The sequence below is a fragment of the Gossypium arboreum genome, chromosome 12 (assembly GCF_025698485.1).
Source record: "Gossypium arboreum isolate Shixiya-1 chromosome 12, ASM2569848v2, whole genome shotgun sequence".
In the NCBI taxonomy this organism is placed as follows: Eukaryota; Viridiplantae; Streptophyta; class Magnoliopsida; order Malvales; family Malvaceae; genus Gossypium; species Gossypium arboreum.
In genome coordinates this window covers 8,930,792-9,002,880 of record NC_069081.1, presented here as the reverse complement: position 1 = coordinate 9,002,880, position 72,089 = coordinate 8,930,792, and the positions used below count along the sequence as shown (strand labels likewise).

At 34.6% G+C, this 72,089-nt stretch overlaps 1 protein-coding gene and 1 non-coding gene across 8 annotated transcripts; one reads left to right on the top strand and one right to left on the bottom strand.

Annotated features, from left to right (window-relative positions):
• Positions 1–23,381: 23,381 nt before the first annotated feature.
• LOC108479154 (ABC transporter C family member 12-like) lies at positions 23,382–52,789 on the top strand. 7 transcript variants are annotated; one of them, XM_017781582.2, is made up of 30 exons: positions 23,382–23,886; positions 24,047–24,585; positions 25,018–25,049; positions 25,169–25,513; positions 25,877–26,055; positions 26,177–26,216; positions 26,682–26,838; positions 27,538–27,652; positions 27,728–27,808; positions 27,960–27,984; positions 29,186–29,242; positions 29,486–29,551; positions 29,989–30,063; positions 35,485–35,592; positions 36,198–36,332; positions 44,639–44,745; positions 44,839–44,932; positions 45,451–45,618; positions 46,223–46,363; positions 46,773–46,973; positions 47,109–47,207; positions 47,287–47,439; positions 48,043–48,437; positions 48,990–49,170; positions 49,537–49,860; positions 50,323–51,079; positions 51,224–51,345; positions 51,552–51,797; positions 51,888–51,924; positions 52,055–52,789. In XM_017781582.2, exons 4-30 carry the CDS (start codon positions 25,181–25,183, stop codon positions 52,090–52,092), a joined length of 4,434 nt encoding a protein of 1,477 aa, XP_017637071.1. In that variant the 5' UTR covers positions 23,382–23,886; positions 24,047–24,585; positions 25,018–25,049; positions 25,169–25,180; the 3' UTR covers positions 52,093–52,789. The 7 variants fall into 7 exon arrangements, with proteins under 7 accessions (XP_017637071.1, XP_052879386.1, XP_017637072.1 ...); XM_053023426.1 differs by lacking the exon at positions 51,888–51,924 and having other exon boundaries at positions 24,047–24,179; XM_017781583.2 differs by lacking the exon at positions 51,888–51,924 and having other exon boundaries at positions 25,169–25,291.
• An 18,227-nt stretch (positions 52,790–71,016) lies between these two features.
• On the bottom strand, positions 71,017–71,123 carry LOC128286349 (small nucleolar RNA R71). Its single transcript, XR_008276892.1, has one exon. It is a non-coding gene; the product is annotated as a small nucleolar RNA R71 (small nucleolar RNA).
• Positions 71,124–72,089: the final 966 nt, after the last annotated feature.

The window sequence follows — 72,089 nt, the reverse complement described above, 5'->3', positions numbered from 1 at the left end:
TGGCCAACTTTCCAAGCTCATTTGAGCCATCAAGCACATTTAGTTTGTTCATACTCAACTAGAATCAATTATCCTCCCAAAATCATCAAACATACAAAATATACCCCATTAAGCTCATGACCGATTGCTACATGCTTCATGAACACAAAAATTTTCACATGGGTCTTGTTGCAAGCTTCAAAACCAACCAAAATTCACAACTTTTCAAAGAAAATAACATGAACCTTACCTTATTTGAAGCCTTCTTTTGCCGAATGCCCTAAGCTCAAAGGTTTCTATTTTCTTTCTCAACTCACGGCAAGAAGAAGAAGAAATGGCCTTGTTATTTTCACCTCAAACATGTTTTATTCATTTATTTCATTAACTTTTATTATTTCTATTTTATGAAACCATTTTCTTTAATATAAACAAATATAATATTAACATTATTTACTAACATACAAAGCACAAAATGCCAAAATGTGTCATTCATGCCCATCCTTGCCGTTCACTACCAAGAAAAGGAATGTTTGACATGCAAGTCCTCATGCTTCAAACCATGCAATTTTAGCCACTTCCAATTAACCTATGACATTTTCAAGATTTTTCACATAAGCCCCTTTTATTTATTTCACATCCAAATGACAAAATTTAAAGCATGAAATTTTCACACATACTTATTCATAAATAATAATAAGCCTAAAATATAACAATTAATTATTTTGTGACTCGGTTTTGTGGTCCCGAAACCACTTTCCGACTAGGGTCAAATTAGGGGTGTCACATAAAATACATAAAATTAAAAAAAAATTAATGTCAAAATTTGGAGTATAATGAGGAAGGAATTAACATGCAAAGAAACTATAAATGCTTTGAAACTTAAAAACATAATAGGATCATTGTAGAAAGAAAAATCAAATTTCATTTAATCCTAAACATAAATATGAAGAAATTTAGATGAAATTAATAATTACAATCCAATTTCATATTGAGAGATACTAAATCAAAAATATCTATTGAAAAAAACTCTCTTAATTCCTATTTAGTTCGAACTAAATATACTGGAATCTCATGTGATGGCTTGATGGTTAAGGGTGTTCATTACCTTAGGTGTAGCTTGAGTTCGACTCGAGTTAGTCGCTTTTATTGTTCAGATTTTGTCCTATTATTGTAATTCACTAATTCACTAAAAAAAATCAAAGATGCCAACAATGTGTTTGGTTGGTTGTAATAGCCAACCGAATCATGCATGAAGCCATTCAATCTTTTTATTCAAGATTTTGGTTCATTATATTGGTATTCCATGGAATCCCTCATTTGGTGCTATTCGAAAAAATCACGGAATAACTATTCTGATATTTTGTCTCAGAATAGCCATTCGACACTTCAACGAATAAGAAAATATTTTATTATTCCCAAAAAACCATCACCATTTCATTAATTTTCAATCTACATTTCACCATTATTTAACGTGCTACTCACCTCACATCATATCACATCACAAATAAATCTGAAACAAAAAGCAAAATAGGAGAGATTTTTGGTTTCTTAATCTGAAATAGAAAAATAAAAAGAGCAATACAACATAGTGCACAAAACTGAAAAAGAGAGAGAGAGAGAGAGTGTGTGTGTGTGTGTGTGTGTGTGTGTGAGAGGGAGGGAGGGAGGGAGGGAGGGAAGAGAGAGAGAGAGAGAGGGAGGGAGAGAGAGAGTGAGGGGCTTGAAGCTTATTTATTTTTTCTTTAATGATTTACTGGGTTTGCTTTTGGTTACTTGTTTTGGGACTTCTAACTTAGGGAATGAGGTAAAAGAGAGAAGGGAGAATAAAATGTCAAAAAATCATGGTTGTCGAAGCGGCCAAAGATGGTAGAATGTGTGTGGCAACCTCAAAATCTTTTTATAGATCTACCGTATTAGGAGTCGATTTAGAGAAAACTAACAAAAGAATCGAAAAAAAGGATGTTGAAATCATCCAAATCTAAAATTTTGAGAAAGAAAAGTCACCAGATGATGGCGACACATGATGGTTGGTGTGGCGGTGCATAGTGGTGAAGGTGGTTTTTTGAAAAAAAAAATATATCAATGTTCATCTTTTTTAAAATGTAAGAGAAAAAGCATTTGAGGAGAGAAAGAAAAAGAAAAATATATAAGAAAAATAGCTTATATATTAATTAAAATTTACTATATTATTAAATATTTTACTATTTTATTAGAGTAATATACATATTACATATATTGAATAATAATTATATTAAAACATGATTAAATTATTTAATATTATTTTTATTAAATACACGAAATCAAAAGGTTTTTTTATATATTCATTTTAAATTGCGAAGGAATCAAGTAGAATTGTTTTTATATAACAATAACTAAAGGTAAATCTCTTGAATTATAGTTGAATTAATTGATTGAATTATAGTTGAATTAATTGATTTCAATCACTAAATTTTGGTAATTGAATTTCTTAATAAATACTGTGAATAATTCATTTGTTTCCATTTGCAGTGTATTATTTTTAATCTCTTCAATCCGATCTAGACATTAGGCTTGAATTCGAGAGATTACATCAACCACCAGAATGATCCAATAAGCTATCAGAATTTTCAAAACAGCCATTTTAAAAACATTTAAGTTAGAAGAAAACTTAGTTAATTTTTAGAGAAACTTATGAACTGATAAAAATCGATTAAGTATTACATTTTTCTTGTATCAGTGGTTTCCTTTGAAAACTTAACTAATTCCTAATTTGTTTATGACTCAAAATTTAGTTATAACCTAGCAAAGGAAAGTTATATTCAGTTTAGTTTTAATTATATTAAAACAAAATTATTTAATACATAACCAAATCTAATTCCATGTTCATTATCCTAAATTCAAATTAAAAATTCATGCATGCGAAATAAACCCTAAACATGAGTCTCATGCCACAATATAAATAAAATAGTATAATTTCGAAATAATAGGTATTATAAAAATAAGCCTAATAATACTTTCATATAAATAAAACGTTTTCGAGTCCTCCGTATGTTGTGTCCTCACCCTAATCTGATGGGTTATCTGTAGAGAAGAAAATAAAAGGGGAGTGAGCTATGAAGCTCAGTGTGAGCTCCATCACAAGGAAATCAATGCAAACAATCAATAATGCATACTAAATAACATAGCATAAAATGAGCACCATCAATTATCATTTCAGGTTTCACAATTTATGTACGCACATGTTTATGTATGGCAATGCAATTTCAATATATCAAAATAAAGATCCTGCTTGACTCTGTTACATACCACGATAGAAGTTCCCTTGAACTCCAACAACCTTATACATCGGGTTATGGTTTAACCACCAATGGTTTGCAGATAAACTGTCAATGGTTGTGGACACAACAAAATTTACAGATGAGAACTACTACTGGGCTATGGATGCATAGAAAAATAATGCAGATAAAATTTTCTACTGGCCGTGGATGCACAACACACTTGCATATGGAAGCATAACATATTTGCAGTTAATAGGAAAAACACTTGTCACATCCCAAAAACTGGGTTAGTAGAAATTGAGTTAGTGAACCAAAAGTGGTCACACCCTATTTTAAAATAAATGTTGGAGTCGTGGCAAGTAATTAATTTGACTTAGTGGTTAAGTGTTCTGGATGCGTGCTTGAGGACCTGTATTTGATTCTCTTTGAAATTTTAATTATTTTTATCCCTATATCTAGCTTGATGTGCCTAGATTATTTTTAATTTCTGTAAGTTTGTCAACAAGAATGAGTCCACTAGTTCAATGGTAAAGACTTGCATTTTTTGTGCTCCCAAGATTGAATCCCATTGTGCCCAAAATTGTGTTAATTTTTGCTTTTTCCCTGTCGTGCTGCCCATGCTGTTAGATTTTTCGTTAAATTCAAATTCTAAACAAAATGATAAAGTTAGCAACTAAATCTGATTAGGTGGGATTTATGCTTATTTAATTTTAAAATTTTAAAGCATTATCCCCTAAAAATCCTCCTAGTGTCGTCCCCATCTCTCTCCTACTCTCTATCTTTCTGTTCTTTTCATTTTTGCTACTAAAATTCTCTCTGTCGTCCTCTCTTCTATGCTTTTTTCCCTTTTCTTTTGTTTTCGTCTGTCCATATTTTTGTTAACAACCCTTATTCTTTTCCTCTTTGTCGTCCCTTTTCTTCATCTTGTGGGTTATAGATTCTCACATCAATTCTAACCAAATCCTCAATAAAGTCATAGAGTTGTTTTGACTCATCCATAGTATCTAAAACGTAAGTATTTTAAAGAGTGAGTTCAATTTTATATTTAGATCTTGGTTTTCATTGTTGGACAAAGTGTTCATTCTAACCACAAATTATTTTGGTTTGAAGGATTCGTTACCAACATATCAAATCAATCACAAATTCAAGAAGTGGTTAGTTAATAAGTGGTTCAGGTATTGGAGACGAAGAGCTGATACATTTTAGATTGGTGATTTTGGATCGTTTGTTTAAGGTGTGTGTTTTATCTCGTGTGATAAGTAGATAACATGTTTTGATTTTTGATTAATTTAGTAATGTGAAAATTATTACAAGTATCATAAAGTGGTCGAATATGCTAAAGGATTTTTGTGTTGAAAGAAGGTAAGTATTCTGTTTAAATCCGTTAAATGATTATTGATAAGTTATGTTTTGCTCTAATTCTAATGGTATGTGACATTATGGCTATTCTGATTAAATTGATTTGTTATTATTAAAATCTGACATATCTGTTCTACAAAGCATGAAATCTCAAGCCTACCGATTCCTATTAAATATATGATTGCATGTGCAACATGCTTACTATTGTAATTTTGTATTTGCATGCCATGTTACATTACATGGGGTGTTGGGACGATATGGTAAGGAGGAAGCTCTGACAATTTAATGATATGCACTATCTAGCTGTCTACAATTCTAGTGGCATTGTCCACAATTATCTGTTGGTGTGTCTTGGATGGACGAGTTCTGGGGAACTATATTTGGTATGTAGCAGAGTTGGGTAGGAAATTTCTGAAAAATCTGCATTATCATAAACATGCATACTGAAATTTGCAAATTTAAAATTTGTAAGTTCTTTATAATAAATTGTTCTATTTGATATGTTAATTGTTTGAATACTTGAGTTAAACCCACACTAAGCTTTTTAGCTCACCCCATTTGCTTAATATTTCAGGTAACCCATAGACTTAAGATTGGGCGTCGTTTGAGAGCTCGGATTGGTTTTCTTGCATAAGATCATTTTAAATAATTATTAATTAAAATTTATGGACTTTTGGACTGTCAGACTAATTTTCATATATTTATTTTGGTTTTGGGTTTTGTTGAGTTTTTAGTACAAAACAAAATGAGCAATCTAGTTTTCTGAAAAATAAGCGAGTTAACAATCAATAGTAAAGAACAAATGTGTTAAAGAAACCCCTATTGTATAATGGTTTGTTTTTGCAAATAATAAGTGAAAAAAGATTTTTTTTCTTTTCATAATTTACTTTTATAGAAAAACAAGTAGAAGTTTCAAATAGCAACAATAAAAAATTTTCAGAAGTTAATGTAACCTTCAAGATTTGGCCATAACGTCTAGGTCAGGTTTGGAGTGTTATAACACTGCCAATGGCTGTGAGTGCACAAGAAAGTTGCAGACAGACTGCCGATGGCTATGGTTTGCACAACAAAATATGTAGATAAACCGCGAATCTTCCTCTGTACATATCGTCCTACCCTGCAATGCAGTATGACATGCTTATAACAGATCAAAACGGTAACGATTAATATGCTTATAATAGTTCGATACAACAACAATTAATATGCTTATAATGGATTTGTCCAATGGACACATCTATGTCTTTATCTTCTAGGAGTCATATACCCAAGACAATGTATCTCTCCATTTGGACTTTATAGATAACATATTAGTCTTTCAATTAATTTGCTCAATTTCAATTAGACTAATGACATTTTAAATTATCTACTAATAAAAATTGTTTTCTCGCACTTTAATCCGACCAAGTAATACCGCTTAATATTAGTTTAAATGTTAGATAACCACTGAACTAATATTTGTTTTCATTTTGATTTGCATGCAAAAACTGTAACGACCTAGTTTTCAACAATGTTGCAAAATTCGATTTTAGATCAAATTAATTGAGTTGAGTTAGTAAATAAGTAAAATAGAATAATTATGAGTCAAGTACAGATCAGAAAGGTTGAGTTATTAAATATTATTCAATTAAATCGGATATTAAAAATAGTACAGGGATTAAATTGTAAAAAGAGCCACTATTAAATTTTAATTTAGGAAATGGAAGAAGGACCTAGTTAGAAATTAAACTAAGGACTAAATGATAATTAGACCAAGTTAGTAGTTAGTGGGATGACATGATTAAATTCGTCCGCCATCATCATTATGAATTATATTAAGTAATGGTTTTTGTTAATTAAATTTAATTACAATTCTAATCTAAGTATATATATGTGGTATAAGTGGGAGAGAGAAGGTTATCTTCTCTACCCAGTCTTGCTGTCCAAACTAAGGAAAGAAAAGAAAGATTTTTCCTTTTCTTCCACCATTGTTGTAACTTCAATTGGGAAAGATAGGTGAGTTATACTTTTAATTTTTGTATAATTATTGATTAATAAAGTTTGCAAATCTTGATATAACTTGAATTTAGGCATGAACCTAGTTAAACTAAGTGATGGAAAAATATGTTAGAAATGTGGTAGGTGATATTGAATCAAGCTTAGATTAATTGATAAATTATGTTTTATTTAGGACTAAATTGTAAGGGATAAAAATTTTGTGGTTGATAGTAAAATAATAGTGTTAAAAGGTCACCTGTACTATATTTATTAACCCAAATCTAAATTTGATCGGGTGAATTGTGGCATACGAATGTCTCAAATATTAACGTTAATAAAGACTAAATTGAATAAATTTAAAGTTGTTAAGAAATTATATTATAGATTAAAAGGATGAGGCCCCTAGTAAGTAAATATAAAATCGAATTTTGTTTCGATTCAAAATATTGAAAGATACAAGCATTTTGGATATAGGAACTAAAAAAAAATGTAAATTGTAAGACCCTAAAAATAGGTCTAGTAGTTTTGGGTAAATTTACAGGGTTTCGAGTGAAAAAATTAGGAGTTAATGAAGGTTATCAGCAATTTTTCTATTAGTTTAGTTAGCTTTATTTCATTTTAAAAATCGGAAATAATGTTTGAAAAATAAAATATTTATAGAAAAATAATTTTATAGTAAAAATAATTTTATAGTTTTAAATAATTTTTGGGTAAAATAAATATTCTGGGTCAAATTAGAATTGAAAAATAAATTAAAATGGGGGTTTAATTGAGAGGATTTAAAATATTAATTACATAGAACCATTTTGCAAAATAAGGGAAATGTTTGAGTGGTTTTATAGAAAATTACCCATATTTTGGAATGTTGGAGGGAAATGATTACTTTGTAAAACAAGGGAATTGTGGGAGTGGCCTGATGGCAATTTTCCCAATTTTTGAAAATCATGTAGGGGTTTTTTAGCTCAAAAACACTGCAACCCCCTCACTTCACACACAATTTTCACCTAATTTCTAAGCATGTTCTCTAGTTTTTCTTTTTCTTTTTCAAAGTCCACATATCAAAGATTAGAACTCACATTTTATTTTCTCCAAATTCTCTCAAAATTCTTCAGAAAAATTTTCAACGTTGGGAAAAAAACTCATCCGAGTTGATTTTTCGGAAAATTATGAAACGGTTTGTTTGATGAAATTGATGCTTAGGTTTTGTGTTGGTAAATTAGAAATGATGTTTAGAAATGGTTTTTGGTGCAGAGAAGGTCATTTAGGGGCTGAAATTTGTGTTTCAGCTATATTGTTAGTTTTCGATAAGGTAGATTGGAGATACGTTTTAGATCTGTGTAGTTCATGATTTTTTTCGATTTTCTTGTTGTTAATGATAGCTTGTAACATGTATTTTTATCTCTGTTTAAGCTCCACAACGAGGAGAGGCCATTGTTAATCAGAATCGAGGTCCAAAAACAGCTAATTGTGTAGCACCCCAAACCCGGCCCAGAAGTTATGGCCGGATCTCGCATGCCACATCAAAAACGTAAAAAAAAAATTTCCATTCTAAGTCTAGAAAATCGTACTTGATGTTCAAAAGATTAATTCATTAAGGGTTAAAGTGAATGGAAGTCATGCACCGGTAGGAAACCTAAAAGAGGTGGTGAGTCCATCTGACCGCTAAGTACCAACCTCCTTCAGATCCAATCCTAGACATGCATACCGCCATTGCCACACCTTAACGTCATGGATATTTCTAGGAAACCGATTCGATTAAGTCATTTTAGGAAAAGTGATTAATTTTGGAAAATACTTTCATTGCGGAAGCTTTGCTTGTTGTCGTGTTATTTTGAAATCAACTGTTGTTTTTGAAAACGCGCCTAAAGCTATCCAATTTCAACAGTTAAATATAAGTATTACCTATCTTAGTAATACATATTAAAACCATCAAAATAATAAAGCGGCCTTATTACATTTAAAACCCAAAACTTCAAACGTAAATAAAAGGATGTCCAGTTCACCGAAGAAAATCAAACTTTCGAGCGGTGGCCACTCCAATTCCCTCATACCTCCAAGCCCACTATGGTTGGGGAAACTCAGTATGTAAGGAAAACCCATTCAAAGCCCAAGTCAGCTCAAGCCTATTGGGCCTAAGCCCATTCAGTAATAACAGTGGTAATGGGCGAGCCCTTTTCAGATTATAATAAACCGGGCCTTAGCCCTTATTCAGATAATAATGATGGCCCATAGGCCCATTTCAAAATACATGCAACATCAATAACATATGCAAGCCCATTTGGGAGACTACTCAACCCACCAACCACTACACTCCACCCGTACCAGCCATACACTCCATGTGGGGATAGCTCAACCCACCCATTTAACACTCCACAGTTTGCAAGATTGCTCAGATTAACGATAGAATTGAGGCAAAGCCTCCAAGACATGGACAAGCCACTTTCAGACTTCCTCCGTCAATATCCCAATCCCATGCATCGATAATAACAACATGGCATGCGATAAATAACAACAATCAAACATGCATTTAAGTCAATTTAACCCTAGGGTATTTCAAGTAATTTATCTCCTAGGGGTAAAGCGTAAATTTTCCACTTTTAAAGGTATTTCAGTAATTTATCTATTTTAGGGTTTTTCATGCATATTCCTACTTTTCACGTACTAACAGAATCACGCATCGAGGGTTCTTACCGAATTGGGCAGATTGGCCCATCATTCCAATTTTAGCCCATTAAGCCCAAAAATATCGAGGGCACGTAAATCATGCACTTTGCGGTCCAAACATTGCAGCTTACCAAAAACATTAATCGATTTACCTCACGAGCATTCGACACTTTTCGCAAATCTACAAAATACGGTTTTCGGCATTTCGACTTTTCGCTTTTGCCGATCTAGACTAAGAAAGAGGGTGTTAGTTACACACCTGTTTGCGACGATATGCTGACGAGATCCACACACGAACCGCCTACAATTGGATTACTAACAAGTTAATCTAACTATTCAAATACAAACTACGTATTAACCCCTTACAATATTAGGCCAACCACACCTACAGATCATAGTAAGCTTATAAGAAATCAATAAGCAACTCATTAACAAATTTTTGTCAATATTTACCACATAATCATAATTTCACTGCAAGCTGTCTTCCTAAGCAACAGTCACTAAATTATTTATAACTGGAGCTACGAAACTCCAAATCAAGTGCCGTTAATTTTCTTTGAAAATAGACTCATATATCTTCTATCCATAAAATTTTCAGAATTTTTGGTTTAGCCGATCAATACCAGATTTTTCTCAAAGTTTCCTATGTTTCACTGTTTGACTAATCTGACCACCCTTCATTACGAATCAAATTTCTCATTGTACAGAATTCAAAATATGTTCTTGTTTATTTCATTAGAAACTAGACTCAATAAGCTTTAATTACATAATTTATTCAGCTTCTAATTCATCTCCCACAATTTATGGTGATTTTCCAAAGTCACGTTACTGCTGCTGTCCCAAGCAGATTTATTACCAAATCACTCTTTCATACACCTATCTTGCATGCATGTTATTTAAACATGTATATCACCAATCAATCATCACATATCTATGATTTTTACTTAAGCATAATCTCTATTCATCATTTTAAAGCACCACATGTTAGCCGATTTTTCCCTTTAGCATCTAAGGCACATGCATGCTCATTTGTTTGGCTCAACTTCACATATCTTCCATTTTTCATCAAAAGAACATGAAACAACAACCATTTCCTTCATTTTAATTCATGACCAAATGCTCACAACACAACTAAAAATCAAAACATACTTCAAGAGTTAAGGTAGAATCAAGAAAAACTCATGAACCTCAAAATAGAAGCAAGGTACCAAGAACTTACCTTCAATTTTCCTCCTCCTAATGACCGAATACTCAAGAGCTTTCTCCTCTCCTTTCTCTTCTCTAACTTTCAGCTATGATGAACAAAGATGGACAAAACTTTGTTCTTTTCACCCCTTTTTCTTTTAATAAAACTTCATATTTCATCCATTTAATTCTTTAATACAAAATACATGAAATTCTTATCATGAAACATTTACCTAACCCATTATCATGAAACATTTACCTAACCCATTATCATGGAACATTTACCTAACCTATTATCATGGAACATTTACCTAACCTATTATCATGAAACATTTACCTAACCTATTATCAATTTGTATCAATTTGTACCATAAATTATGGATATCAAGTATACATTTTGTCTACAACAACATGATGGCTGGCCACTTCATGTAAAATGGGAGGTTTGTCATGCAAATCCTCCTATTTTGCACCCCTATTTATTTGGCCACTTCAATTTAATCTATAGCATTTTCAAACATTTTCACATAGGTCCTATTTCACAATTTCACTCCCTTTTTCTTATGGAACAAAAATTAACTAAAATTACCGGGTTCTATCTTAAGCTTGGGCTTTCTAGAGGCCCACTAACATAATTAAACCTATGCCAACATTCATAGGATTCCCGAAAATTGGGGCGTTACAAATTGATACACATTGGCTTGAGAAACAAAGTGTGAAGGTCGGTGGTTTTTAAAGGCAATTGGTAAACATGCTTATTTGTAAATTGAGGTTTTGAATTGTGTTTCTAATTATTAAAATTGATTTTAATTTTATATAAGCATACTTGTAAATGATTTATGGAAATTGTGAATTTTGTGTTTGGTATGATTGATTTGGGTTGTATTGAATAATAATTGGAGCATGGATTACTGTATATTAGACACTGATGATGGTTTTATGATTGGTTTTAGATCTACGGACAAAAACACTTATTGTGCTTATCAATATTAGGACTAAAATTGCTAAGTGACATGATTTAAATTGAATTTTTATATCATGAATTAAGTGTTTAAATATAAGTTTTTATATTGGCAACATTGCATGGTGGATCCATTGGATGTAGATGGCATGCCATAGAATTAATGAGTACTCACCACTACATGTGTTCTTTGTGAGCATATGGCTCTAGGAGTATTGATTTTGTTGGAGTGGATAAGGGAGTTTTCAGCCTTTTTCTCCACTCAATTATTGGCGATTTCGATGTGATATAAGGGAATGTGTGGCTACGCCCCATCCAATCGGAGTATTACATTCAATATTTGGGAGATCAGAGATTCGTTTATCCAATACATGATCACATATTTATATTTTGTCATGGATATCATTTGCCAATATAAGTATTTGCTTGTTAATTAAATTTATGTTTCCATATGCCATAATAAATGTGATTTTTACTCATGGAATAACATATGGAATTATGATGTTTTAATGTTGCATTATTGCTGGAAATTTTAGTCCATTGAATTCTATAATTGAGCATGAAAATATAATTGAAATTATGATTCATATACTTGAAATTTGATACATGGTTTGCCTTTGTATAAGTATATTTTTGGTGTGATTTACTTATTGAATTTATGGCCACTCACTGAGCTTTTTCAGCTCACACCCTCACTGCTTTGTGCAGAGTTTTTTTTTGGGGGGCTTTGGGGAGTTGAGGAGTAAGGGCAAGGCTGGTCCAAGTCTACGGCTATTTGGTAGTATAGATTAATGACTCTTCTTTAGAAACATTAGAGGGCATTGTGGCACTCAATTGGGATAATTTGATATACTTGTAATGGACATTTGAGAGATTTATTTGGATTTCAATTTTAAGATGTTATACTTATTTTTTTTAATGATTGATTTTATGGTTAAATATTGTGTGGACTACGATATGTTGCTAAGTGATATCATGGTGATTGAAGCATGAATTTTTTACTAATACATTTTAATTGTAGCTTTTTAATGACTGGATAGCTTTTTGGCTAAATTAAGTCTCTTGTATGATTTAATTGTTGTTTGTTAAACATGATTTTGAATGTTTAAATTATGAATACTGATTGTTTATTAGTCGTAATTAGATTAATTAAAATTGTATATATATGATTAAAGTAATAAAACTTAGCTAATATAGCCTTAATTAGTAAATGGATTAAGGAAAATGGTTAATTAAAATGAATTTTAGGGGTTTCCCAAAATTGATTAGAAGGAAGTTGGTAACCATTTAGAATTAAAATCGGAATCGTTTAGTTTTAAGTGATAAAATGACTAAAATACTCTTAGGGTAAAATCCTTAAAATTAGTTTTAAAATGGTTCACAAACTGCTTCTGCAATAAGATTAGACAGTTATTAGTTAGAATTTAGGTGTTATAAGGTTGGGGTGTGTTTTGGGGTGGTTTTGTGCTGGAGAGTCACTTTAGTGGCTAATGTGTCGCTTCAGATTCGGGTCGGACTGTTCCAGTTGATGTTTGGGGTGTCACACAAACTATGTTTAATTTATGTGCTTACATGTGATAATGTGAAAACCAATACCGTTTCTATATTCGAATTATTGTATGTAGCTAAAGAAGATGTTGTCCCATCTCGAGATAAATGAAAGGCGAAGGTCATAAACAAGTAGCTGTTCTTGTTTGTGCTTCCATGATTTGTTTTGAATACATAGCTTGATAAGTGTTAAATTGTGGTTAAACTTGTATATACGATGAGTATTGATAAGTAAAATTTATGATTATGTAATGAGATAGCTTGACTTACTTCAATAACATAATGTAACATCGCGTATTTGGATTCGGTGATCGGGTCAGGTTTGAGGTGTTTCAAAAACTGTTGAAGATAATATTCAAAAGATAATAATGATAATAGTTTATTTTTTATTAAATCAATTTGTTTGAAAAATTACAAGTAAGTAGACAAAATCACTATATTAAGGTCACTAGATCCCAACAATTGGACTGATTGACCTAAAACTAGCAAAATCGATTGAATTGATAATTGAATAAGTTTTTTCTATTCTTTTTGTAAATATATATTTTATTTTTATGATTTTTTAATAATTTATTCAATTGAATCAGACAAACGGGTCGGACTAGAATCAGTGGTTTAATCGATTCGATTGTCGATCTAATTCTGAAAGGCTTGAATTATTTATATGTTGAGACCTAAAGTTATTTTTTAGAATTAGGATTAAATTGATATAATGTCTAAATATTGAAGGATTAAATTTATTTTTAAGCCAATAAGAAAATGTCATGTTAGACTTCATTTATTAACTTAACGTCAGGTGACTAAAAAATATAATTTCGAAAAATTTGGTGACTAAATAAAAAAAATTATAGTTGGGTGACCAAAATAAAAACACTATCATAGTTGAATGATTATTTGTATAGTTTACCCTAAATTTTAATTAAATTAAACTTAGTATCAATATTAATATTTAAGACTAACTTAGAATCAATATTAATATTTAAGATCTTTCTCGAGTTTGTGTCGCTCTTCAATCAAATTCCAACTCAATGGAAAATTTACCAAAAACTCCTTATTTTTAAAAAGTGCTTTTTATCTTTTCATATAAATTTTAGAAAAATATGCGTGCATGATAAAAATCAAACCCGAACATTATGATTTTTAACAACTTAATTTCACCATTGTAGCTAAAGTCATATTTGATTATTATATCATTTTTTTGGGTAAATTATTCTGCTAATCTCTTTAAATAATGATTATTTCTAAATAATTTGGTGAGATCATTGTACCGATTACTCTACGGTTAAATCTATCTCTTCCACTGTTAAGCTCAATTTTTAAATCTTTTATACTTCCTTTTTTTCCCTTATTATTTTTTCTTTCTCGCTCAATTTTTTATTTTTCCATTCACTTTCTTTACCACCAGGTTCACCTCTCTCACCATTCCCATCATTTGTTGTCTAACACACCAATAACAAGCTTACACATCCCCCTCTCTAGCCTTTTCTCTCGAATTCCAATCCCTCACCACCATCATTATATTTAGCATAATCCTTACTGCTCAACATTCTTATCACCATCATCTTCAACACTATATCATTTTCATCATCCAACACTCTTATCCTTACCATTGTTGCCTCCACCCCCACCTTCCTCAACATTAAACCTAGAAACATCTATTACTTTAAGTACTACACTAAAACACTCAAAACCCAAACTATAAACACCTATACCAAAAACCCTACACACAAAAAATTCAACTAACATAATAAAAAAAAAAGAATTGTTCCCTATTATTTCAAATAAGCTAAACCAAACCTGCAAAAAAATAAAGAAAAAAGGTAGTATTCAACAAAAAAAGAAAAAGGAAATGAAAAATAGAAAAGAAGGGGACTTATCTCGGTTTGAGTTCAGGTTTAAAGCTTTGAGATTCCATTTGACAATCTAAAAGGTGATCGGAGTGTAGTAGTCTAAGGAGAGCCAAAAATTGAATAATTGAGGCAATAGATCAAGACAAGAAAAATTCAAATCTGACTTAGTATTTTCGTGACTTTTATGTGGGTTTTGAGAAGATTTGAACAACAAGATCGAAACATAAAAGAAATATGGGTTGTAGGAGCTTTTTCAACTAGTAGCATTACTAGAGTGCGATGGTTAAGGAAGAGTGCTGCAAAAAAGAAATGATGAAAATGAGATGAGAGGAAAAAAAGGAAAATAAATTTTAAAAAATAAAAAATAAATTTAACGGAAGAAGAGATGAATTTGAAAGATGATTAAATTAACAAAATAAAAATAAAAATAAAGTCATCAAAATAAGAAAAACTAAAATACTACTGAGGTGGTTTACTTCAGTTTAAAAAAAAAACCCTCTTAGCGGACTAATAAAAGTGGCGCAATTGCCTAAACAGTTTTATGGGCTTCTTATGGTTACGGGTAAAGAGAAGTGACATTGTTATGGCATATAATTATGGGGTTAAAAAGTAGTTAATTTTTGCTTAAACTATTGAGCTAATTATGTTGCACAAAACAACATGTTTTGGGGGAGGGGTACTTTAATGAATACGCTGCGTTTTGGAGGGAAGAGCTTGGTTACTGAAAATGGGCGTTTTGATGCTGAGCCTTGTAGCAGAACGACAGCGGTAATGACCGTTATTTTTTTTTCTTTTTAGCACGCTTGCGTGTGCTGGAGTTGGGTGTGAAGAAATTCAGTACTATCTTCTCAATCCCTTTTTCTCCTCTCTCTTTGTTACTTCTTCTTCCTTCTCCTATTATTCTATTCTTCTTCTTTTCATTTTCTACAGCTAGCATCAAGGTATCATAGCCTCTCTTTCCTCATGGCCAACGATGGAGTAACCACCAAGCTTCAAAAAGAGATGAATCAACTGCAATAGGAGTTCACCCAGTTGAAATTAGATTTGGATGCCAAGATTGATACCAAGTTTCAATCCTTCCATGATACGATGAAAGGGGAAATTCAAACTGAGATTCGCACGGGTTTTCAAGCTTTATTTGGGCAATACATGAGACAATCGACACTAACCAGTGCTGTTGGTACTAGCAAGGCAACTCGGTGGAAGTGAGCTTGGACAAGGGAAAAAGCATACTAGGGAGTGTTCCTCCTGAATCTTCAAAAGAGGAGCAATTGATATTATCACCCTTACGAGATTCAAGGCAAATTGGAATGTTGGTACGAGGGTCTTCAGGGGATATCAACTAGAGTGTCCATGTTTTGATGGCATGGATTTTAGTGGATGGTGGTTGAAGCTTGAACAATTCTTCTCATCTGAATGTGTTAGAGACGAGGCTAAGGTGAAAGTAGTTATGCTCCATCTTAAAGGCAAGGCCTTGGATTGGCACTATTTTTTTGTGTTGAGGCGTGGTGAGTTGTAACAACTATCATGGGAGGTCTATGCTCATGGACTGATGGATCGATTTAGTTCAGACACTTTTCTAGATCCTATGTCTGAGCTCGTTGCTTTGAAGCAACAAAGGCCAGTGACTCAATTTCATGATACATTCGTTAGTTTGCTCAACCAAATAGATTTAACTGAAGAACATGCGATTAGTGTGTTTGTTAGTAATCTCAAACCAGAAGTAGGGCAATACTCGTGGTTGTTCCCACCTTCCACCCTAGTGGATGGATTTCGTTTAGCTAGAAGGGTGGAAAGTATTATCTTGAGGCCAATGAAAAGAGCAATATATAACGGGGGACCCATCAGACCTTGTTTGCCAAATGTTAAACCTATTCAAGTGGTTTCCACTTTTAGCGCCACAAGGGGGTCCTAAAGGCTATGTGAAGACTTTATCTCAGGCAGAAATGGATGATAGAAGAAGAAAGGGGCTTTGTTCTGGTGTGCTTCCAAATACACTCTATGACACAAATGCCAAAAATCTCAACTGTACCAATTGGTGATTGATGTTTCCTCTGATGGTGAGGATGAGCCAAAGAGTCTTGAAATCGATGAGTTTCAAGATCACAAGGAGTAATTGGAACAAGAGGAGCAAGAACCCGAGGTCACTTCATCTATACGTTCTTTACATGCTTTGTATGGCTCTTAAGGGCACAACACTATGAGGCTTTTATCTCACATCGGGCAAACAAAAGTTATCGTTCTTGTGGATTCTGAGAGCACACATAATTTCATAGATTCTAAGCTAGTGATTGTATGGACTTACCTACTGAGCAAACTGTTGCATTGAGAGTCATGTGGCTAATGGAGTTCGATTGTCTACCCAGAGAGTCTGCAAAAATGTCCAATGGGAAGCTCAAGGATTGGCATTCACTGCTGACTTTTATTTGTTGCCTCTGAAAGGATGTGATCTAGTGTTAGGAATTCAGTGGCTTTTATCCCTAGGATCTATCATATGGAATTTCTCTTCCCTTACTATGCAATTCGAACACCTAGGCAAAAACCATATCCTACAATGAGTTGTTCGTGGCAGTCTTCAACTATTGTATGACAATCAAGCAGCCAAATGTTTCAAAATATTAAACTATGGTCCCCAGCCTATGCTATTATCTTTTAGTCAACAAACAAGACTCACTCTGCCAAAGTCTCCTAACCATCCAATGTTACTTAAGTTGTTAGCTGCCTTTAATGATGTTTTCCAAATACCATCAAACTTACCACCTACTAGACTTCAAGACCATTGCATTCCCTTGCTGGATGAATCACGAGTGGTCAAAGTAAGACCATACAAGTACCCCACTATTCAGAAGAACGAGATTGAAAAACTAGTGTAGGAAATGTTATAGAAAGGGATTATAAGGGACAACAATAGTCCCTTTGCTTCACCTATTGTCATGGTAAAGAAGAAAGATGGAAGTTGGCGATTGGGTGTAGATTTTAGGTAACTCAACAATGTGAACATCAAAGATAAGTTTCCCATTCCCATTATTGAGGAATTGTTGGATGAGCTTAGCCAAGCTACTTTCTTTTTAAACTGGATTTAAGGTCCGGATATCACCAAATCGGAATGTGGGACAAAGATGTGTACAAGACAGCATTCAGAACTCTTGATAACCACTATGAATTCTTAGTTATGCCATTTGGCCTAACAAATGCCCCATCCAGTTTTCAAGCTTTGATGAATACTGTTTTTAAACCAGTCCTGAGAAAATTTGTCCTAGTTTTTTTTTATGACATCCTAATTTATTCTAAAGATTAGACTGACCACTTGAGGCATTTGGAAGTAGTTTTACAGCTGCTAAGGGATAACAAGCTCTACGCTAAGAAAAATAAATATAGTTTTGGGACTACTCAGGTTGAGTATCTAGGCTTTGTTATAATAGTAGGGACTGTCAGCATGGACTCATCGAAGATAGAAAGAGTTCTCTCTTAGCCTATACCTAAGAACATCAAGGAACTTAGAGGATTCTTGGGGTTATTTGGCTACTACAGAAGGTTCATTCGAGGGTATGGAGCCATGGCTCAACCATTCACTTCACTATTGAAGAAAGATCAGTAGTGGCATCGGACAGAATCTGCACAAATAGCTTTTTTGGCTCTTAAAGAAGTTATTTGCACAGCACCAGTACTAGCTCTTCCAGATTTTTGCTAGCCCTTCTGTATGGAGACAGATGCATGTGGTAATGGCATTGGAGCTATGTTACAATAAAAAGGGAAATCAATGGCGTTTTTTAGCAAAGCTTTAAGAGTTAAACACCAAGCCTCGTCCACATATGATAAAGAAATGTTGGTTGTGTTGCTTGCGATTAAAAAGTGGTATTCGTACCTTGTTGGAAGACCCTTTTATTATCAAGATTGACCACCAAAGTCTGAAATTCCTATCAGAGTAACAGGCCATCACCCCATATCAACGGAAGTGGGTGTCCAAAATGCTGGTTTATAACTACTCTATCATTTATCGAAAGGGGTCCTAGAACATAGTGGCTAATGCCTTATCCAGAAAGACTCATTTGCCAGACGGTCAAATTCACCAGTGCTTGGGGGAGATGCCACTTACATGGTCAGAGCTCTAGGATAAAAGTCTACAGGCCGGGTTAGAAAATGTAAAGTTACAGAAGTTGTCCAAGGAATTACTACAAAATCCTCAACCCATCTCAAGTACTCCTAGCATGGCAGGTTTCTTAAGCGAAAAGGAAAAGTGATTATCGACTACAACACAGACCTCAGGAAGGCAATTTTCAAGTTGTTCCACAGTGAGGCCATTGGTGGCCACTCAGGAGTGCATGTTACTAGGCGTCGCATAACTAGCCTATTGTACTAGAAAGGGTTATCGAGAGATGTCAAACAGTGGGTTCACGAATACACCACATGTCAACAGTACAAGAGTGACAATGCTGTATACCCTAGATTATTGCAACCTTTTCCAATACCTGATCGAGCATAGGCTGCTGTCAGTATGGATTTTACAGAAGGTCTTCCTTTATCCAAAGGTCAAAGTACCATCTTGGTAATAGTTGATAGATTAACCAAGCATGCTTATTTTTTAGCTTTGGCACACCCTTTCATTGCTGCCAGTGTAGCTCAGCTCTACTTGGATCAAGTATACAAGCTCCATGGAATTCCAAAGTCTATCGTATCTGACAGAGACAAAATCTTCCTTAGCAGATTTTGGCAAGAACTTTCAAACTACTTGGTACTCGAACTTTCAAACTACTTGGTACTCGAACTTTCAAACTACTTGGTACTCGACTGTTCCTCTCCACTGCCTACCACCATCAAACAGATGGGCAAACATAAGTTCTTAATAGGTATCTTAAAGGTTATTTGCGTTGTATGACTGGTAAGAAACCTTCAGAATGGACTCATTGGCTACCTTTGGCAGACTGGTGGTACAACATCACACACCACTCGACCATCAACACCACTCCTTACACAGCCTCTATGGTCAGGAACCTCCCATTCATCTATCATATCTGCTAGGCTCCTCTACGATAGCCAAGGTGGACAGAACACTTCAGCATAGGGAAACTTTAAGGAAGCTCCTTAGGTTCCACTTGAAACGAGCTTAAGAACGAATGAAGTAGCTAGTAGACAAGAAAAGATCCAATTGGTCGTTTGCAGTTGGGGACCTAGTATACCTGAAACTCCAAACTTACAGACAACATTTACTGAGAAATGTAACACCCCTCGCCCGTATCAACGCCGGGACAGGGTTCGAGGTGCTACCGGATTTAAACTCAACCAACTATATAAAATCGGGCTGTAAAATTTTGATCAATTTAAAATTTTTCATTTCACATACATTTTGCCCCTTAAACGAGCTCACAAGGCCCAAAACATGCATTAGAGGCGGTTCGAGACTAAACCAAGAACTTAAGAAAAACTTGAAAAATGTCATGCTTTAAGGCTCCATACGCCCGTGTAGGTATAGACCGTATGGTCACACACGCCCGTGTGGCTTGGGACACACCCGTGCCCTTAGCCCGCGTGCAACACTGACTTTAAAACACGGCCATGTCACATGCCAGTGTGACCTACCCGTGTATTAAACTGACTTAAAATTTCAAGTGCAGGAGACGCACGGTTGGACAACATGCCCAAGGGGCAGACCGTGTGTCACACACGGTCTAGACACATGCCCGTGTGTCTATCTGTGTAGACAATTACAAAGCTATTTTCCAAGCCATTTGTCACCCTCACAACATATGCACACATACTTATCCAATAACATACAACATGACATAAATGAGCTCTTAAACATCTACAAACATGTTATGCTCATGTCAATTTCTTATGCAATAAATATCATAGAATTTACTCACATCATTACCACATACTTGTCATAACTATCATTACGTCACAAACCTCATGTCCATTACTAGGCATGCATAACCATATCTACAAACCATTCATGAGGCATTTTTAACTATTTACCAATCACTTAATCTTGCATCAGTTACTAACTCATCAATGAGTCTCAATTCAATCTCTAGGCATACATGCTATAAGCCACATCACAAGAGATAATAACATACATGCATAAGAATAATCATATAGGCGCACAACATCATTAGCCGACATAGACCAATTTACATAACTACATATTGCCTTAATAATAAGCCAATGCCTTTGGGTAAATCATAATATCACATACTCAACATTAAAACCCTATACATGCCATAGACTCAAAACACTAGGATTTACTTATGCCGATAGCGTTAACTCGACAGTGTGACGGCCTCCAACCCAAGCTAACCTGGCAACCCTAGGGAACATGGGAAGAAAGGGGGGTAAGCTTTACGCTTAGTAAGTTCATATGAAAACAATAAGAAACTCATTAACATGTTTTATCAATGTTTACGACATATTCTCAAGTTCACGACAAGCTGCCTTCCTGAGCAACAGTTACTAAATTATTTATATCTGGAGCTACAAAACTCTAAATTAAGTTCTGTTAATTTTTCTTAAAACTAGACTCATGTACCTTTCTACCATAAAATTTCCAGAATTTTTGGTTTAGCCAATAGTACAGTTTATTCCTTAAAATTACCCCTGATTCACTGTTTGATAGTTCTGACCCTTCTGCATTAAAGTTCAATTATCTCATAGCAATGACTCAAATAATGTTCTTGTCTATTTCTTTTGAAACTAGACTCATTAAGGATTCTAAGAATATAAATCATAACTCATAACCATTTTTGTACAATTTATAATGATTTTCTCAAATCAGAACAGGGGATCTCGAAGTCATTTTGAATCTGTCCCACGCCACTTCAAATATCTCATTATAGGAAATTCTTTTGCTTACATCGTTTCCTTTATGTGAAACTAGACTTAATAAGATTTATTTCCATTTTTTATTCAGCTTCTAACTCATTTTCCACTATTTTTAGTGTATTTTCAAGTTACACTACTGTAGTAACTCAAATCTGTCAAGGCTAAGTTACTCATTCATGATCATTGTTCACAAAATTAATACAACATCATTTCATCCCTCATGGTAAGAACACATATTTATGCATCATAGATCATCACATACCAAGGCATTCTCATAGGCTTAGTGTACATACCTACACAACTCATAACATAACTCAAGTGCATAATCACCAATGACTTACCTCATTGGGACCATCATCAACTCTTTCCTCGGATTACCCGTTGAACACTTAGAATACTAATTGGATACTCGGAAAAACTTTTGCACATAAGTGCCTCAATTGTAGCTAAAGCTACCTCATACCTCATGATATTTAATTGCTCACTCTCGAGCTAGTCATTTAGACTCATAATTCCTAGTGACATGTCACTCGTATCCTATTTTATTCCTAAGGTTCAAACTGGATTTTTCCTCGCCTATCAAGGTTTTGTCTTATCATATTTCTATTAATCACATACACACTAATATTTGTACAATTCATGTGAGGATAACATTTAAATACATGTATAAAATGGTATTATTTACATAAGAACTTACCTCGATACCACAAAGGTGAAAAAGACATAATCGTCCATAAATAAATTTTCCCCGTTCTAGGCCCAAATCGCATTTTTCAACATCTAAAACATCACATTTAGCTAATTAAAACAATGTACTAATCAAAATAGTCCATTGACATACTTTGGTAAAATTTACATTTTTGCCCCTCTATTTTGTCAAAATTACCAAATTACCCCTAGGCTCGAAACAAGATTTTTATTCAATTTATTTACTCCTTAAGCCTAGATAAACCATTTTCATAACTATGGAAACTCACAAAATCATTATTGCACACATTAACAACCCATTTTACAACTTTGCATAAAGGTATTTTCATGCAAATTTCCTTCACAAAAGTTGTTTATTAGACAACTACAATTCATATTCTTCCATAAAGACTCAGCAAGAAACACATACATTCATGGTAAAACCTTAGACTCTTTATCATTTTGCAAACTAGACCCCTCATTTGAAAGCTTATGCTTTAGGGGTTCAAAAAATGTAAAAATCATCAAGAAAGACATTAAAAATCACTTACTAGCAAGGGATGTAAGCGGCTAATATTTCAAAGCTTCAAAGCCCCTTTCTTTTGCTGGAAAAATCGGTCAAGAAAAAGATGAAAAGGGATGATATCATCCTATCTTTATTTTATTACCTATTTGGTCAAAACTCACCTAATACACACACCAACTTTGACTATTCAACCTTTATGACCCCTATGGCCGGCCACCACAAATAAAAAAGGGTCTAATTTCCCTTTAAAGGCCTTCAATATTAGTTATCTAGCTATTAGACACATTTGGGCATTAACACACAACTTTTACATTTTATGCGATTTAGCCTTTTTTTGAAATTGGTTTAGAAATCGTTAAAATTAACATACCAAAATTTACATGCACTTATAAAATTATATTATAACACATAAAATAATACTAAAATAATTTTTCCCGGCCTTAGAATAGTGGTCCGGAAACCACTATTCCGACTAAGCCCAAAATCAAGCTATTACAAGGAAGATACGGAATTAGAAGCTTTCTCCCAAGTCTTATGGGCCCTTATACTATTGAAGCTAAAATCAGTTAGGTGGCCTACAGATTGAAATTACCTGAAGGAGCAAAAATCCACCCCACATTACACATGTCTAAATTGAAGAAACATGTTGGCTTAGCTATACACTCACCCACATTGCCACCTATTAGAACAGATGGCTCGATCTTGAAGGAATCAGCACGAATCCTTGACAAAAGAATGGTTAAAAAAGAGAATCATGCTATTAATGAGGTGCTAGTGGAATGGGCAGACACCTTTCCCAAGGACTCTACTTGGGAAGCTTGGATAGAGTTTCAAAGGCAATATCCTCCTTTCGATCCTTGAGGACAAGGATATGCTCAAGAGAGGGAGTATTGTTATGGCATATAATTATGGGGTTAAAAAGTAGTTAATTTATGATAATTTCTATTTAAACTGTTGAGCTAATTATGTTGCACAAAACGGCACTTTTTGGGGGAGGGGGACTAAGCTGCGTTTTGGGGGAAGGGCTTGGTTACTGAAAAGGGGCGTTTTGATGCTGAGCCTTGTAGCAGAACGACAGCGGTAATGACCGTTATTTTTTTTTTCTTTTTAGCACCCTTGCGTGTGCTGGAGTTGGGTGTGAAGAAATTCAGTACTATCTTCTCAATCCCTTTTTCTCCTCTCTCTCTCTTACTTCTTCGTCCTCCTCCTATTCTTCTATTCTTCTTCTCGTTTTCTGCAGCTCGCATCAGACATTTCAAGCCAAAAGGTCGCAACTATGGAAGACGTGAAGCAAGATTACCGTCGAAAATCGGAAATCTATTAGGCGTTAGGGTTTGTAAAAAGCGTTAAAGAAAGATGAATTAGAGAATAAGGTCAAGGTTTCAGTCTTTCTTTAATCGTAATCGTGCATTCTTTATTAAATTTTCGTTCTTTTTAAGCGGAAACTTTTTTTTTGCAATTCCATTTCCTCCCCACCCCCGGAAAATGTTTACTTTAGTAAAGATAGATTGTAAGGAAGACTCGCAAAGACAAAGGTCTTTCTTTATTTCATGCGTCTCTGTCGTTTTTCTTAATAAAATAATGTACAAGTGCCTCAGTCGTTAGCTTAAGCCGCCGTGCCTTATTTCTTATTTCTTATATATAATATATATATATATATATATATTATGGAAACAACCTTGAACCCTCCATTTCCTACTGAATTCAACTGGCTTGCTGGACTACGATACTCAAATTCCCAGAAGAACACTGTCATGTCCTAGTCCCTGTAGCCTAGAGGTATCTTTCAATCTTAGCTGCTCTCGTTCTTGTTGTGTTTGTTGCGGGATATGAAAGACGAATCTGAGTGCTTGGGTTTCATAATTGCTTAGTAATGGAACATGTTTCATAGTTTATCTTGAATTGCATGTTTGATATGCTTCATATTTTGTACATATATACCCTTTATGAAAAGATGGGGATGGTTGCTGAAACTTGAAACTTTGATTTTTAATCCCATTTTCCTTGTATGAGTTACGCTCTTATAGACTTGGTTCTGAAACATTATAATTTAAAATGTTTTGTATTACTTTATGCCCGGATGTGGCATTAGTTGGGATCATAGTTACCCATTTGTTATTCTCATTTTCTGTATGATTTCTGTTGGGATGTATAGGGGATTACCATTTGCTACAAATTTGTTAAATGTTGAAGCTGTTTCTTTTAATGCAGATAGTACATTGTTGAAGAGCAAGGACTGTGTAGTAAGTAAAAACAACTAGGCACAAAATTTCCTTTTACATTTCTTATTTTCTATCATGAGAAGGAGAAGATGAGTTGAGTAAATGTCTAATCAAACTTTTCTTTTCTCCCTCTCTTTCAGGTGGCTGCTGTGATGGCATTTGAACCCTTGGTTTGGTATTGTCAACCAGTGGCAAATACGGCTTGGACAAAAGTGGTTGATGGTGCTTTTGGTGTATACACATCTTGTGCTATCAACTCCATGGTGATTTCCATTTCTCATTTGGTTTTACTGGGCTTGTGCTGTTATCGGATATTTCTGATAAAGAAGAATTCCAAAATTCAGAGGTTTTCTTTGAGTTCAAAATGCTATAGTTGTATACTTGGTTTGTTGGCTGGTTGTTGTACCATTGAGCCTCTACTAAGATTGTTGATGGGTATTTCTATCTTTAATTTGAATGGAGAGACTGGTCTTGCTCCCTATGAGGTGAGTTTCTGTTCAAACTTGTAGGCGGTGCTGTACTTGTTTGTACCCTTACTGGCTTGGACTTTATGTTCTAGTATAACACCATACAATCAAGAATATTTTACTAAACTTTAGTGGAATAGGTTCTTTATTTCTAAGTTTAAATTTTCGAGGACTGTTATAGCTACTATTATGGCTAAAAAACCAGACCACTGGTATACTTGTACTGAATTTGTTTTCTGATTTCATCTAATTTAATTTACTTGATCCCTGGTGATTCTTAGATGTTACCATTAGTTCTCGGAATTCAATTTAGTTATCTACTATGTGCAATGCAGCAGCCAGCTCAAACTTGTTTGTGCTTTGTAATTTACTCCCTTACAGGCAACTTCTTTGATCATTGAGGCTACTGCTTGGTGCTCTGTGCTTATTATGATAAGGTTGGAAACAAAAAGTTACATCTGTGAGTTTCGCTGGTATGTGCGTTTTGGCATTGTTTATGTTCTTCTGGGCAATGTTGTGCTACTCAATCTCATTCTGCCCGTGAAGGATTTATTCCGCAGGCTAGATTCCTCACGTTCATCTATTTAAACTTTATCTGTTTGGGCCCTGACTAGATAAAATATACTGTACTTAAATATGTCGCTAGGACACTCACAATTACAAGTTTGTTTGCTCATGCAGCTATGCCATATATTTGAGCATCAGTACCTTTTTCTGCAAGGTTTGTTGTGTATATTTTCCTTAAATCCTACTCTATTTTTCCCAATGTCTCCATAAAATATTTGTTTTCCTGCTTTTATATTTACCTTGATGCCAGTTAACCACTTACATGTCTCTTTAGGTTGACATGACTTGGCATCAATTTAGGCAACCTCCTTTTTTTTCTTTGTTACATTCTTTCCACTTACTATACTAAAAAGATAATATATTGACAAAATATGTTTGGTCTTAAAACTGAAGTGGAGAGATCATTACTAGTGTTTTGTCCAGATTGCTCCCAAATTTATTTAGGCCTTTATAACCTCTTGGGTTTGAAGTAATTAAATTCAAGCTCCAGATCAAATGCCAATACTTTCTAGTTAGGTGGGACAGAAAACCTGGACCCTTTATTTAAATGCTTTTTGTACTTTTGTTTTCAAGTAATTTTAAAGCAATTTCATTTACTTGTGCTTATTTTCTGATGCAGATTTTATTTGGGATTCTTTTTCTTGTTTATTTTCCCAATCTCAATCCTCGTCCGGGATATATTTTGGTACAAAATGAGTCATATGATGATGAAGAATATAAACCACTTTCTGGAAGAGAGCAAATTTGCCCTGAGAGGCATGCCAACTTTATTTCAAGTAAGTACTCCGATGGACTGGTGATGGTACTGCAAGTCTGAGAAAAGTTAAAATAGCAGCAGGCTTGCTAGTTATCTGTTGAAAAGCTCCATTTTGATGGAACTATAACTAACTAGGTAATGACTGGGTTGGACTGTGAAAAAGCAACCTGTGTTTTGGGATGCTTTACATTGCGAAATGGATATAATTAATATGTATACATGCATATATATATATATATCTATATTCTTTACCAGTAGCCTCGTATCCTTGGGCCATGTTGCTCAGAATCAGAATTGTTGGAGCTGGGTAGGTGTCCAACACTGGTGCATTCCATATTTTCTAGATTTTCCCTTTTATATGGTGGGTTGAGGCCCCATTCCATGTCCACTTGACGAGTTGGATAAGTGTCTAACAAGAAGATTGAAGAGTGCATAATAGTCCTTGGTATTCCTTTTAGGTCATTTCACTTGTGTACTAAGACAGACAGTTGGGTTGAGGCCCCATACCATGTTGACTTTTCTCCACCTGTCTATATCCAAAGAGGGCCATATAGCAGGTTACAGTTAGTGGGGTTACTAGGAAAGAGTTGGGTTGTGTTGAGTTGAGTTTTAACTGTAAGCATCATGTTGCAACATCAGTTCTGTGCTAATGTTTGGTAAGGGATGCTTACTACAATCTTATGAGTTTTTGAAACTTTGATGCTTTATGCTATGGTAGGAATTTCTTTTGGATGGATTACTCCTCTCATGCAGCAAGGTTATAGAAGACCTATCACTGAATATGATGTTTGGAAGTTAGATACATGGGATCAGACTGAAACGTTGATTCAAAAGTTAGGATTTTTGTTGCTTCCCTTGCATTTTCTTCCACGCACAGCTACCCGATGATAACAATTTTAATTTTGCAGGTTTCATACATGTTGGGCCAAAGAAACCCAAAGATCTAAGCCATGGCTTTTGAGAGCTTTGAATAATAGCTTAGGAAGAAGGTTTGTTAGCTACATCATTTTGTTTTTCTTTTTCCTATATAGTTGTAATGAAAACTTATGCATCCTGAGGACTTCTCTATCAAGTATAGGTTTCATATTGTCTCATATATACTGAGTCACTGAAACTCTTGTTTTTAAATGAGTAATGCAGGTTTTGGTGGGGAGGTGTTATCAAGGTAATGAGCATTCCTCTCACACGTTTCTAGTAATGAAAATAGAAGACAAATAATAATTTACAGAGATAGAAAGTGAAGATTAATGTGTTGTATATATACCTCAGAGGTCAGAAAATTTATGCAGACTACATAGGTTGAAATAAGTAAAGAAATTAAGAAAATTAAATCAAATTTGTCAGAATAGATAATTCTGTGTGAGCAGTTTATGGCATTGGTTAAGGTCAATGGAAATTTAAATTTATTTCCGTAGTTAGAGCTCTAGATAATTTTCCTTTTTTTTCTGTGAACAAAATCAATTTTAATCCTTATTTTTCAGGGATTTTTATGTCAATTAGGTATGGGTCTCCATGTATATATTTAGTAGGGTTGTAATCCGAAATTATCCTCTTTGGGTATCCATAAATCAATTGGTATCCATTCTGCAGGGTGCACTCTTTGTGTGTGAGGATGTGGGTTTGACATTGTGGGGTCACACCTCAGGTTGAGAAAACCTCGAGGGATTTGTGGGTACCCAAAAACGACAATTTCGGTTTGTGTCTCACGATGTGGCTCAGTTGGCTGGGTTGGGTTATGACATAAAAAAGTGTCTTTTAATGTCACAACCCAGCCTTACTAGTTAGACAGTTTTGGGAATGCGTAATGTAGAATTTTCCTCTTCGGGTATCTGTAGGTCTCTTAAGGTTTTGGCACCCTTGCACCTCCATAAATTTGAACCTGCATCCTCACACACAAAGGAAAGTACTATGTAGAAGATATACCAAATCTATCTGTTCTGTAGAGTGCACTCTTTTGTATGTGAGGATGTCGGTTGGAATCTGTGGAGGAGCACTTGAGGGTGGGAAAACCTTGAGGGACCTGTGGATGCCTAAAGAGGACAATTCCTGATTATGCATTCATGATAAGATCTGATTGGTCTGGCTAGGTTGTGACAATGTGTCTTGGGTATATTAATCTTGAGGTATAAAGCAGATAATCTCATTTTCTCAAGGTGTATTTGATCAAGCTTTTTTATTCTTTTGCTTAAATTTAAAATTCTTTATATTTAATCTCTTGGTGAGTCCATTGTGGACCGTTCACATTTTTTCAATGAAGTGTCACTTTCATATGGGGTTCAACATTTCATGAAGATTTGATTGTTTGGTAAAGAATCTGAAACATACTTCTGAATACAAGCTTATAGATTCATATTTGAACATCACAGGTTGTGTTTATCCTTTGTCAGTATACAGGGCCTATTTTAGTAAACCACCTCTTACAGGTTAGTTTATTTTCTCAAGGAGTATTTGATTCAGCTTTTTATTCTTTTTCTATTGATTTGCCAATCCTAGTGTTCCATGATGATATTCAGATTTAAAGAAATTGGAGAAATTTTAAATAATAACAATAAAACAATAATTTCTTTCACTAGCCACAGAAAATTGTGGTAGTCAATCCTTTAATTGACCAATTTTAGAGATGATGCCTTGTGTTAAATTTGTAATTCTCTTGTTAAAATTTGCAGTCAATACAACAAGGTGATCCTGCTTGGTTTGGTTACACCTATGCCTTCTTGATGTTTCTTGGAGTGGTATGACCGCTATTCCGTGTTTCCTTATTGTGACTTCTAGTTTAAGAAAATGTTCCTTATCTTGATTTCTGGTTCAATACAAATCAAATCATTCAGTTTGAGATTTTCTTTTGTACAAATTAATTCAGAACATATGATATCTGTGCTATGGATGATGTTTTTTCAACAATTTCTGAATCTCAGTGGTGGTTTTCACCTACTGAATGGTCGTTGGGCTTTTCAAATTTGACATTCATTTTGTCTGTTATTTGAATAGGTGTTGGTAAAAGTAATTCCATGTGCAAAGTAGGTTTTTAGTTTGCTTTTTCAGCCAAAGATAAAAAATTGTGGCTTCTGTTACCTCTTCCTGTAATTGATAAGAATTTAATCAATGAAATGATTCCTTGGAAAGCTGCTGCTGTGGTTCTGATGTTTTGACTTGTTTCACCTCATGTCAGTTATGTTTTATACTACTTGAGGCTCAGTATGTGCAGAATATCTGGCGTGTTGGTTTTCGTCTACGATCTACTGTGGTAACATGTTTCTTCACCCTAGAATAGATAAAAACTAGCATGAAGCTATTTTGAAGGTGTTAATTATGCCTCCTTTGCCTTTCAATTATAGCACTATTGCTTTAGTTGGAAGACATTTGGCCTTTCAGTTATCCATTTCAATTCAGTGGTCTATATATATGAAAGTTTTCAAGAGAGCTTTTAATAAAACTGTTCTATTATTATTAACTAAAGAATTGAACTTAAATAAAAAAAAGAGTCCTAATCTTAATTGGGAAAATAGTTCCCTTATTCTAATAAACTACTAAAATATAAAAGAAAATAGTTCTCTTATTCTAATAAACTACTAAAAGATAAAATAAAAACATTCCTAGAATATGAATAAAACTTATCTACCTAAATAAATTTAAAATATATACATATTTCAACACCCTCCCTCAAGTTGGTGCATATATATCAATCATGCCCAATTTGCTTACAAGAAAATTAAAGCTTGTCTTAGAGAGTCCTTTGGTGAGTATATCAGCAATCTGTTGTTTTGAAGGAACAAACGGCATGCACACTTGGCCTTCTTCAATCTTCTCTTTGATAAAATGTCTATCAATCTCAACATGTTTAATTCTGTCATATTGGACTGGGTTGTGAGCAATACTAATGGCAGCTTTGCTATCATAGTACAACTTCATTAGTGAAGTTATTGGTTTCCTCAGCTCTTTCTTAATTCTTTTTAACCACATCATGTCACAAATTCCTTGAGCTACTTCTTGCTACAACACTTTGTTTTTTGCTTCGCCAAGTCACAAGGTTTCCCCAAATAAATGTACAGTATCCTGATGTAGATCTTCTATCTGTTATTGAGCCTGCCCAATCTGCATCTGTATAAGCTTCAATTCCTCTTTGTTCGGATTTCTTGAAGAATAAGCCATTTCCAGGTGAACTCTTCAAGTATCTTAGAATTCGAAACACTGCTTCTTCATGTTCCTCCATTGGGGAGTGCATAAATTGACTCACTAAGCTCACTACAAAAGTTATATCTGGCCTTGTATGTGATAAGTAAATTAACTTACCAACTAATCTTTGGTACTGCCTTTTATCAACTAATTGACCTTCTTTATTTCCGAATTTTACATTTGGATCAATTGGTGTGTCAGCTGGGCGACAACCACTTATCCCAGCGTCTTTTAAAAGATCAATCACATATTTTTTCTGAAAGACCACAAGACCCTTTTTTGATCGAGCAACTTCCATTCCAAGAGAGTATTTCAAAGGACCCAAGTTTTTGATCTCAAACTCCAATGCCAGATGCTCCCTGAGACGCCTTATTTCATCCACATCATCTCCTGTAAGAATGATATCATCGACATAAACTATAATAACTGCTATTCTACCTTTTTGTGAATGTCGATAGAACATTGTGTGATCAGCTTGCCCTTATGAATAACCTTGTTTTTTAACAACTTGAGTGAATCGTTCAAACCAAGCTTGAGGAGAATGCTTTAGACCATACAAAGATTTCTTGAGTTTACATACTCGAGTTCCAAATTTTTCTTCAAAACCTAGAGGAGGATACATTTAAACTTCTTCTTCAAGTTTCCCATTTAGGAAAGCATTCTTCACATCTAGCTGCTTTAAAGACCAATCAAGATTAACAGCAATTGATAAAAGAACTCTTAACGGAATTTAATTTGGCCACTGGAGGAAACGTTTCAAGATAATCTATCCCGTATGTTTAAGTGTACCCTTTAGCCACCAACCGGGCTTTGTATCTATCTAAATATCCATCGGGTTTGAATTTGGTTATGAACACCCATTTATAGCACACTGTTTTTTCCCTACAGGTAATTCCATTGTTTCCCATGTACCTGTTTTTTCAAGAGCACGTATCTCCTCTAAAATAGCCTTCTTCCACTCAGGAACCTATAAAGCATCTTTCACATTTTTGGGTATTTTTACAGTATCGAGACACGAAACAAACGTTAAAAATGTCGAAGATAAGGCTTTATAGGATACAAAGTTAAACATGGGATATTTGACAATATTTCTAACACCTTTTCTTTTGGCAATTGGAATATTTAAATCAGAAAAATCATTGGCTGTATTACGAGCTTTACCTGGACTTTTGACAGGATCTTGCGGGTCGGATTCTTGGTGATGAATCTGGTGGATTCCACTTTCTTGATTTCGATTTCTTCTTGAGTAAACAATTAACTCCTTTGTTTGTTCTTTATTCTTATGATCAAATTCTACACCTTCATACTCCTTTTCATTAACATTAACATCATTAATTTCTGTGTTAATCATAAATTCCCCTTCCCCATTATTAGAATCCCTTTGTTGTATACTCCTAGTCTTTTCTTGATCAATTAAAGAATCTTCCTTAGTATAATTCCCTCCCTGAAGATTAGAATCAAAATAAGATTATGTTTCAACAAATGTGACATCCATGGTAGCAATAATCTTTCTATTAATTGGATCATAATATTTGTAACCCCTTTTATTAGAAGCATAACCAACAAAGACACATTTTTTTGCTCTAGGATCTAGTTTACATTGATTGTGAAGATGAACAAAAACACTACACCTAAAAACTCGGAGGGATAAATCTGTGATCAATTTAGAGTTAAGAAAGTTATCTTTAAAGAGACGAAAATGAGTTCTATAATTTAGAGTTTTACTGGGCATTCTATTAATAAGATATGTAGCTGTTAACAAGGTTTTGCCTCAAAGATAACGTGGTACCTGACTAGTGAACATCAAGGCTCTAGTTACTTCCAAAAGATGTCAGTTTTTTCTTTCTATAATCCCATTTTGTTGTGGTGTATTTGTACAAGAACTTTGGTGGATTATTCCATGTTTGGTTAAGAATACACCTAATTGGTCGCTAAAAAATTCCTACCATTGTCAGTCCGAAATACTTCTATTTTCACACCAAATTGTGTTTTCACCATCGTATAAAACGACTGAAACACATTTTTAACTTCAGACTTACCTTTTATTAAAAACACCCAACAAAGTCGAGTATGATCATCAATAAATGTGACAAACCAACGTTTTCCTGAAAAAGTCGATACTCTTGAAGGTCCCCAAACATTGTTAGTCCGAAATACTTCTATTTTCACACCAAATTGTGTTTTCACCATCGTATAAAACGACTGAAACACATTTTTAACTTCAGACTTACCTTTTATTAAAAACACCCAACAAAGTCGAGTATGATCATCAATAAATGTGACAAACCAACGTTTTCCTGAAAAAGTCGATACTTTTGAAGGTCCCCAAACATCACAATCAATTAACGAAAAAGGTTTGGAGGCTTTATATTTTTGAGGTGGAAAGAATGACTGATGATATTTAGCCAATTCACAAAATTCACAATGATATGAAGGACTTTTATTTTTAAATAGATTAGGTAACAAATATCTTAAATAGTAAAAATTAGGATGTCCAAGCCTATAATGCCAAATCATAACCTTATTAAAATCAGAAACAGAATTTAAACATAAAGTAGTTGTTGGTTGACTTAGATGGTTGTCTTCAAGAAAGTAAATTCCACCAAATTCTTTAGCATTACCAATCATCCTCCCCGAGACCATGTATTGAAACTTACACATAGATGAGTCAAATATAACATGACAATTTGAGGACTAGGATAATTTACTGACCGATATGAGATTACAAGCTAGATTTGACACATGTAAAACATCATGTAAAACCAAGGAAGATGAAATTTTAACAGTGCTTTTCCCGGCGATTGTCGAGAAAGACCCGTCTGCTACTTTGATCTTTTTGTTTCCTACGCAAGGTGTGTAAGGTGAAAAAAGAAAATGACTACTAGTCATGTGATCACTAGCTTCAGAATCAACGATCTATGTGTTTGTTTTACAAGGCTTGACACTGAAAAAAACAGAAAAATTAGTACCTGATTGGGCAAAAAAAGAAGGATTATTGGATGAGTTAGGAATAGAAGAATTCATCCAAAATTGTGGTGATTAAAAAAAACTTGTGTAGATGCTCTAATAGTTCCTTAGTGAATGGAGACCATTCCAGAGAACTTTGGCCCTCATAATTTCCATTAGTTGTTTGGAAAGCTTTGCTATCTCCTGATTGTGAACCACGACTATTGCCCCTCTTTTTCTTTCTATTTGTCGGTTTCTCATGGAGCTTCCAACATGTTTCTCGAGTGTGCCAATATTTTTTGCAGTGATCGCACCAAGCTTTTTTCTTTTTTTAACTATTATCTTTATTTTTAATAGTTACAAGAGCAGAATTATCATCATTAACTTCAAACCCTGGCTTTAACATTACTTTTCTCCTTGTCTCCTCTCTTCTAACCTCAGAAAAAATCTCATGAAGTTTTGAAAGCGGTTTTTTCCCTAGGATCCGAGATCTCACTTCATCAAATTCTTTATTTAAACTAGCCAGAAACAAATAAGCTCTTTCATTCTCTTCTTTTTTCATAGCTTTTACACCATCTCCGGGACACTCCCATTCATCATTATAATACTGATCCAGTTCTTGCCAAAGAGACATCATCTCGTTATAATAAAGAGTAACTTCTTTTTCCCCTTGCCTAGCTTTCCACAGTTTTATTTTTAACTCAAAAATCTAGAAGCGTTTTCTAAATCTGAATAGGTGTCTTTCACAGCGTCCCAAACATCTTTAGCAGTTGGGAGAAAAAGAAAAGGTTTACCTACAGATGCTTCCATGGAATTAATAAGCCACGCAATTATCATAAAATTTTCTAACCTCCACTTGCTCATCTTTGGATCGCCCACCTGTGGTTGCTCAATTTCTTCATTTAAATGACCTAGCTTGCCGCGCCCATCAATTGCTAATTTTACGGACTGTGACCATTCCAAATAATTCTTGCCATTCAATTTGTGAGATGTCAGTTGAAAAGAAAGGTGAGACGCCTCTGTCCCTTGAGTCATTATACTCTCGGTAGTTGTTTCAACGGTAGAACTTTCTTCCTCTGTTTGATTGCTAGACCTCTTATCTCCAGTGAAGGCTGTTTTAATCATGATATTACTAGAGATTTAACCTAGCTCTGATACTATAAAAATTTTCAAGAGAGCTTTTAATAAAATTGTTTTATTATTATTAACTAAAGAACTGAACTTAAATAGAGAAAAAAGTCGTAATTCTAATTAAGAAAATAGTTCCCTTATTCTAATAAACTACTAAAACATAAAAAAAATAGTTCTCTTATTCTAATAAACTACTAAAAGATAAAATAAAAATATTTCTAGAATATAAATAAAATTTATCTACCTAAATAAGATTTATCTACCTAAATAAATTTAAAATATATACATATTTCAATAGTATACACTTATTCCACTCTCATAATATATACTTCAGTATTTTCATGTAAGCCCCTAGAATAGGAAGTTAATGTATGAGATTGATTCATGTCCTTATATTTTACTACTACTTTTGTAGGTGGCAGCTATATTTCACAAATCTTTGAGATTGACTTATGAGGTTCGCAAGAATTTCCCATTTGGGAGGATAACAAATATGATCACAACAGATGTAAACGCACTTCAGGTATGACTCTTGTTTAATTTATGTGGAAATGTTAATGTTCATAGATGCCAAAATGTACATTATGCATTCAGAATCAGAATCCACCATGAAGACAGAAGATAGCATATTGGTATATATCTTCAAATATTTTTAAATTATGCCTTTTTATTTCTTGATGATGATCCTTTGATTGTAATTTAGAAGAAAGAAAAGATTGTTGTTGAACCGATTTTCACAGTAATTACTACTATCAATATCTGTCAAACTGAAATTTGACATTTTGGAACATCAAATGAAGTACTACACCTTCTAAACATGGGATATATTGGGCACTTTTCTTCAAAAACAAAATTTATAATGTGAAAAATATGTTAAAATCTGACACCTCCTATCATAACTTGATTTTTCTGGACCTTGATTGACCTAACAAGAGAAACATAATATATGGGAACTTTTAAACTGTTGCAGGTTATGCATAAAATTTGTGAGTTGCAATTGATGCACTTATTCTTCTTTTTTTTTTATTTAATCTTTTGGTTTCAACTAGAAGTGATAAGACCATAATCTTGTGTTTATCTCTTCATGGAAGTTAGAGGATTGATTTGAACTGTTATTACTTTGTTCAGCAAGTATGCCAACAGCTTCATATATTTTGGTCTGCTCCGTTTAGTATTATTAATGCCATGGTTCTTCTTTATCAACAACTCGGTGTTGCTGCACTTCTCGGATCCTTATTACTAGTTCTCATCGTCCCACTTCAGGTAATTTCTGTAGAGAACTGATCTCACTGGAATTAATTCAATTGTGAAAATACTTCAACAGTCTACTAATTATACAAAGTTTTTATCCTATCAAACTAGGGAAACTTATCGAAAACTAGCATCTTACAAAATTGGAATTCTTATCTGGCATATGTAAATGTCTATCCACCTACACAATTGCTAATTTTATTTTATATAATCACCTATTCCCTTTGTCTTGTTCTTTAATCACTTCTTTAGATTCTGTGTCTATTCACCCTACTATTCAAGAGGCTTGAGTCATTTCAATTGGCGAGATGCAATGATCTAGGAAATAAATGCATTAGATGCAAATGATATTTGGGTCTTGAAGTAACCACCAAGATTTGTTGCTCATAAGGAGTATAGGAAAGTTATCTTTGAAGAAATCCTTTTATGACTTAAAACAAAGTCCTTGGGCATGGTTTGGAAAGTTCAGTAGTTTGGATTGAACATAAGCAGAAGCGACCATCTAGTTGTTTCCTACCACCTCCAGACTTTAGTCAATTGTAGAGCTTTAGTCCTTGAATCTGGCAGCGTTGGTAACAATAGCAAATCCATCTATCATTGGTTTCTCCAACTGACACCCTTTTTTCCTTCTTGATGAGGAAATATCTATCATTAGAATGAAAAAGGCAATCCTTTTCCATGAACCATTTTAGGGTTGCAACATCCTCACTACAGCTTATATATATTTAATGGTATTGATCCATTTCATGCTATAAACCTTGTAAGAGGCTCAAATATTCCATAACAAATCGATTCCCTTATTTGGTTGTTGAAATTTTTGCCTTAACTTCATAGATTTGGGCAGCATCATTGACCTTGGTGTCATGGAATGAATTTGAAGGCAACGGTCAACACAACGGTCATGTTTAAGTTTCTGTTAATTTTTGTTATTAGCATAATTGTTGTAAAATGCAACATTTAGTTTAATGTTTTAATGAAACGACATGTTTAGAGGGGGGTCTAGTGTGGTCTGAAACGGCCTTGTTTTGGGGGTGTTTGTTGTTTAATGAAAACGGTGCGTTTTTTAACAATTGTTTGTTTGTTCGAGAGGCTGTTACCCACCCTAAAAGCATCAATCAAGGGAAGGGGAAGGCAATTAGTGAATGAATACAGTTTTCTCTCTTCTCTTTTTTATTTCTCTCAACTTCTTCTTATTATCATTCTGTTTTCTCCTACTCTCAAAAATTCTTACGTGGAAAAGGTATCAAAGCTTCGGCCGGTCCTCATGGAAAATGGTGGAGTCACCACTAGGCCACAAAAGGAGATAGGGATGCTACAACACGAGCTCTCTTAGCTTCAATTGGAGTTTAATCAGACTGCTACTAAGATCGACTCACGTTTAAAGGATTTTCATGAACATGTCAAAGGTGAGATTTGAACTGAGCTACATTCTCTCTTTGAGCAGTATTTTGGTCATAATTCTTCCAGCTAGTGGAGCTGGAACGAATCAAGACAAGGGCAAGGGCATTTTGGGAGGCCCACCTCCTGGATTCCATCGTAAGGAGCAACTGGAAGTGTCACCTATGCCAAATCTAGGACACATGGGTACTCCTTGTGTTAGTCTTATGGATCCGGTTAACAAGCCTTTTAGATTGGACTGTCCACGATTTGATGGGACGAATTTTCGAGGCTGGTGGTCCAAGTTAGAGTAGTTTTTTGAAGTTGAAAGTGTGGGGGAGTAGGCCAAGGTTAGAATGGTAATGTTGCACTTAGAGGGTAAAGCTCTAGATTGACATAATTTCTTTGTGCAAAGGTAGGGAGGGTTGCATCATCTGACTTGGGAGACATATGCTCGAGAGTTGAAGGAACGTTTTGGGTCTGGCTCCTTCTTAGACCCTATGTCAGAGTTGGTTTCACTCAAGCAACAAGGGACAATGGACCAATTTCATGATAGGTTTACCTAACTAGCTACACTTACTTAGGGTTTATGCATTAAGTATCTTCACTTGCAATTTAAAACCTGAGGTGGGACAATACCTAAGGTTGTTTAAGCCTCAAACACTAGTAGAGGGTTATCAATTAGCTAGACAGGTTGAATGTATTGTAATGGGGTCTCCAAAGAAAAGTCTGAATGTAGGTGAGGGAATAGGACAGCTTAAACCTCTATTTCTTGGACCTAAAATGCATCACCACTCCAGTAATTCATAGTTTGAGTGGACCTCCCAATAGTAACTTGGGACAAAAGACTCATGCTGAATCCCTCTCTCAGGCTGAAATAGAGGAGAGAAGGAAGAAAGGGCTTTGTTTTTGGTGTGCTTCCAAATATAAACCAGGTCACAAGTGCACCGAGTCACAACTTTACCAGTTGATTGTAGAACCATATCCAGAATGTGAAAGTGATAGTAGAAGTCCAGCATCTGAGGATTTCAAGACTGTCTTGAGCAATTGGAAGTAGTGGAACAAGAGTTTGAACCTTCTGCCCCGGTTTTGTCCTTACGTGCCCTTTAAGGCTCTCAAGGGCATAACACCATGCGATTTGCAGCTTGTATTGGTCACTTAGATGTTATTGTTCTGGTTGATTTAGCTAGTACACATAATTTCTGGGATTCCAAACTGGTCAGGAGGTTGAATACTAGTGGAGCAATCTAGCCAACTTCATGTTATGGTGGCTAATGGAGTTAGGTTGACTACTCAGGGATTATGTCGAGCTGTTTAGTGCAAGCGCAAGGATATAGTTTCACTACTGACTTCATGGTATTACTAGTGAGGGGATGTGACCTTGTGTTGGGCATTCAGTGGTTGTTATCCCTAGGCTCAATCATGTGGAACTTCTCATCATTGACTATGCAATTTGATTACCAAGGGCAGAACTGTACTCCAAGGCATTATCCCTGGTGCTTTGCAAATAATGTCTGGTGGACAGTTATCTAAATGTTTCAATATGGTAGGTCAAGGGCCTTGTCCTATGCTACTTGCAACTTGTGCTCAGACAACATTGACTTTGTCTCCTACACAGACGCTTTCAAATATGTTGGCACTTCTTGCAGTGTGAAAGGCAGAAATTGAGAAGCTCATACATGAGATGTTGCAAGCTGGGATAATTCGAGATAGCAATAGCCCTTTTGCATCACCAGTAGTAATGGTGAAGAAAAAAGATGGCAGTTGGAGGTTGTGCATAGACTACGGGCAGCTCAACCAACTAACCATCAAGGATAAATTTTCCATACCTGTAATCGAAGAGCTCCTAGATGGCCAAGCCAAGGCTTCCTTTGGATGCAAAATAAGCCATGGTGAGATGGAATGTTGAGAGAATATTCCTTTTCACTGCATTTTTTGATGTTTGGATAACTAATGGTGAGGTGCGGTTAAAAATTCTTATCTCACTGTTGGTTTCATTTTGGACTGGAGCTAAAGGTACATGTGGGAAAAAAAGCACCTGCAGTGGAAAGCTATTTTCCCATTATAACCTTCTTATTCTTAAATGTTATTAACTATCATTTAATAAATACAAATATAATAATTTATAAGGTAACAAATAAAATATCAAAAGATACGTTTTAATATTTTATTAAATGAATTTATAAATTCACATATTTTAATAATTTTATAAAAGTAAAATAATTTAAAAAACTTTTGATATATATCAATTCTAATATGATGTCCTTAAAAGTTATTTTCTATTCTCACCTCATCGCTACAGTTGCGTTTGAATCCAAACACACACTCCACCGTTGTTTTTAATCTCATCACTATAATATCCAATCTCACCGCTACAGCACCTAATCTCACCGCCACCGCTATTTTTAACCTCATCCAAGGCAAACACACCGCTCATCCAAACTAAGCCCAAGTACTTTCTCAAGTTGGATTTGAGGTCTAGTTACCACCCAATCTGGATGTGGGAGAGAGACATCATTCAGGACACATGAAAGGCATTATGGATTCATGGTCATGCCCTTATGCTGTCTTCAAATAGTTGCTAAAGAGATCAATTTTGGTGTTCTTCGATGACATCTTGGTATATTCTAAAAGTTGGTTAGATCATATGACACATGTGAAGGAAGTGTTGCAAATTTTGAGAGCCAACCAATTGGTTGCAAAAAAGAGTAAGTGCAAGTTTGGCAATAACAAATTGGATATTTAGGACATTATTTTTTAAGGAACAGTCGGCATGGATCAATCTAAGGTTGAAGGAGTCCTCAACTGGCCAACTCTATAGTCTGTTAAAGATCTAAGGGGGTTTTTGGGCTTATCAGCTACTACAGGAGGTTTATCAAAGTGTATGGGGTCATGGCTAAACCTCACTACTTTATTAAAAAAAGATGTCCCTTGGCAGTGGACTAATTTCGCACATGGGCTTTTCAGCAACTCAAGGAAGCCATTTGCCAAGCTCCAGTGCTAGTTTTACCCGATTTTCAGGAGAGATTCTGTGTAGAGACTAATGCTTGTAGGCAAGGTGTTGGGGTAGTATTGTGGCAGAAAGGAAGACCTGTGGCTTTCTTTAGTAAGGCTCTGGGAATTAGACATCAAGCCTTGTTCATCTATGACAAGGAAATGCTAGTAGTACTGCTAGCAGTGAAGAAGTGGCATCCCTATGTGGTAGGAAGGCACTTTTAGATCAAGATTGCTCATCAAAGCTTGAGATTCTTGTCTAATCAACAAGCAATCACTCCTTATTAGCAATAGTGGGTAGCTAAGATGTTAGGGTATGACTACTCTATTTTCTACAGGAGAAGGGCTCAAAAAATTGGGGCTAATGCACTTTCTAGGAGGGCTCATGAATAGGAACACTAGCTTTTCCGATGTGTCGGTAGTATGCAACTTTCTTGGTCTAAAGAGTGGGGCCAAATCATTGATTCATGTGTGAGTGATACCAAACTTCAGGAATTGATTCGGGAGCTCCAACAACAGTTTCAACTCCATCCCAAGTATTCATGGGATGGTATTGTTCTAAGAAGGAAAGGAAAGGTAGTTGTAGGCAACAATAGCAGTCTTAGGAGGACTATTTTTTATCTTTGTCATGGAGGATCATTAGGTGGCCACTCTGGTGTGCATGCTTTAAGGCATAAGATATCTATCCTATTGTATTGGAAGGGTCTTTCCAAAGATGTGAAACTATGGGTTAGGGAATGTGTTACCTATCAAAGGTGCAAAAGTGATCAGTTAGCATCACCAAGGTTATTGCAACTTCTCTCTACACTAGACAGGGTTTGAGCAGCCATTAGCATGGATTTTGTGGAAGGCTTACTTGCATCTAAGGGCAAGTCCACAATCCTGGTGGTGATAGATCGATTGACTAAATACGATCATTTCTTGGCTTTAGCACACCCCTTTAACGCATTAACAGTGGCACAAGAGTATCTAAATCAGGTATACAAGCTACATGGCATGCCTAAATCAATTGTTTCATATAGAGATAAAGTATTCCTTAGGCAATTCTGGCAGGAGCTTTTCAAACACCTTGGGACCAAGCTACATTTATCCACGACCTATCACCCCTAAACCAATGGCCAAACCTAGAGCTGATCATGGGCCGGGGGGCCCGGCCCGGCCCGAAGGCTCGCCCGAAATATGGGAGGATTTGGGTAAAAATATAGGCCCAAAAAATGGGCTTGGGCAAAAAAACGAGGCCCGTTTAAAAAATAGGCCGGGCCTCGGGTAAGTTTTTTGGGCTACCTACCAATTATATATTAATATATTTTTATTTTATTTTTAATCATTTTAAAATTTTGATATAACCATTTTATTATATTGTTAATTTGTGTATTATTTTAACAATTGTTTTAGTATCATTTTATTTGTTTTAATATTTGTTTTATGTTTTTAAATATATTTGATTTATTATATTTTAAATTTTTTATTTAATGAAATAAGAAAAAAATTTAATATGGTTCGGTAGGCCTGACCTTAAGCTTAGCAATTTTATTTCGGGCTTGGCTTGGACAAATTTTTAGGCCCATATTTTCGGCCGGGCTGGGCCGGGGCCTAGTAGATGGGCCTAAAATTTTAGGCTCGGCCTATGATCACCTCTAGCCAAACCGATATTTTGAACAAATGTTTAGAAGGGTCTCTTTGGTGCATGACAGGGGAGACCCTCGGACTGGGTGCATTGGCTGCCACTAGCAGAATGGTGGTATAACACTACCCACCACTTAACTATCAAATCCACTCCCTATGAATCTCTCTATGGACAGGAGCCTCCACTACACTTGCCCTACCTAGCAGGGTCTTCTAAAGTGGAAAAGATGGTAAGAAGCCTTCAACATAGGGAAACCATGAGGAAGTTGCTTAGCTTTTATTTGAAAAGGGCTCAAGAGAGAATGAAATAGATGGCTAAAAAAAAAAAAGGCCACACAGGGAATTTCAGGTTGGAGATTTGGTGTACCTGTGACTTCAACCTTACAGACAACATTCGATGAGAAAGCTTAGGAATTAGAAGTTGTCACCCAAGTATTTTGGGCCTTATCCAGTAGAAGCCAAAGTTGGGAAAGTATCTTACAGACTGATTTTGCCTAAGGAAGCTCGAATACATTCCACTTTTCATGTCTCACAATTAAAAAAACATATTGGATTTACTTCCAACAGGAGCAAGTGGTTCTTTCTTGAAAGAACTAGTGAAAGTACTTGAGAGGAGAATGGTATGGAAAGGAAATCAAGCCGTTATAGAATTCTTAGTTGAATGGGCTGACACCTTTCCAGAAGAGACTACTTGGTAGAATTGGAGTGACCTCAAGCAGAAGTATCCATCTTTTGATCCTTGAGCACAAGGATTAGGTTCGAGGGAGGGATATTTGTCATGGAATGAATTTTAGGGCCATGGTTAGTACAACAGCCGTGTATAAATTTTTGCTAATTTCTGTTATTGGCATAATGGTTGTAAAACGCAATGTTTAGTTTAATGTTTTAAAGAAACGACGTGCTTAGAGAAGGGTCTAGTGTGGTTTGAAATGGCCTTGTTTTGGGAGTGTTTGTTGTTTAATGAAAACGGTGCATTTTTGAACAGTTGTCTGTTCATTTGAGAGGCCGTTACCCACCCTAAAAGCACCAATCAAGGGAAGGGGAAGGCAGTTAGTGAATATATACAATTTTCTCTCTTATTCTTTCTTTCTGATTTCTCTCAACTTCTTCTTCTTCCTATCGTTATGTTTTCTCCTACTCTCAAAAATTCTTACGTGACACTTGGAATATGTTTGCTGAATGGCATCTCAAATCTCCTTGGTAGAGGAAATGAACATACATGTGTAACTAATCATTGGAAGCATTGAATCCCGTAACCAAGACATCACATGGAATCTTGTTCATCCATGCCTCTGATTTAGGATATTCTTTTGGAGGACCAACAAGTGACTTAGTTTCCCTTGGACCTTCAAGAATGTATGAACCAGTTGTGTCCATTTCAAATAATCCTTACTGTTCAATCAAATTGGTTGGATGTTTTGTAAATCTCCAGCTTTAGTGATTAAAGCAACCGTGTTTTAAATCACGGTAGTTTCTACGATAAGACTGATTTTGGTTGAGTCTGACATGATAGGGAAAGAAAGGACTTGGGAATAGAATAGGAGAAGCAAGAATTCGACCAAGAAAAAAAAAAAAACTCTTCTTAGTAAGGAACCAAAAACATCTGATACCATGGAATGAACAAGAGAAGCAAGATTTCAACCAGGAAAAGAAAACACTTCTTCGGAAAGAACCAAAAACATTTAATACCATAGAATAAACATGAGAAGCAAGAATTCGACCAGAAAAAAAACACTTCTTAGGAAAGAACCAAAAACATTTGATACCATGTGGAGAATTGATTTCACTGGAATTAATTTTTGATCCTATCAAACTAGGAAAACTTGTTAGTAACTAGCATCCTACAAAATTAAAATACTTATCTCTGATATACTGTCCACCAAAACAAAAGCACTCACAGATGTTACCACATTATTCGACAATTTCATTTTCTTAGCAAAGTGAGAATTTACTTGATAAGTTGATGCTAGTCATTGGCATGATGTTCTGCCAACTTAATTGTAGTTTAAACCCTGTCCATGAAGTTTACTGATAACGAACCTCCATAACTCATGCAGTCTATTTCCATTGGAGAGAAAAAAGAAAGAGAGCAAAAGAGCATCAAAGAATGACATAGTTAGAAAAATCAAATTATTAGATTAAATGTTGTCTCACTGAGAAATCTGCCACCAAGGCAAGCAAAATGATTTTAAATTGGGAAATCATTTTCCATGTTAATGATCCTCTGATAACTATTGTCATTGAAGATGAAATAATTTAAACCAACTATCTGATGATTGATCATGTATTAACTGATTTCTCTGTTTTACACATGGAGACAGACTGTTGTGGTTAGCAAAATGCAAAAGATGACTAAGCAAAGACTAGAGTGGACTGACAGGAGAATCAATCTTACGAATGAAATTCTATCTGCTGTGGACATTGTGAAGTATGGTCAAATTCAGAAAGCACTTCCTTAGGTTTCACTATATTATCTTGATATTTGACAGTGATTACTGATCTGTGCTTGATAATTTTTCAGATTTTATGCATGGGAGAAATGCTTTCAGTCTAGAGTTCACAGTATACGGAATGATGAGCTATCATGGCTTCAGAGAGCTCAACTACTATCTGCTGTATGATATTTGAATTATAATATTGCTTCGGAGTGTCTGTGTGTTTTTTATTGAACAATCCAAAACATAAAATGATGTTTCTAGTTGGCATGCGAAAATTATCTTTCACCAATAGTTGCACTTGCTTTTGCACTGGAAAATGCGGTTATTGGTCATCAAACATAATCCTGGACATGCAATGCTTTCATCATTTGATATATTTTCTTTTCCAAGGGAAATGTGATTATGGTGGCCAGTAGCCACCACCATAATATTTGAACCTACATTTTAAGCAAGTTTCCGGGAATAGGTGGCCTATCTTGTGACTACAAATCCATGATTTGTAAACTAGATGTTATAGTATGTATGTCAGTTATGCAAGTTGCATGCCATGTAAACACACTTTAATGCTTATTTATCTATGTGGCTAATCTTAAATTGCTCTTGTTGCGGCAGCTATTCATGCTGCTAGTCTTCAGGCTACAAAAGCTATGACTGTTTTACCATATTTTGTTTTAATAAGTTGCCTTTTATTGCAGTTTAACAGGTTCATATTGAACAGCATACCAGTTGTTGTAACAGTAGTTTCATTTGGGATGTTCACTTTGCTTGGTGGGGATCTGACACCAGCAAGGGCGTTCACATCACTTTCATTGTTTGCATTGCTACGAATTCCTCTGGAATGTCTTCCTAATTTGTTAAGTCAGGTTTAACTTACTTCACCCCTTACATCATTATATTTAGCATAATTGAATTGGCTTACAGCTGTATAATCTTCATTGCTGAAATCTTATTGGAGGGGAAACTTTTATAGTTTGTTTCTTAGGTATTTATTTTTCGTTTATTGAGAATTGAGTTTCATGTGGTAAACTTTTTGTACCTTCATTAGTTGTTCTGATTTATCAAAGTACTTAACAATCAACCTGTTGGCCAGACAATAAAACTGGTTTGTCACTCATCAACTTGATATATGGCAAAGAAAGTTTATGATGTTACGGCCATGAATAAGAAACAAGCTTAAAAGGTGTACGTATTTAGTTGTTCTGATTTATCAAAGTACTTAACAATCAACCTGTTGGCCAGACAATAAAACTGGTTTGTCACTCATCAACTTGATATATGGTGAAGAAAATTTATGATGTTACGGCCATGAATGAGAAACAAGCTTAAAAGGTGTATGTATTTAGTTTTTAGTTGATCGCTATTTGCAATGTAATTGCTACAATTTTCAAGATTCGCCAGTCATTAAGCTTAATAGAGTTATTAAATAGCTTCTATTGGATTCTTGACTGTCTAATACTTGGTTTTTAGGTTGCAAATGCAAATATATCGTTGAAACGTCTTGAGGAGCTTTTCTTAGCTGAAGAGAGAGTTCTAGCACCAAATCCACCTCTTCAGCCAGGGCTTCCAGCCATCTCAATTAAGAATGGAAACTTTTCATGGGATTTAAAGGTAATTTCAAAGTTCTGTTCTTGTTTCCATACCTCTCAAATTATGAGTCAAGTGCTTTCTAGACTGGAACTCTGTATTTAATATTGCTTGTGAAGGGTTTTACTAATCATCAGTCGATAAATATGGTTTGTCTCATGCTCTGTAAGTGAATGGAAAGACGGAAAGAAAGTTGACTTGTTAGATATTATGTTTTGTCTGAAGGGATCGACTGTAGAATTATAGCTTTGGATATACTACATAGGACATGATAATTCAGAAATAGCAATAGCAGCTTAGTAATTTACCATGCACTACTTCCTGCTTTATGGTGAGGAAGATCTCGTGCACTTATTAACCTCAACATTGTTAATATTGCAAGAAGCTACTTTTCTGGATAAAGACAATTTGGATTTGTTTTTTCTTTTTTCAGGTAGAGAGGCCCACTTTATCAAATATCAATATAGATGTACCGGTTGGCAGCTTATTCGCAATTGTTGGTGGAACTGGAGAAGGAAAAACATCCCTTATATCAGCTATTCTAGGGGAGCTTCCTCCAGATGCAAATTCAAGTGTCATTATAAGAGGGACTGTTGCTTATGTTCCTCAAGTTTCATGGATTTTTAATGCTACTGTAAGTTGCAGTGTTGCTTATGTTCATTATTGATGTTTACTTTCATTTCAAATTTCTACAGCTTCCAATATTCTTTGACTAAGAAATTTTCCTTTCTACTTGCATGCTTGCTTATGAACTTAAATATTTTCACAGGTTCGTGATAACATTTTGTTTGGGTCTAGCTTTCAACTAGAACGGTATTGGAAGACAATTGATGTGACAGCTCTACAGCAGGATCTTGACATCCTTCCTGTTATGTGGATTTAAAACATCTTGTAATTTCTTTTTCTATTATGGAATGTCTCCTTAACTATTTAACATTGTCCTTCAGGATCATGACCTCACTGAGATCGGTGAAAGAGGTGTGAATATAAGTGGTGGGCAGAAACAGAGAGTTTCCATGGCTAGAGCTGTCTATTCCAATTCAGATGTGTACATATTTGATGACCCTTTAAGTGCCCTGGATGCTCATGTTGCAGAACAGGTAACTTGTTTACTCTGATAAATGCAATTTCTTTCACATTCTACATGGAAGTATGAAGGTTTGCATCAAACTAATATGAATCTAGGGCTTCTGTTGGATACAAGAAAACTAAGTTTTGAGGCTAAGTGTTCAGATTAATAAGGTCAAAAAGGTGGACATAACCAAAGAATTTTAGTTTTTGTGTTAGATTTGATAGGTTTAGAAGTTGAGGTAAAGAAATGAGATTTACCTAGGTGAAGAAATAAGAGCAGCAGTGCTGAAATCTTATATGAGGATAGTTCTTTTTCTAGTGTAAAGATTACATAATATATATAGACTCCTAAGATTCCAGTGGGAAACTACAGATCTATAACTTCTTTACCAGCAAGGTTGAGGAAGCTTTTGAATAAACTTGGCTTAAAATAGCTCCAAAGTTATAAATGAAAAATAACAGCAGGAAACCCAAAGAATATAAGCACAAATATTTCTCATATATTCTTTCCACAATTCCAGTTTCTTTCTAATGTATTTTCAACCTTTTGGATTTGAACATTCAACCTTCTTTGATCTCAAAATAGATTTCTTGTGGTTATGCTATATGGTCTAATCTGAAGTCATTTGCAGGTTTTCAACAGGTGTATCAAGGAAGAATTACAAGGAAAAACCAGAATACTTGTCACAAACCAGCTGCATTTTCTTCCACATGTAGACTACATCCTTCTTATCTCTAATGGTGTAATTAAAGAAGAGGGTACCTTTGAGGAAGTCTCCAGAAAAGGAAGGATATTTCAGAAGTTGATGGAAAATGCTGGGAAAATGGAAAAACGAGAAGGGAAGGGCGATGGAAGATACATAGACATGGAAAAATTAGAACCAAATTCCAATAAGATGGTTGAGAATGAGATAAATGATATTCTAAAAGATGCAAATGCTGCAAAGAGGAGGAAAGGCATGAAAGCTATACTTGTAAAGCAAGAAGAAAGGGAAACAGGTCTGGTCAGCTGGAATGTTGTTATGAGGTAATATAGGATAACACCCTATACTCATTAGTACACTAAACCTCATGCTTTTCATATTGAATTTGATTTTAATAATTTCTTCCATCTTATTAAAGAAAGAGAGAAAAAGGCTAAGGGAATGCTCTCTGTATTTTATGAAAACTGTCCTCCCTTTAAATAGACAATGGAGCTAGAAAAAAGAATCAAATAAAATCTAATCAAATCCTAATAAAGGAAAAAAGAATCAGATACTGGAAATAAGAGATTACATAAAATGACAGAATAATGAAATAAAAAAAAATCTTAACACAGGTTCCCTAAAAATGAAAGATATGAGGTTGTCCATGTGTAGGCCCCTATTAAGCTACCAAATGATACAATTTTACGTGGTGTTATCTCTCATCAATTAAATATTAGATTTCCTATGATTTTTTGTTTGAGTCGAGTTTCTCCACCTATTGACAATTGGTTTGAGGTTAGATGATTAACATAATTCACATGTAAATCAACTGCACTTCACATCAATTCAACTTGAGATAGGCATAGAACCTATTTTCTTTTACTGTTTTGCAGGTATAAGGATGCTATGGGAGGCCTATGGGTGGTTATGATACTTTTTACATTCTACTTTTCAACTGAAGTTCTTAGAATTTTAAGCAGCATGTGGTTACGCTTTTGGACAGATAGGAGTGCTTCAAAGAGTTATAAGCCTGAATTTTACATTCTCATTTATGCGCTTCTAGGATTTAGTCAGGTTGGTGCATCTTTATCTGCATCTAACAAGTGGTTTGTATTGATATCTATTTATTCTCTGCTTATCTTATCAAGAAAGCTAAAAGCGATGGCTTTGCTTTCAATATGATTATTCAAAGAACAAGTTCTCTTTTTAAATGAGCACTAATTTTGTAGGACATAACTTTTGTATACTGTAAAACATGCAATGAATGCAGTGATATGGTGAAGAATTCCAAGAAGTCTTAACAGCATAACATGTTACGCATTTTCTCTGGTCTGTTTGTCTTCCTGCCAGAACCAAAAATTGATTCATAAAGCATTAGCTGTTTCATCTTTTATTTTAGTGCTTATTACAATGAGTTACTTACCATTTTAATGGATTCAGGTAACTGTGACGCTGACAAACTCGTTTTGGCTTATTACTTCAAGTCTCGGTGCAGCCAGAAGATTGCATGATATGATGCTAAATTCCATCCTAAGAGCTCCAATGTTGTTTTTCCAGACTAATCCAATTGGGCGAGTAATCAATAGGTTTTCAAGAGATCTAGGTGATATAGATTGTAATGTTGCCACTTCTATGGATATGTTTTTGAATCAGTTGTGGCAGCTTCTTTCAACTTTTACGCTGATAAGCATCGTGAGCATATTTTCATTTTGGGCCATAATGCCACTTCTCATCTTGTTTTATGCAGCCTATCTATTTTATCAGGTATGCTACACAATTGTCAGTTACATATGGAAATTTAAGAAAAAAAATACGTTTTAATTACCAGAGACCTATATTACCTGGACACAGGGGTGTGTGCCTCGTATATGTGCATGCTCAATTTTTTCCAAGTTTTTCCATATATTTTGGGGACCAGGCCTCATACCATGTTTGAGTATTTTTTGGACGCTGGTACTTTGGGAAGATGAATGTCCAAATGACATAGGTTGAAAGTTGAGACTTTTTTCCAGCATCATAATTTTCACTTAATTTGTGATCTGTAAATGCCATTTTATTTTCCTAGTTCAGTATGTATATAAGCAAGTATTCTACCTTAGTTTCTTGACATTGAAGTATTCTTTTCTACCTTAGTTTCTTGACACTGAAGTATTCTTTGCTGATTATTATCTTTCTTCTAGCACAGCTATTCTCTTCACAAATTTCAATGACCATTTGCTTTTGCAGAGCACATCTCGTGAAGTAAAACGCTTAGATTCTATTACCAGCTCACCTGTTTATGCTCAATTTAGAGAAGCATTTGATGGCTTTTCATCCATTCGTGCATACAGAGCTTATGATCGGATTGCCAATGTTATTGGGAGGTCCATGGATAATAATATCAGATTCACTCTGGCAAATATTAGTTCAAATCATTGGTTGGCTATAAGATTAGAAACACTAGGAGGCCTCATTATTTGGTTAACAGCAACCATCGCTGTTCTGCAGAATGGAAGAGCAGAAAACAAGGCAGCGTTTGCATCAACAGTGGGTCTACTTCTCAGTTATACATTAAATATCACTAGGCTACTGAGTGGTGTTTTAAGACAGGCAAGCAAAGCCGAGAACAGGTTGAATGCTGTGGAACGTGTGGGTACATATATCAATTTGCCTCCAGAGGCTCCAGACATAATCGAGAGCCACCGTCCTCCACCTGGTTGGCCATCATCTGGCTCAATTCAATTTGAGGATGTTGTCCTACGTTATAGACCTGAACTTCCACCGGTCTTGTGTGGATTGTCCTTTATTATTTCTCCAAGTGAGAAGCTAGGGATAGTTGGAAGAACTGGTGCAGGGAAATCCAGCGTGCTGAATGCTTTGTTTCGGATTGTAGAGCTGGAAAAAGGAAGAATCTTGATTGATGGTTGTGTTCTTGCCAGATTTGGACTGACAGACGTGCGAAAGGTTCTTAGTATTATACCACAATCCCCTGTTCTTTTTTCTGGTAATCACTTTAACTTTTGAATGTTCACAGCCAAGTGCTCGTATTAAGTTTTAAATTAGTGTGCTTTTATGGCACAATATTTGCTAGAGAATATCATCCAACATTAAAGTTTCTCATCTTTATGGTCGTTTTTAATTTATCCAGGAACTGTGCGATTAAACTTGGATCCATTTAATGAGCACAATGATGATGACCTTTGGGAGGCTTTAGAAAGGGCACATTTGAAGGATGTCATCTTGAGGAACTCTTTCCGTCTGGATGCAGAGGTATTAAATAGAAAAATAGTAAAAAATAAAAAGGAAATCAAGTGTTTCTGCAAATATTTGCTTGAACTCTATGTCTATTAAGCTTTTAATGGTATTTAAAGTAAACTTTAATATGTATAACCTTTAGTGAATGAAGAAACTTATGTATATATTATTCAAAGCAAGAAGTCAACAGTTGAAATAATTTTCTCATCGTCTGCCTCAAGGTTTTGGAGGGTGGGGAGAATTTTAGTGTTGGGCAGAGACAATTACTGTGTCTTGCCCGAGCATTGTTGCGAAGGTCAAAGATTCTGGTTCTTGATGAAGCAACTGCGGCAGTGGATGTTAAGACTGATGCTTTTATCCAGAAAACCATTCGTGAAGAATTCAAATCTTGCACCATGCTGATTATTGCTCACAGACTAAATACCATCATCGACTGTGACCGGATTCTTGTACTTGATGCTGGTCAGGTGCTCCTTCTCACTTATGTTTTTCCTTCATATTTCTGGCTTCTTTTCCTTTCTGCAAAATCTCCATCTCATTTAATATATTGCTTGTAGCTATATGATATCTTCAAGGCAGAATTGACTCCATTCTGTGAGTGACTTGGCAAATATTTACCAACTATATAATTTACTGTGCTGGATTAAGTTGCCTTTGGATTGGGGAATAAAAACGAAGGTACTCATTACTGGTAACTAGATAACTTCTGATGTTGCTCTTTCAGGTTCTAGAACACAAAACTCCAAAGGAACTGCTAGTTAACAGAGAAAGCGCATTCTCGAAAATGGTTCAGTGTACAGGGCCTGCAAATGCCAAATACTTACGTAGCTTAGTTCTTGAAGGTGAGGAAAAAGGGTTCAGTAAGGAACATGCCATGCGGTTAGATGGTCAGAAGAGAGGGCAAGCTTCACCCCACTGGATTGCTGATGCACAGTCTGCCCTGCCTGTTAGTCTCACTTCTTCTCTAAATGATATTCAAAGACTTGATACTGGAGATAGAGAAAATCACATATGATGACTTCGGTGAGTTCACTAAAGCCAGAGCCCAAGCTCAAGCTCAAGCCCAGAAAGAAGTTGATGTTGGACCTGTAGTTACCAATGATCTTAAGTTGTAACACGAACCAATAGTTTCTATCCGAATGAGTCACAATCATTGTTAGGTGTCCACACTTGCGGCCATGAATTTCTCGTATATGCTCACGAATTATTTGATTTGAATTACCCTTCAATTGATGACAATGGTGAGCTCGCATTTGGTCTACTTTTTTCCATCGAAAAGTGTTAGGAAGAGAAGAATTGAGGATTACAACATTATATAGTCATCGGATTTCAAGGTCATAGAGTCAATGCTAACGGTCATGCATGTAAATGCATTAAATATAACTAGGAATGAATGTGGTTGATTCGAGTAACCTATATACAAAAGAAACATATGTGGAAAATTTACAAATACAACAAACCACATACATGCGTTGCAACAAGGGTACCCAAAGATCATTCGAAATTGTATTCTAGTTTAATCTGTGATTCCATCATTGCATTGCTCGAATCAAATCTGCTCATGCCCGTTGTAGTTTTAATTCTCGAGATTCAAAGCAGATATAATTATTCCATCTCATACAAGAAAGCATGGTAGTTGAAGTAAAAGTTTACAAAGTGATTATATGATGACCGGGTGTATCGTACAACTAGCTACATAGTTGGGGAGATATGGCTTAGGAACATGCTTTCGATATAATATTCGAAAAGGAAATGATTCCACATATTCTGGTACTAATTTTATTTTGAAGGAACACATATATTTTATAGTCTATTGTAGACATTCAAGCTGCTTATTGAAGTTTTTTAGACTTTAAACCCATTGTCCAAATAAACGACACATTCTATGGTAAGTACAAGAAGAAATTGTTGGTGGTTGTTTCTTAGGATTGGAATAAAAACGTTGATCTGCTTTTTCCTTGGTAGAGCAAGAGATGGAGGAGGCTTGGGCATTCTTTCTAACATGTATGTGATTATATATGGCTCGGAATATTAAGGGGTTATGTTTGATATATCTGACGAAGTCGCAAGAATTTTGGCTATGATGTGAAATTCAGGAAATGTTTGGGGTAACCACAAGCATGTCATGTATTATATATTTGACATATCACCCATAACTTCATAGGGTTCTAGAATAAAAACTGATGTGACAACTAGTAAATGTAGTTACATACCATTAATTTCATAAATTTGAATATGTTGTGTGTGGATTGTAAATTTATTATGTTGAATAGTGTATAAGTTAATTCATCCCAAATACTATCAAAGGGTAAACCTTATCAAAGCGTGGACCAAAAAGCATGAACATTAATGGAAAGCCTTTAATCAAAGTAATGTGTGCAATCATATGATGAAAGCCAATGATATAGGTATATGATATCTATCCTTGTAGAGTGTGTAAATGGGGTGTCAAAGAACACTCGTTATTTGTTAGTTTCGACAATAGTTAAAGAAAGCTACTAACGGTTTAACATAATTTGGTAGGAAAAAACTACTAACAAGATGGCAACTGAGCACACCTTATGTGAGATTGTTATGGAGAGACTCGCTACTAATGAACATGTTGCTAATGAGTATCACATTTCTTAATATGTAAGTATCTCACATTTCAGGTTAAGGAGACTAAACCCTCTGCATGCGTGGTATGACTTGGTTTTTATAAGGTCAATCTTGAAGCAGACTAGTGTGGTTATGGGCATTACTAGACAAAGAGGTACCTATGTTCACATGTTTATATTACATGCTAGTGTCACAGGGCTAGAACTTTAGTCTAACAAACAGCATAGCCTTAGGCAACTTCTTGGGTTCAAATCCGCCTAAGTTATCTTTACTATTAAAAACTGAGAATTCATGCATAAATTCTCTAAGGCACTAAAGTAAAGTAAAAGCAAACTCGAAAGAGAAAGAAACCACGAACAAACAGAAAAGTTAAAGGAAATTTAGCGCAAACCAAGTGTTTGGGTAAATGTTGTCAAAGTATTTTTTAACTCAAGAATGAAGTGATTAAAAATGAAGAAGGATGACTCTATTTATAGTTGAGCTCCCCCAGATCTAATGATACAGATCGAATTACATCAATGGATGAGATTCGTTCCCATCTACAATAAGAGAGTCCTAATAGATTTAAATTCTATACATATTTATCCTTTAGGATTTACAATAATTATCCAGGTAAAATACAATTTACTGAAGTGTTTACATTTTAACTAGGATCCAAGTAGATGTGCCTTGAGTCTTTTCTATGCAATGGGTTAGTCCTGTCGGGTCGAATGACCCCAAGAGAACATGATGCATCTGAAATGTATGCATCAGTTGTAGACTCCTTTGTACGACCCGTGACATTCTCCCTCACCTGTTCTCGCGATGCCTTCGTCACATCCTTGGTATGGAACTGATCTATCTTCTCTTAGAACTTTCATAAAGCCTCACCTGTAATACTTCCGCCGGATCACTCGATCATGATGCACTTGACATCACGATCATAAGAGACATTTACCCTATTAGCGCTAATTCAAATATGCCTCGATTTGGATCCTCTTGATCCTCATAAAAAGGCTTAAGTATCTTGACATGGAACACAAAATGAACATTAGTTTTGCTGGCAACTCTAGTTTGTAGGTCACTTGCCTACTCTCTTCAGAACTCTGAAATGTCTCTCATACTGTTGCACAAGCCCCTTGTCAAAGCCAATATAGCGCAAAATCAAGTGCAATCTAGCAAGAACTGAGTCACCAACCTAAAACTGCACATCTCTATGGTTTTGATCAGCCTACTTCTTATTATGCTTACTTGTCTTGTGTAGGCAAACTCTAGCTAAGTTATTCCGTTCTTTCCAATATTTAGCAAATTAATAAGTTGTTGGTTTGGTCTTGCATAACAGGCTAGAATAGTATTGGGTGTGAGTGGCTATTTGATCGCCTCCCTACGGGCTAACATCGAAAGTGTGTATATTGCTACAAAAGATAGGAAATTAGGCAGTGTTTACAAGTGTACGAGTCAAATTGTAATATAGTTTGTTAGTATAATGAAGTATTGAGAGTACTTCGAGGGTCTTATCCAATGGAGGTTAACTTAAACTAATAATTACTTCTACACAAATAAATCTAAATAGTATTGTGGCGCTCCAAACCCAAAGAAGATGAATCGACTCGAACCTGGAACATCACATTAGCCACTTACATGACTCTTTTTACTAATCACCAATCACCAATCACCAATCACCAATTACCAATCACCAATCATCAATGAGCAATCACACCACAAACCACCCATCACACCAATCAAATACATGCATAGTCGAGTAATTTTAACCATACAAAGCCTAAAACATGCTTCATCTATAGTAGTACAACAAAATAATATCAGGGGTAAAAATGTCAATTTATAAAATATATGCAAATACTCATAATTCATGAAATTAATCAAAAAAGTACCGTGAAAATTTTATTTTAAACCATATATGAAAAATCCAATTAAAAACGATAGTTAAAACTCATTCAATTTCAAAATTAAGTTTAAGGACTAAAATGTAAATAATACAAAATACCCAGGTAAACGTTTTTATGAAATTGAAGATAAAATTTTACAATTCAACGTACAAAACCTTGTCATGTAAATTTTCAAAACATTTCGTGGTGTTTAAGGCCTCCATTTGTATTGCTTAGAAATTAGGACTTAATTGCAAAGTTAACAACATATGCTTAGTTCATTCAGCAACCATGTTGATACGACCTGAAAAATCACGTCATGACGTCCCCTGAAAGGGAGCTCTCGTCTCAAAGACATGATAACAGCATCCTGACGATGGGTTCTCGTTGCAACGCTGTTGAGGCTCGTCATAACGATAAAGTGCAGTATATTACAGAACATTTGTAACTTTAGCATATGACACTTTGAAACTCAAATACAAATAACCTTTCATGATTTCTTGCCAAAATACCTATTCTAACATGTCATATGGCATACATGGATCAGACATTAACATACTTTGGCATCCAATCCAATCTCTTATTCTAACATGCTTTCGCAAGTCTCAATTCAATTACTTAACATACCAAATTTACATATAAGGCAATTTAAAGTACAATATAAGTACATACTTTGCCATTTGGTCTTTTTGCATCTGTCCAAGCATTCAACAAGTCATTTAATCATTTCTAACTATAATTCACTAAAGCACATGCACACCAACCAACATATAACCTAACCATTCATCTAGCATACTTCTTGCAACAAATCCACGCAATCAAAACATCCCAAAACCAATTATAAAAGTCTTTAAACAGTCTATGAAAAGTTCATTTACAAACCAGAACAAAAACTAAATTCTAATCCCTCAGATATGCACCTACATTACTATCCCTTATTAACCAAGAAACCATCTCACATGCACAATCAAGATGCTTTACCTTAGGATCACAAGCTTGCTCACTTCACTACTCCACTCAAGTTATTTCTTTGCAAAAATAAACAAAAAAGAGTGTGAGCTTAAACATGCTCAATGAGTGTTTAAGTGCTACAACAAATCACAAAAATAAGAGTTAAAATAAGCATGCTAAAGGAATTTATCACTTAGTATTTTCAAAGATCATATCATGTTGATACATTGGCAACTTGTGAATATGAAAATGTATACAAATACCTCTAATTGGATACTTAGATCTCCATCACACCATGACTCAAAAGAGCTTACATGTCCCAAGTAAGTGTAGCATTAAGCTAACACTCTCCAACACACAGACAGATCCCAATGAATGGAGCAATGCTCTACATTTCTTTATCCCTCCAAACATGTCCCAATATCAAAGCATATAAATGAGTAATAAAATCCATGCCAACTATAGCTAATGTTTTCAAATTTTCACAAGGACAATATATCCTTTTCACACATTTTTTTTCTAGTTTATGCACACTTACACATATATCACATTCACATCACTTTTCACATATTCATATCAGGCACTTTCAAGTGCAAGAGCTTTCTCATTGAGCCACATACACTTTCATACTAGATGTGTGTGCATAAAACCAACTGTTCAAGACATGTTTAGACATATACTCAACACACATATAATCATATCACACACTTAAGCATATTACAACTCATGTAGGCTTTATTTGCAAAATATCATGCTCAAGTAAGAACAGTTACTCTTGGGACTCAGATTAGGTGATTAGACCACCTAAGTCCCCTTTTAGCTCATCGATTTGTGCATTAAACATAGCACACCAGACCACTCACCTTGATCAAGCTTTACTTTAAAGCCAAAACTCAAATAAGCTTTTACTTGCCTTCTTTCTTGCTTGTAGAGACTTCCAATTGAGTTAGCTCTTTACATACACATAAAACACAATTCAAAGGCATTACAAACAGCACCAAACACAACTAAATCACTCTAAAATCACAGATCCAAGCCTCATATTCACAATACTGAAAACTTAGCTAGTTTTGTCAAAATAGATGTTTAATCACTTAAATCTCGTTTCTAAGCCTTAATTTCGATTTCAAACATCCTAAATATCATTTAATTTCATATTTAAACCATCAATTTTATCTAATTACACATATCTATTTTTTTCGGGAAAATCAAGCTTATATGAACATTTGAAAGGGGAAACGTTCAATTTATTTAAATTCCTTAATGATTGGTTAAATTAAGATCAAATAACTTTTAATTAGATCAAAATGAGTTAGAAATCACTTTAAAATAGTAGCTTAGCTTAGTATTACAAGATCTACCATTTTCAAGCTAAAAATCAGTTGAAATTCATTAAATCTTTGGAGATCTTGATTAAATCAATTAAAACTTTAACTAATAACTTGCTTATTTAATCATAAAAAGTCAGAATGTTACCTTAATTTAACGAAAACGATGAGTTATGTGTCAAATTCGAGCTAGAATGTGTGAAGAACTTTAGAGAAATTGAGGAATAAAACTTGAATATTCTTTGAAATAAAAAGAGAAATTTGTGTTTGGAAAGCTTGAAAATCAAAAAGGATGAATCAATTCTAAGAGAAAAGCTCTAATTTGGTGTTTGAGAAATTTTTAATTGAAGAGGGAAAATAAGAAGGAAAGGCACGATGAGGGTTGTTAAATAGGCAACCAATTTTCAAAAATTGGGTCATTACACCTTTAACCACCTCCAGTTTCTTCCTTTTTCAAATAGGTCCTTATTTTCAATTAAAACTTATCTTCTAAATTATTTTCAAATCCAACCTTGTTTTAAAAATCTGTTTCAAGGAAATTAATTTTGGGCCACCTAATTTTAATTCCTTACACCACGTTTGGTTCGTTAGAATGGAATACAGTTGTAATATAATAGGGCTGTAATGGAATAGAGTTGTAATCAATAATTCAATTGTTTGGTTGGGTGGAATGGAATAGAACTGTAATAGAGTTGAAATGACCAAAGCACCCTTAACAGAATTCTTTCACGTAGATTATTATTGTTATTGTTATTAAATTTTAATTGGATTTTTAATACATATAATTTAATAAAAATAAAAATAAATTAATTAATCATATTTCAATATAATTATTAAATATAATTTGATAAAAATATATAATTTAATAATTATATTTTTATTTTATAATAACATTTTAATATAATTATGTTTTTAAAAGCATTATGTTTTTATTTTTTTAAAATAATTATATTTACATCCAACAATTACATTACAAGCACACATCACAGTCATCAATTTGTGTTATGCCACTCTAGAAATACTATGATAACACTCAGAGAATAACTAATACTTCATATTGGAGGCTTCTTATTGATTGAGTCATTAGGTATCCACTCAGCTGAATGAATGATTCGTATTGCCATTGTAACCGTGTCTGCTGTCACCCCATTGTTGCTTTGTATCGTAATCCATATTCACAATGATATAATTATTTAGACCAACAATGGAGATGTCTCCTTTAAAGTCCTCCAAATTTGCTGACTTTGCCTTGAAAGAATAAAGATCAAGAAGGATGGTACTAAGGGATTATTGATTTCCAAATGCACCATTATGTTTCGTTTGTTGTGTGTTTGATTGTAACAACAAAGGGTTGCCTAAAGAAATAGGTAGAGTATTACAGGAGCCACCAACAGCCACTTTGGCATCTTGGAAGTTCAGATCATTAACGCGATTTTCTCCAGAGCCGTTGGTGGGCTTGTTCTACGACGGTTGATTGAGATCTATCAATGTTGGGATCCCTTGAAACAAAGTTCCATTTTGATTCTAGTTTGTTGGTACACGATTAGCTGGATCTTCTTAGAACCATTGATTAGATTGATCGATGTTTGAGAATGTCCAGGTTGAATTACGCTAAAAGAAATCCCATGTAGGCTTAAAGTAGTTGAGGAGTTCAGTCTCCCAAACATTCCACCTGGTTGATAAGATGGCAGAGAGGCATTTGAAATCCTTCCAGGTCTAGTCAATGTGCAAAAATATCCAAAGCCGTCCAGTGGACCTATGCGCAAGTAAGACGGATCTTTACTGCCTAATGCAACAACACTGCTGAGTCCTAAGTAAAGCTTATATTTCTACAAGACAACATAAGATAGTAAGCTTAAATACTGCACACTTTTATGAAAGCTCATACTTCAAGTATATGCAATTCTCCCATGTGTATGGCCCAGCCTAACTCTTCCAAAAGCTTGAATTGAAGTTGCAATAACTTTATTAACAATGTGCTAATCCTAACAAGGAGTAAAATGGTAACAAAACACTCTACTAAAACAAGCAGATCATTTTTTACATTTTCCCTTATGAGCCCTAACATTCATAAGGACATTACATGTAAATGGCTTGCTACAATTTCCCTTTTAAGGCCTTCAACATTCATAGGGTCAAGAACTTTCCTTGGAACATCCTCTAAACATTTAAATAAAGAGAAAATGAAAAGTTAAAATTAAAAATGAAGCTGGTATGTTGTGTCATAGTAAGAGACACTAATATAAACAGGTTAAAACTCACTGTCAAGACCCAATTGGTTGACAGTTGAAAAAAACTTCTTATGTACCTCTACAGACCAAACAACTCGAGGCTTTTCCTAGATTGAGGGATCCTTATCTTCGTGTTTGTTATCTTGATTCAGTGCATTAATGTGATCTTTAAAGTCAGATTTATTTTTTCTCACAACGTGTTGCCATATGTTTTTTAGCTCCTCAATGTGAATTGACTTTAATAAGTAGTCACAAATGCCATGAGTAATTGTAACAGTCCATTTTTAGGTCAAATCAAAATAGTGATTTCGAGACCACAAATTCTAAGTTAAAATATTTATTTTATTATTTTAATAAGGTTTACAGTATAATAGATTAATTATGAGAAAGTTTCATCAAGAAATTTCACCGTTTAAATGCTTAATTCGGTAAAAAGGACTAAATCGCGTAACGTGTAAAAGTTGAGTTTTATTGTTTGAAGGTATTAAATAGCTATGGTTTATTAATATGGAAGTCCTTATATTGTAAATATCCCATTTAGAATGTAAGTGGACATTTATGGACATTGTTTTAATGATGTTTAAAGTTATATTAACAAGGTTATAATGGTAATTTGGTTAATAAAGTTTAATTTAATAAAACAAAAGCTATTTTATCATCACATTTCTTCTTCATAACCAAAAAAAAAAAAGACAAAGAAGTCAAGGAAGAGCTATTAGGGTTCAACACCTTTTTGGCTTGATTGAGGTACAGTTTGAACTCAGTTTTTGATGATTTTTATGTTTTTGATATCGTTGCTTCGTATATTACTAGCCCGTACCTTAATTTTTGAATTTTTGAATGATTTTGAAATGTTCCATTGTTGAATACTTGAGTTCTTTGAAGTTTAATGATAGATTTTGGAAGCTTGATGATAGTTGAACTAGTTTTGTAAAGTGATTTTGACAAAAATGCAAAATAGGGATTAAATTGTGAAATTGTAAAATTTAGTGGTTAAAAGTGTTAAATAATGAAAGATATGGGCTGCTAGTAGTATATAGGAAACTTGGCTAGACATGGATTGGTATAAAATTGTGCAATTTTTGCATTTTTATGTATTAAGGATTAAATTGTAAAGTAGTCAAAAGTCTAGGGTAAATTTGTAATTTAGCCAAAATGAATGTTTAGGCTAAATTGAATTGAATGAAATTTTGAATGAGTTAATTTGATATCATATAAATCAAGATAAACAAATACCAGAATTATATCAGGGAAAACGAAAGGTAGACGAGTAAACGACGGTTATACGAGCAAATACGAGGTAATTTCGTATAATTAGAATTGAAATTTTCTATACTTGTATTTGTTGAAATGAATATATATAATTGAAATACTTAAAATATGAATGCATTGAGGAGATATTGTATTCGTTACCGAGCCCCATTTGAACTATATGAATTCATTGGATACGAGTGACATGTTACTGGGATTATCGTATTGGTTGAGGTCCTGCATTTGTTGCGGACTCACCACAGCTCGTATGAGCTTACTGATTTAGCTCGTAAGAGCTTACTACTTCACCTCATTGGAGCTTACCGTTTAGCTCAATAGAGCTTACCGTTTCAGCTCAATAGAGCTTACTGTTTCAGCTCATTGAAGCTTACCATTCAGCTCAATAGAGCTTACCGTTTCAGCTCAATAGAGCTTACCGTTTCAGCTCAATAGAGCTTACTGTTCAGCTCGAAAGAGCTTACCAACCATAACTCGAAAGAGCATGTATGATGATAAATTGACGGATTACTGACATTGTTCACTCGATTATCCTTTGAAGTTCTAATAGGTTCAACGGGCTTAAATATTGGTTATTTGGATATGTTACAGGTTATAAGTGCTAAATATTTGATATGTGACTTTAAAATTGATGCAAAGTAAAGTACTAATAGATAGGTTTATGTATTTGTTAAATGACTAACATGTGATGGATACTTGTGATTAGGTGATGGTTAAATTGAATTGTTGGCATTTTTATTATTGCTTGATAGTTTATAAATGGTAAGTTTAAATTCTAAATTATACGGGCTTACTAAGCTATAAGCTTACTCTGTTTCATTTTCTGTCTTATAGGGTTCTTTAGCTTGCTCGTTTTGGATAAGTCGGAGTTGCACGTCACACTATCCAATTTCCGATTGGTATTTTGAACTTATGAACTTATGTAAATATGGCATGAATAGGCTAGTTTGTTGATAATAGTTATGTTTTGGTATCATGGTTTAAGAATGAATTTGTATATAATTCAAGCCATGTGATTTTTCTTATTCTGTTATCATATTTTGATTTCATTTATGTCTTTAATGGTGTATGTTTTGGTATGGTAATATTTGAATGAAATTATGCAAATGAAGTCTTGATATATAGATGCTAGATGAATGAATTGTATATGTGATTAAATATGTATTTGGATTTGTAAATGGTAAGCTTGGTTATGCATATAATGTATATTGAATTGGTTATTTTGGTTGCCAATTGAGTTACATAATTGTGGTCTAATATGAATGTAAATGCTTATGTTTTAGGGTGGCAAATTTGGCTTTTCAAATAGCCTATTTTTGTCCACACGGGCATGTGTCTCAGCCGTGTGTAACACATGGCCATTTTACATGGCCGTGTGTCCCCTGGGGTACCCTACAAATTAAAGTCAGTATACCCTACAGTTGTGACACGGCCTAGACGCACAGGCGTGTCTATCAGTTGTGTGTGGTACACGAGCTGGCACACGGGCTTGTGGTCAGCCATGTGACTTAAGTTAGTAGCCTCCCTAATTTTCACACGGCCTGGTACACTGGCGTGTCTTGTGGCCGTGTGGACAAGTCAGTATGTATGCCCTGTTTTGCCATGGCTTAGACACATGGGCATGTCTAATGCCGTGTAGGGCACACAGCCTGTTCACACGAGCTTATGTCACTTGAAAAGTTGAAAATTTTTTAAGTTTCTGAAATTTTTATATGTTATCAATTTAGTCCCAAATGCATGATTAAGACTTTGTATGATTGATTTAAGTACATTTTGAATGTGAATGATTGATGGTTACTGAAATGAGATGGAATTTGTTAAATGAACGTTTTGAATGAGTTACAGGTCTGGTAATGCCTCTTAACCTATTCCGGCGAATCCCCTTCTATACAAGCTTTGTATCGCCATGAGCTAACAATACTAGAATTTCATCAAGAATAAGAAAATATCGTAAATCATTCTCAAAAACTTCTAATCTACTAATCAAATTTAGATCCAAAATAATTATGGGTTTATAAAACCATCAAACTTAACCCAAAAATTTCTTTCATTCATTCCACAAATAATTCAAAAGACAAAAGAAGGGAAAGAGGAAAATCAAGTATGAATAATTTAGTTCCATAAAATGGAAAATAACGGTTAATACTTACTGATTATAGGTAGGTCCATTTCAAGCCCCACGAGTTCAAGAAGCTTAAAGGCATCCATATCTAGCACGTTAACACTAGTAATAACCAAGTCATATATGTTCATGTTTTCCCTAAAAAAAACATACATGATATGTCAAAAAGAATTCCACTGTCTTAGCATTGTTACAAATCAAACCTACCATTCTACAATTACAAAGACCCTAATCTAAATGCTCACTTCAAAGCACAAGACACAGATCTTCTTGAAAGAAGAATTTATTTAACATTTTGAGAACATGATAAGTCGTAACTTATACATATTTTTATCCCATGTTTAGCACATTTTTGGATGAATTATCATTAGATTTGTGGAATTTGATGCTCCTAATCCCTTAATTTCATGTTTTATACTTAGGTGAGCATAAGAGAGTAAAAAGAGCGAGAAATGGGCCAAAAATGGAGAAAATAGGTCAAAGTGGGAAATCAACACGGCCTGGACTTCCTTACACGGGTAGACCACACGTCCGTGTCTTTTTAGCAGACTCTAACACGGCCTAAGCCACATCACACGAGCGTGTAACACGGCCGTGTCCCTGTTTAGCCCAAGTCTAGTTCTATTCAGAAAAGGCCACTTTTGAGGGTTTGGTAGCATTCTAAAGCCTATATAAACACCCTAGAAGGGCAGCTAGAAGAGACAGGGAATGGGAGGCAAGGAATTACTTGAAGAAAGCTGATTGATCCATCTTAGAAGCCGAATTCTCCTTTAAGACTGAAGATCTCCCTTCAATTTCCTTTAGGGATTTTTGGGTTTTTTTTTATATTTTGTTATTATTATTCTTCTGAGATGTTTTCTTTTACACATATGAACTAAATTCCCTAAATACTTAAGGGGGATGAAACCTAAGACGGATCTTGTTACTATTTTCTGAATTATATGATAAATACTTGATTTGCTCTTAATTATGTGTTCCAAATTCTTGCTTTAATATTTCAGGATATTGATTCAAGTATTGATGTGCTTATTCAGATGAGCAAAAGTCCCTATCTAAGAGTAGATCTAGCATAATTAAGTGGAGTTGATTGTACCCTTAGACATAGGGTGACATAAATCTGCCGGATTAGGGTCAAACCTAATAAGGGAATCCATAGATCGAGTTAATGCAACACTAGGGGTTTTAATTAGAAAGAGATTTCAATTAATCAACCTAGGGTTAGACGTTGTTAGTCTCGAGAGAGATAATAATATAAATTAGGGATTTCTACGGATCAAGTCAAGGAATAAATTGTCTAATTTAGGGTCAAATAACAAGTGAAGTCTAGGTGGATTTTCCCTTGGGTATTGTCCAAATCAATTGGTTTTCCCAAAAGTATTTCCCCAATCTACTTCCTGTGCATTCTTAGTTTAGTTAATTAGTTTAGATAAAGCAAATCCCCTTATTTTTAGGCTAGATAATAAAAAGAAGGTAAATACTAGTACATTTAGTTCCTGTGGGTTCGACATTTCGGTCTTGCTATAAGCTATACTACTTTCGATAGGTACGCTTGCCTTTATCGTGATAATAGTTAATTTTCAAGTACAATCAATCATAAATATAAAACTTATCACACACATCAGAAAAATAAATAAAACTTTGAATTGAAGATTGAGAATAAACAGAACAGTAAACACATAACTTGTGACCAGAATCTAGAAGTAAATTTCAACCTTTGATAAAAGAATAAAGAAAAATTTTCAAGACTATGCATTATGCATATATCAATTTAAAGAACTAAAACGCAAGGTTATCACATTTTTCTTTTTGCTTCTTCTTCTTTTCTCTGGGAGCAAAGCTTCCATAAGTTTTGGCAATACAATCTGACTTTGTCTTTGCATATTGTATCCACTATACCAAATTAATCATATAGTCAATCAAACTTAAGAATCATTACAACTAAAATTGTATATAAATTAGTCCCGGGAAAAGAAATTGACTGCAATCAAAATTGATGCCCAGGATAAAGCAAGTTTGGTTCAAGCTGCAAATGGTGTTATTGATGAGTAGAAAAAGTCTTCTATGGTTACAGAAGGAACAATAGCCCTAATTTATAGGAAAAAATAAAATGGCTCCTAAAATTTCAACAAAATGGGTTCTCAGTAAATAATAGAATAACTCTAATAACATTAGTAAAAAACAAATTTCAATCAGTGGGTATAGTGTAATAGTAAAATCACAAAACAAATGCAACACAAACATCATTAAAAATTAAAATTAAACTTCAAATACTAAATCTATACAATAACTAAAACTTGTACCCAATATAGAACAAATAAGCAATTTAAACTTACAATTTTAACAAGATTGAGTGCCTTTTGTCCAAAGGCAGCTGAATCTCTTTTCTTCCATAAGTGGTGCTCGTTATTTCTAGCCTTCTTCACTGGTTTCCTACACCCTAAAAAATTTAGTAACATATTTTGATAAATTAAGTTCAATATTAGACCCACTTCTCAAAAACTCTGGAAATGCTCAGTGATTGTTCACCCAGCTTTTGTGTGATTGTTCACCCAACTTTTGTGAACATTTAACATAGGGAGTTCTGTAAATTGAAAAAACATGACCTAATGAAAAAGCTCTTTATTTTGAACCTAGAAAAAAAATTCAACCTTTTTCAATTACAAATATTCAGTAAAATAAGATGACAATCTAGAAAAGGAAAATGAAACCTGAAAGTTTGTTTTTGGACCATGTAGATAACGGATAACTCCTTGAATGAATACAACTATAAGCCATTAATTTACTTTTCTATTCAAGAGAAAGAAAAAAAAAACTTACCATCAAATTAAGCAGAGCCTTGGTAAGCACCAAGAGATTCCAATGATGGGTTGGAATCGCTTAGCAGTGGTAAACAAAGTGTGAGTCTTTGGCCTTCAATTTGATTTGCTTCCTTTCAGGTTGAGCGTGAGATTGCTGATGGCCAAAGAAAAAAAAAGTGAAATAGTTAAGAAATTCTAGATTAAGGTTGTTTTCGGAGGGGAAAAGGAGTTCATTCGGTGGAGAGGCTAGAATAACCAATTCGGCACCTTTTCCCCTGAATGGCTATTCAACGATTTTTAGAATGAAGCTATAATCACCATTCACCATTTTAAGCTTTCCAATTAGCCAAACCTCTACTTTGTTGTAGAATCTGGAACCGTCTCGTAATGGCTTTGCCATTACATTGAACCAAATGAAGTGTTAACCTTAATCTTTAATTCTAATTATTTTAATATTTTATTTTATTTTATTATCTAATCTAATTACTATTCTCAATTCACTAACTTTCGATTTTCTAACCCAATTCTACTAACCCAACTTTTGGGTTATGACAAGTACTGAATCAAAACCATATTACAAGAGATCATAATTGAAAGAATAAATAGAATAAAATTAGAAGATTGAAGATCTATCAAGAATAAAAACGATAGACTAACTCGCTTCAGTGTTCTTAGTTAACCTCTAATTTAGAGTTCTATTCAATCAACTAGTTATTAACCTAGCAAGGCCTTTTGGCATTCTACTATTCTAATAATTTAGCAAGCACTACTTATCTCTCTATTCACAAGTCAGACCGGGGCGGGTTAAGGTTTTCACGATAGACTATACTGATTTCGAGTTCATATCTACCTAAAAGACTTCCTAGGGTCGTCAAGCCTAAGGTTTAAGTTTATCATTTCCAAACCAACCGATTCGCTAAAAAACCCTAGAACAGTTAATAACTATTCCTACATCTACTTGTTAATCTTTCTACAGATTCAGTTACCCATGGACAAAATAAATGCAAACTCTTAATTGAATGTAAACATTATAATAATATTAACAAACAAATTAAGAAAGAGAAATTAAATCTTGATTACAACTTGAAATGTAAAAATTGAAATCTGTTGACAGTTTTGAAGATCCACAATCCTTGCAAAGAACAATGAAAATAACTTGAATGAAAAACTGAAAAATAAAACCTAATTTACGAAGAAAACTAAAAACTAAAAGTTAAGTTAAATAGTCTAAGGTTGAAGTCCCCTTCAATAGGATTATAATGTTGTTTATATAGAACCTTGCTTGACATGGTTCGTTCAATGTCAAGCTATTCATAACTTTTTACTTCCTTCTGGGGATATGCGATATAAATGACTTGCTATATTCTGAATGATTTGCCAACCAAGTCTTCTTGTAAGACACCTTATGAATTGTGGCATGGAAAGAAAACCGCTTTAAATCACTTTAGAATATGGGTTGTCCAGCACACATTCTGGATAAGGATGAAAAGAAGTTGGATGTATAGACAGAATTGTGCATATTTGTAGGATATCCAAAAGGAACAAAGAGAGGATTATTCTAAAATCTAAAAGATAATACGATTAAAGTTTCTACTCATGCTACTTTTCTCAAGGAAAACTACATGGATAACTTTAAGCCTCGAAGTAAAGTGGTACTTGAGGAACTTTCGAGAGTGGTAGAACAATCACTGAGTTTAATTCTCGAGAAAGTTGTAGAAAGACCTACAAATGATCAACATCATAGGGGAATCCGTCGTAGTTAGAAAGCTTCTAAGAAACTAGACTTATTGATCTATGATGGTAGTATTTATAATATGAAAGCCAATCATGAGGATGATGTTCCACTCACTTATGAAGAGATTATGTAGGACATTGATTCCAAGATCTAGAAACAGGCCATGGATGCCAAGATGGATTCTATGAAATCCAATACAGTGTGAGAACTTGTAGACTTACCGATTGGGATTAAACCCATAGGGTGTAAGTGGATCTTCAAGAAGAAAAGAAATACGGAAAGAAAAGTGGAAACACATAAAGCTAGACTTGTAGGCAAAGGCTATAGATTGAAAGAAGGCATCGATTACGATGAGACATTTTCTCCAGTAGCCATGCTCAAGTATATCCGCATACTCTTATCAATTTTTGCTTCTCTCAATTATGAGATTTGGCAAATGGATGTCAAGACAACATTCTTGAATGACTATTTTAATGATACTATTTACATGGCTCAACCCATTGGCTATGTTGTCAAAGGGAAAAGACAGAAAGTTTGCAAACTGCTAAGATCCATTTATGGACTTAAGCAGACATCCTGCTCATGGAATAAAAGATTTGATCAAACAATCAAGACTTTTAGGTTTGAACAAAACACTAATGAACCTTGTGTTTATAAGCGTATAAAGGACAATAATGTGGTCTTCCTTATTTTGTATGTCGATGATTGATAAACCATAATTTATACATATTTCTATCCCATGCTTAGAACATTTTATGGATGATTTTTCCTTAGATTTGGTGAATTCGATGCTTCTAATGCCTTAATTTCATGTTTTATACTTAGGAGAGAATAGGAGAGTGAAAGGAACGAGAAAGGGCCAAAAACGGAGAAAACGGACCAACGTACGAAATTAAGACGGCCTGGCCTTCCTCACACGGGCAGACCACAAGGCCGTGCCAATTTGGAAAAATCGAAGCACGACTCACACAGGTGGACCACTCGCCCGTGCCTATTTAACAGGCTTGACCACGGCCTAAAGTAATCGTACACGGGCGTGTCCCTGTCGAGCCCAAGTTAAGTCCAATTCGAAAAAGGCCAATTTTAAGGGTTCTTAGGCATTCCAAAGCCTATAAATACACCCTAAAGCAGGAGGAAAATGGAAACACAAGGAGGAAGTAGGGAACTACTCAAGGAAAGCCGATTGATCCATCTCAGAAGCTGGATTCATCATCAAGACTGAAGATCTCCCATCAATTTCCCTTCAGGAGTTTTGGGTTTTTCTTTATGTTTTGTATTCATTATTCTTCTGAGATGTTTACCTTTTTAGTTATGAACTAAAACCCCTAAATACCTAAGGGGAATGAAACCTAAGATAGAGTTTGTTTTATTATCTGAATTGTATGATAAATATTTGACTTGTTCTTAATTATGTGTTCTTGATTCTTGTTTTGATATTCCAGGATATTGATTCAAGTTAAGCTCTTATTCAGAGGAGGAATAGACTCTGTCTAAGAGTAAATTTGTCATAATTAAGCAGAGTTGATTGCACGCCTAGAGATAGGGTGACAAGATTTTGCCAGATTAGGGTGAAACCTAATAAGGGGATCCATAGATCGAGTTAATGCAACCCTAAAGAGTTAATTAGAAAAAGATTTCAATTATTCAACCTAGAGTTAGACGTTGTTAGTCTCGAGAGAGATAATACTGTAACTTAGGGATTTCTACGGAGCAAGTCAAATGAATAAATCGTCTGATTCAGAGTCAAATAACAAGTGAAGTCTAGGTGGATTTTTCCTTAGGTATTGTCTTAATTCAATCGTTTTTCCAAAAGTAATTCCCCAATTCTATTTTCTGTGAATTCTTAGTTTAGTCAATTAGTTAGTTAAAACAAACCCCACTATTCTTAGGCTAGATAATAAAAAGACAGTCATTACTAGTATTTTTAGTTCCTTTGGGTTCAACAATCCGATCTTGCTAAACCTATACTACTATTTGATAGGTACACTTACCTTCATCGTGATAATAGTTAGTTTCAAGAACGATTCATTATAAATATTTAAAACCTGCCACGAATATCACGTATCAAGTTTTTGGCTCCGTTGCCGGGTGACTAAGAGATTAGGAACACTCTATTTTTATTACTTTAGCCATTTATTTTTTCTGCAATTTAAATTAATTTCTAATTTTTATTACTAATTCTTCTTTTCCCTTTTTCTAGCAGGTTCTTATAGTTTATGACTAGAAGAAACCCGTCAGGACCATTACTTTTTGATAGTGAGATCGATCGCACAGTTTGTAGAAACTAAAGAGAAATAAGGCGAAGCTTACGTTACACAGAAGAGCAAGAGGAAGATACTTCAACAACCACCAATGAGATGGATGAAAACCAAGAAAATCCGCTACCTCCTTCGATTGCTATTAATCAAAATCCTGCTCTGCGCACTATGTATGATTATGCTAAACCTTCTTTAATAGGAACTAAATCAAGCATAGTTAGACCTGCTGTAGCTGCAAATACTTTTGAACTGAAACCTAACATGATTCAAATGATACAGCAATTTGTTCAGTTTGATGGTTTGTAGGACGAAGATCCCAATGCTCACTTGGCAAACTTTTTGGAATTATGCGATACATTTAAAATCAATGGCATTTCTGATGATGTCATACATCTTTTGTTGCTTCCCTTTTAATTAAGGAACAAAGCTAAACAGTGGTTGAACTCGTTACCATGAGGGTCAATTACTACTTGGGAACAAATGACCGAAAAGTTTTTGCTAAAATATTTTTCGCCGACTAAAACGGCTAAATTACGTAATGATATCTCTTCTTTTGTGCAGATGGATTTAGAAACACTCTACAATGCATGGGAGAGATACAAAGACCTTTTACGAAGATGCCCTCACCATGTGTTACTACTCTGGCTACAGGTTCAAACCTTTCATAATGGTCTGAATTCTTCGATTTGACAAATGGTTGACACAGCTGCTGGCGGAACCATCAATAATAAAACACTTGAAGATGCTTATGAGTTTATAGAGGAGATGTCACTGAATAACTATCAGTGGCAAGTCATGAGGATAAAGCCAATGAAAATAGCCAGTGTTTATAACGTCGATTCGGTCACCATGCTTTCTAATCAAGTAGAACTCTTGAATAAGAAAATTAATGGTTTTCTTAGTTCTTCAAAGGTTCACCCAGTAATGCAGTGCGACGCAAGTGGAGGTGGATCAAGCAGTTCAAAATACCAACCTTATGGCCGCACATGGACAACGAGTAGCTAAATTACATGGGTAACAATCCTCGATCTCAAAACAATTCTTATAGCAATACTTACAATGCAGGTTGGAGAAATCACCCAAATTTTTCATGGGGAGGCCAAGGAAATCAGAAACCACCACCCCCTCCAGGCTTTCACCAACCACCATAACAATAGGAGAAAAAGTCGAACCTTGAGGAAATGCTAACCAAATTCATCTCAGTGTCAGAAACTCATTTTTAAAATACCGAGACAGCACTTAAGAATCAACAAGCATTGATCAAAGGGCTCGAAACTCAGATTGGATAGCTTGCCAAGTTGATTTCTGAACGACCACAAGGTAGCTTGCCAAGCAACACAGAATCTATCCCAAGGGAGCAACTCAACGCGATTACTAGTCAAAATGAGGAAGGGTTAGTCACACTTGAACCAGAACCAAGGCAAGAAACTGAGATAAGCAAAGGTAAAGGTGAGGTAGACTACAATGAGCAGAAACCGGTAAGTACAGAATACAAACCTCGTGTGCCACACCTTAATGCGACAAGGAAAGACGCTCAGATGAACAATTTGGTAAATTCCTTAAACTCTTAAAAAAATTACATATTAACTTACCGTTTATTG

Bases quoted from the DNA above. Each gene is read 5' to 3' on its own strand.
- LOC108479154 (XM_053023427.1), top strand. From the start codon at position 25,181: ATGGCATTTGAACCCTTGGTTTGGTATTGTCAACCAGTGGCAAATACG. The intron at 46,364-46,772 runs GTAATTTCAAAG...TTCTTTTTTCAG, and splicing joins ACTTTTCATGGGATTTAAAG to GTAGAGAGGCCCACTTTATC. The intron at 46,974-47,108 runs GTAAGTTGCAGT...ATATTTTCACAG, and splicing joins CATGGATTTTTAATGCTACT to GTTCGTGATAACATTTTGTT.